Source organism: Mesoplodon densirostris, chromosome X, assembly GCF_025265405.1.
Source record: "Mesoplodon densirostris isolate mMesDen1 chromosome X, mMesDen1 primary haplotype, whole genome shotgun sequence".
NCBI classification, from domain to species: domain Eukaryota; kingdom Metazoa; phylum Chordata; class Mammalia; order Artiodactyla; family Ziphiidae; genus Mesoplodon; species Mesoplodon densirostris.
In genome coordinates, this window is record NC_082681.1 from 11,478,881 (window position 1) to 11,550,969 (window position 72,089).

The window sequence follows — 72,089 nt, forward strand, 5'->3', positions numbered from 1 at the left end:
CAGTGGGTGCATCACAACTGAAATTAGAGCAAGTGTCAGTATGTCAGCTGCAAATTGACAGGTCTTGCACAAGGCACTTAAGGTTAATGAGTGATATTTAATTTGGCCAGAGTGACCAAAAAACTTCAAAGATGTGAGGTCATCTTAGAAAAGGGCTACTTAAAGCAAGAGTCTAGAGGAAGCTGATGTAGCTTTAAAAGCAGCAAATGTACATCACAATATAATAGTACTGGTGTATTAGTGTTAGCATAGGTGTTAGTATTGGGTTGGCCAAAAAGTCCGTTCTGGTTTTTCTGTAAGCTCTAATGGGAATAATAATAATAATGCAACTGTCATTTGTTTGGTGTGTACCATGTGCCAGGCACTGTACACTAAAGCATGTACCCGTACGATCTCATTTGTCCTCAGTTCAACCTTAGGTTACTCCATTTACAACTGAGCAAGCGTTCAGGGAGTGAAAAGCTGGGATTTTAACCCGTGTCTGTCACATTACAGAACCCAGTTTTCTAACCCTTTACCTATTACATGGGTCTTGTGTCAGATCTAACATTTACTGTACTGGTGTGTGACCTTGGAGAAGATGCTTTCCCTCGCTCAAAATATCTCCATCTGTAAAATGAAGGAACTTGACTGTGAGTTTTCCTATCTCTAAAGTCTTTTAAGAATGAATGGGTACAAGATCTTTGGATGGGGTGAAGTGTTGTGGAGGAGTAGGGGGAACTGGTGTGAAAATGGTGTGCAGGTGAAACAGGACCTTAGAGCTTGGATGGGCACTCTTGCTCTGTGATACAAGCCACTCCTCTGCTCTGGGCCAGTTTGTACCTTTCTCAACAAGCTTTGTTATTCTGGGCTTCAGAAAGGCCTAGAGGGAGGGAGAAGAGTTTCTGGACATTAGGAAAGAAGGTTCTTTTTTTTTTATGAACACCAGTTAATACTCCACTATTGCAGATTTATATGTATCTTTAGGCCAATGCTCCTTGTATTATTATTATTTTTTATTATTATTAGCTTCTGCTTTATAACAATGTGAATCAGTCATACATATACATCTGTTCCCACATCCCTTCCCTCTTGCGCCTCCCTCCCTCCCACCCTCCCTATCCCACCCCTCCAGGGGGTCACAAAGCCCTGAGCTGATCTCCCTGTGCTATGCGGCTGCTTCCCACTGTCTATCGAAGGTTCTTTTTTGGATTCTCCTCTTATTAGCACACTAGCCTCTGGAGGTGAGCACATCCCAATGGCCTGGATCTGAAGGTATGAAGACAACTCAAAAGCCCTACACTGAAAGTCAAGAAACTGGCAGTTGAGCAGTGCTGATGTGGAGGTAAAAACAAGTTTTTGTTTTTCTCCAGCCATTAACAAATTTTTAATGTAAGTAATGTAAATGTAATATATAATGTGCACTTTTTTTTGGCTGCGCTGGGTCTTCGTTGCGTGTGCGGGCTCCTTGTTGTGGGCTTCTCTTTAGTTGTGGCACACGGGTTTAGTTGCCCCGCGGCACGTGGGATCTCAGTTCCCTGACCAGGGATTGAACCTGCGTCCCCTGCGTTGGAAGGCAAATTCTTCACCACTGGACTACCAGGGAAGTCCTTAATGTGTTTTTAATATTTAATTTTGTAGAAAATTAGATATATGTATACATAAAAAACAAATTAAAAGCATCCACAATCCAACTGCTTAGAGAACAGCTCTTAATAGTTTCATATTGTTACAGACTCCAGATTTTAAAAAACAAACTAGACTGTCACTAGTTTCTCTGTTTCTCAGCACCTTTGGTCAGGAGTGGGGTGGGGGTGGGGGTGGGGGGACCAATCCCGTTGTTCAGATTGTTCTTTTTTTACAGTGATTGATTGTTTGATATTAGTAACCTAGACTGAGAATGGAAAAGATAATATGGATAATTCTGGATTATCAGTCTCTGACCTATGACTGGCAGCTCATTGTTTATTCACCAGTTGCCTTTGCTGATAATGCTTTTAATCAGTTAGTGACTGATTATGTTCTTTTATTTCTCATTACATCTATAAGAAGGAAATTCTTCAAGAACCGACTCCAAATTATACTATTTTTTTCCTTTATCTCAATTTGCCTTTTATCCTGAGAGATTTTTTAAAGTGTAATTGGTGTTATTTTGTGTAACCATTTGTTCTCTAAGGTGGGTCTCTTTCATTTTTAAGGATGACTTTGGTATTTTCAAGGTCAGGCCAATTTTAAAACAGAATTTTCCTGAATATTATATTTTAGTGTTTTGAGAAAGGCAGTTTTCACACTCCTGAGGGACAAACATTTCTGAAAACTGTTTTGATGGAAACTACGGTTCATAATGATCAAAGTCTCCTCCGAACCTGTTACTTTTTTAGAAAAGCTTAAAAGCACATTGTTCCTCCCCCGAGTGTATCCCCTAGAGAAATTCTTGCACATCTGCACAGATGGCATGTACCAGGATGTTCATTATTAGTGATAGAAAAATTGTAAGTATCTTAAGTGTTCTATCAATGGGAGAACAGATAAATAAATTATATATATTTGTATATGCTCCATCCATCAGCATGGGTGCATCTCACAACTGTCAAGCAAAAAGTTGCTGATGAACCTAGGGGCAGGACAGGAATAAAGACGCAGACGTAGAGAATGGACTTGAGGACACGGGGAGGGGGAAGGGTAAGCTGGGACGAAGTGAGAGAGTAGCATTGATGTATATACACTACCAAATGTAAAATAGATAGCTAGTGGGAAGCAGCTGCATAGCACAGGGAAATCAGCTCAGTGCTTTGTGACCACCTAGAGGGGTGGGGTAGGGAGGGTGGGAGGTAGACACAAGAGGGAGGGGATATGGGGATATATGTATACGTATAGCTGATTCACTTTGTTATACAGCAGAAACTAACACAACATTGTAAAGCAATTATACTCCAATAAAGATGTTAAAAAATGTTGAATGATAAATATGGTAGGATACCATTTATACAAAGTTTAAAACTATGCAAAATGTATCTGTTTGGATAAGCTAGGTTATGCTGCTTTAAGAAACACTCCCAAATCTTAGTGACTTACAGCCATGATATGGCCGGCATAGATTACTGTGGGCCTCTGTTCATGAGTAATTCAGAGTCGCAGGCTAATATAAGCTTCATTTTATCACATGCTTCACTGATCACTTTACCAATGGGAAGCAGATAAAGTGACTTGCATGGTAGTTCTTAAAGCTTCTCCTGAAAGTGGCACATTTCACTTTCACTCATATTTCATTGTCCAGAACAAGTCACATAGCTACACTGAACTTTAAGGGGACTGGAAAGGATAATCTTACCATGTGCTTTGAGGGTAAGATCACTCCAAGTATTTGGTGAATAACTCTAATAACTACCAGACTAAACAATACTCTGTAGTGCATATGGATATATACAAGTATAGCAAAAGTACACAGATTTGAATGGAACTATTGAACTCCAAATTCAGATTAGTGATACCTCTGTGGAGGGAGGGAAGGAGGAGAGTGGGATGGGATGAGAAAGCTGAATAACTGGTATCTACCCCTTCAGTTAACTCTTTTCTCCACTCTGATCTCTGCCAGGGGAGGCTGACCTGTATCGACCTCATCGGTGGGTTCTCCATGTTCTGTGGCTTCAGGATGGGTTTGGACAATGGGAAAGCCAGTAGGAGATCAGAAAGAGACTAGAGAGTATTGTTCTGGCTCCCTCTCCATGAGGTCACCTCAAACTGACTATGTCCCTTGACCAGAGGTCTCTGCTACTTTCAAAGAGGCCAATTCTACATGATTATTCTTTGGTTTCCAGGCATCTCTCCTTTTCTTATCCCTTTGGGCCTAACGGTGGTAACAGTTTAGTTGCTACTAGTTGCAAGTTTCTGCACTGTCCTTTGTAGTTCTCTTATACCCAATCAAAAAATGGGCAGAAGATCTAAATAGTCATTTCTCCAAAGAAAACATACAGATGGCCAACAGGCACATGAAAAAACACTCAACATAGCTAATTATTAGAGAAATGCAAATCAAAACTACCATGAGGTTATCACTTCACTCCGGTCAAAATGGCCATCATCAAAAAATCTACATAAAATATTTCATAATTACAGAACAAACTGCAAAATTTATGTCAAACACACTGTAAACATCACAATGCCCTCCCCCCAAAAAACCTTTAAAATTCTATTTTTTAAACGTATTCTATTGACAGTTTCTAAAGTATGATTAAGTTGTTTTTTGTTCCTTTTTCCTTTGTGATTTTTCTGTTTCATAAAACAAACAAACAAACAGAAAAACTCCCAAACAGTAGGAGTTCTGTAAGCTGACTGCTGAGTGGTTTCTGGTTCCTCTATGATACATGTAATACTTGCAACATGTAAAGTTCATAGCTGGTAGGCATCTCCCTATGCGCCTATGTGGCCCTTTTCCTACTGATTGAGGTGTATGCTTATCAAGAATCATTTGTATGCTCACAATCTTTTTATATGCTAATTAAGCTTGGTATCATAACTATTTAATGAAATGTCAAGAAAACCAATGAGATATAACTGTAAAAGAAAGATTTTTTTCTTGTAGGAATGCCCAGATAAAAGCCTTGGAAAGACACAATAAAGGTGAGCCTCTAAAATAAATCTGTATTAATTAGGTATGAGCAAGAAAATTAAAAGATTTGTAAAAATACTATAAAAATTAGAAGGCCTCCCTCAGACTGTTTGGCAGGCATTTTTTAAAGTTATTGCTCCAATTCAAACAAAATGTAACTAGAAATTATAGTGTATTCACTATGAGTATGTATTTCATAAGAAAGATGAACAGAACTCTGGATACATCTCAAGAGAAGACCTTGGCTTCACATGACAGGACTGGTTAAGGAATGTACACTTTCATGTTTTATGTTAAAAATATGGAAAACAACTACAAAACTCTAATGAAAGAAATCAAAGATTTAAGTAAATGGAGATATTCCATATACATGGATAGGAAGAATCAATATTGTCAAGATGTCAGTTCTTTCCAACTTGTTTTATAGATTCAAAGCAGTCCCAGTTAAAATCACAGGAAATTATTTTGTGGACATTGACTTTAGAATCAGTTTGTCAACATAGAAAACCTAGAAGACCTTGGATATGACAATGACATTTTAGATACTACACCAAAGTCATGATCCATGAAAGAATTAATTGATAACTTGAACTTCATTAGAATTATAAACCTCTGCCCTGCAAAAGATGCTGTCAAGAGAATAAGACAAACCACAGACTGGCAGAAAATACTGCAAAAGACATATCTGATAAAGGACTGTAACCCAATATATAACTCAAAGTGTACAAAGAACTCTTAAAACGCAACAGTAAGAAAACAACACCCCAATTAAAAAATGGGCAAGAGACCTGAAGAGACACCTCATGAAAGAAGATATATAGATGGTGAATAAGCATATGAAAAGATGCTCAACAACATATATCATTAGGGAATCGCAAATTAAAACCACAATGAGATACCACTACACAAGTATTACAATAGCCAAAATCCAGAACATTGACAATGCCAAATGCTGATGAGGATGTGGAGTAATAGGAACTCTCATTCATTGCCGGTGGGAAAGCAACATAATACAGCTACTTGGGAAGATTGTTTGGCAGTTTCTTACCAAACTAAACATAAGATCCAGGAATCATACTCCTTAGTATTTTCCAAAAAAGTTGAAAACTGATGTCCATGCAAAAACCTGCACATGGATGTTTATAGCAGCTCTGTTCATAATTGCCAAAACCTGCAATCAACCAAGATGTCCTTCAGTAAGTGAGTGGATAAATAAACGGCGGTACTTCCAGACAGTAGAATATTATTCAGAGCTTAAAAGGACTGACCTATCAAGCCATGAAAAGAGATGGTGGAATCTTGCTGGAAGTGCACATTACTAAGTGAGAGAAGCCAATCTGAAAAGACTACACACTGTATGCTCCAAAAAATAAAGTCTATTAAAAATATTTAGTATAATTTTTAATTCCTGTTTTAACTGACTTTTTAGACTGCTTACAATAAATAAGAGGTCTTCTGTATTTGCATTAAAAAAAAGACTGAGAAGAAGTACAGTTGACTCTTGAATAACATGGGAGTTAAAGGGACTGACCCTCCACTCAGTTGAAAATCTGCTTATAACTTTACAGTCCACATCTGCAGATTCATCCAACTGTGGATGGTTAGTACTATACATATTGAATGAAAAAAATCCACGTATAAGTGACCCATGCAGTTCAACCCATTTCGAGGTGCAACTGTTTATCAGTATTTTCAAGTCCCTTATCCCTGGGTGGTATATTACAGGTGAATTTATTTTCTTTACATGTTGTTTTCATTTTTCATATTTTCTATAATAAACATTTACAATTTAAAGGGTTATCTTTAAAATAGCAAAAATAATGTGGAAGAGTAAAAGTAGCCTAGACTACAGGGTAATTCTTTAGTATTTACTGCAAGAATCCTTCTATTATTTTGACAATTGTAACATATAAACTATATTTGAAATTAATATTCTATCCTGGTGTAACTACTTTGATATCCCAGCAGGTTTTTTGGTTTGTTGTTTTGTCCTTTTGCCATGAGGAAATAACTGCCTGAAGTTCCTTTCTGTTGTCTATATGATGTGTTACGGATGCCAGAAAATTTTATGTCTTCTTGTAAGTATGGCAAAAATTGCCTGCTTGTTGTAAATATCAGTTTGCTGGGAGATATTCATAATGTTGGGTTTATGCACTGTCTGTAAATCCATTCCTTCCTCTTTTGCCTAAAGATATACTTGGAAATAGAGTGTTTCATCAGTTAAGTAATTTTCCACAAAATATCAGAAATAAATAAGAGAGAAGTACACTCAAGTGAAATGTATTGAGTATAATTATGTAAGTATACTACAGAAAGTGAACTTGAGAGAGAAAAGAGCATATTTTTTCACAAGATGCTCCAAGTGGAAAAGAAGATGCCACATTTTAGTATAGAGAGAAATTTGGGAATGAAGTGTTCAAAAGCTGGAACAACAAATGGATGCAACTTTTAAGAATTACTTGTTTCTAATAAAATACCAGTTAGTGACAGAAGCCAGGATATGGTCATCCTCAAGTCATCTTGTCCTCAGTTGGCCTGCAGTAGTCAGTCACCTTTGGCTACCATTGTGCCATCCAGACTTCTAGCATTATGATTCCTATGGTGAAGAGGGGCATGGGTATTCTGATGCTGAAGGCAATCTTTGGTGCCCCCATCTCAGTTTACTTCTACTCTTGAGTACATTTCATGTGTCAGTATGTGCACTTAATTCTGGAATGTACAGTCTAGAAGGGAAGACTCACATATACTTAAATCATGCCAATCCTGGGCAAACTGTAGTTGGCAATAGAAGGGCAAAGTACTGCCAGTACATGTGGGTAAAGAGGGAATATGGTTTGGAGAATGGAGAGGGAGGTAGTGGCATCTGAGCTGATCCTTGAAGGACAATGTGCACTCAGGGTCTGGTGAGAAGCTCATTTTGTTTGGCATTATGGCTTCCTGAGGCTTATCTCACCAGACTAAGAAGGTTGATTTCTGAGTCAAGGTTAGAGCTGGTAAGAGCTGCCTTTTAGAAAGAATGTTCTGCCCTTAAGAGTGGAGTGCACTGGGGAAAAGGCAACACTGGAGAAATCACCGTTTTCTGTTAACCCTCCAAACCTATCACACCCTGCACCCTAATATGCCTCCATTTGGCTTACTCTCCAAATGAGTAGAAAAATTATAGCACTTAATTCTGTTCTATCTAGCATCCGATCTTTGATAAGATGCTCACATTAGGACATTGTTCAGATTCTCACTTACCTGGATCATCCTGTGGGTACAAGAGGAAAATTAAAATTATGTCATCTTAAAAAAAAAAAAAGTCAGGGGCTTCCGTGGTGGTGCGGTGGTTAAGAATCCGCCTGCCAATGCAGGGGACACGGGTTCATGCCCTGGTCCAGGAAGATCCCACATGCCACAGAGCAACTAAGCCCGTGAGCCACAACTATTGAGCCTGCACTCTAGAGCCCATGAACCACAACTGCTGAGCCCGAGTGCCTCAACTACCGAAGTCCGTGTGCCCAGAGCCCGTGCTCTGCAACAAGAGAAGCCACCGCAATGAGAAGCCCACGCACTGCAATGAAGAGAAGCCCCCGCTCGCCGCAACTACAGAAAGCCCACGTACAGCAACGAAGAACCAGTGCAGCCCACAAATAAATAAATAAATAAATAAATTCATTTTAAAAAAAAAGAAGCCTGCTGCAGACAGAGGAGGTACCACGGAATATAGCCCTTTACTTGCTTTCAGCCCTGGGAGGTCCTAAAGCATGGTGGCCAGATGTGGGGTCCGCTGACTTCCCATTCGGGCATCAGAGAGAGATGAGGACCTTGCTCTGAGGGGCCCTGTTTCATGTGAGGAGAGGGGAGGGGGCCCAGGCCCTGCCAGGCATCCAGAGGAGGATCTTGAGGCAAGACCTGGGCGACCCCCTTCCCAGACAGTGCGGGACCCACAGGAAGCCGCCCACACAACCAGCACAGGCCGTCCGGGGCCGCCCAGTCGGGCAGAGCACCCCTCCCCCACGTCCTCTATGGAGGGGGCGGTCTCAGGGAAATGGGGACCTTGGGCCGAGGGACGCATCATCAGGTCAGCAAGAGGGAGGGCCCATACAAGCCCTGTCGGGAGTAAATATAAATACTACCTCGGACAAGTCTGCGGGTATGCCTACAATCTCAGAGCGGGAGGGTAGCTTGCCTGCCTCTACTGTCAACCCTCCGCAGCCGTGGCACGTTGTAGCTGACATAACGTTCGCTCACTTCTGCCTTGATGTTCTCGGGGAGCATCGGCTTGTTCTGGAGCCCACGAGGGAAGCAGCCCAGGCAGTGCCGGAGTCAAGGTGAGGACTCTGAGCCAGGACGGAGTGGCTTTTCCACCCCAGAGCAGGGATCCTGTCAGCGCCCTGCAGAAAGAGTGAGAATCCCGTCAGTGCCCCGCAGAAAGAGCAGGAACCCCGGGCCCCGCCCTGCCCCTGCTGCCATCCCTGGGACACCCCAGGCAGGGTCCCTGGACGCAGCGTGTGGGGACTAGCACCTCAGGAGTCTGCAGGACAGGAGGTTGTCTCTGAGACGTGCAGACTGAGACCAGAAGAGAGAGGATTCCTACGCTCTGCCAAGCTTCTGGGTGAGGCCCCTGAGGAAGGAGGGAGAGGCCTCCACCGCAGAGGCTTCGCCCCCCCTGTGCCGGCGGTCCTGGAAAGCCGCCAGCACAGGCCGTCAGCTGTGGCGCTTCGGGCGCTGCCGGGAGTCTGAGGGACACGAGGCTAGGCTGACGGCTCGCGGGAGGGAGGAGCCCCAGGCATTGTCTGGTGTAAGGGGAGGACCCAGAGGGATGAGAAGCCCACTGCAGGGGGGTTCCGCCGCACGCTTGCTGGCCGCTCTGAGTACACGCAGGCAGGCTTCTTGGACATGTGGTGAGGCTTGTTAGTGGGGACTGGACTGGGCAGCAGAGGAACGAGCCCAGGCCCCGCCGGGCGGCAAGGCGAGGGTCCACAGGGAGGAGAGGGGCCCTCTCAGGTGCCCTAGACGGGCCCCTCCCGCCCGCTCTGCCCCTGCCGTCTTTCTCGCGAGAGGCCCGGGGCAGCGGTCCCGGATATGACGTGTCCTGATTTCCGGCCGGGGGCTGAGAGACCGAGGCGTCGTCTGCTGGGGCTGGTGTTGCGGACTTGGGTCGGTGGAGACGGAGGCCCTCGCTGGCCAGCAGAGGTGAGGACGGGGAGGAAGGCCCGGGGACCGCTCTCCGCAGCCCCCGGCCCGCCCTGCGTGGCACCCCGGGCAGCCCAGGCCGGGCCCTCGGAGGTGTTCTCCCTGGGTCTCCGTGTCAGGAGCATCGGGGCTGGACTCGGGTTAGAAAAGCGGGGGTCCCGGCTCTGCCAGCTGTTAAGGGGGGCCCTCGTGGAGGGCCGAGGGAGCCTTGCAGTCCACACAGGGGGTCCCGTGGGCGCCCGCCCCGCCCAGTCCGGGGCTGGCTGTGCGCCCTGAGCCGACTCGGGCGGGGCTGTGGGCCGCGGGGTCCCTCTCCATCTCCTGACGTCTCTGCCTGGCGACCCAGGGCCGTGGTGGCCGTGGGCTGAGGCAGCGGCCTCAGGTCAGAAGAAGGGAGGGGGCCGGGCCGCATGGGGACTGCGTGGGAAGCCGTGAGGATGGACGAGGGCACCTTCCGCGGACGTGGAGCCCCACGAGCCCCCCCGGGAGGGCTCAGCGATGCCCCCTCGTTCCCTCAGGACGCCGTGGGGCTGGTCTCCGGGAGAGACACCTTTGCCTGAGGGCCGACGGCGGCACCTTGATGGGGGACGGGAGCTCCCCCCGCCACCGAAGAGACGGCGTTCAGCCCCTGCTGTCAGCCCTAGGAGGTCCAGGGCAGGGGTGGCAGGATGTGGCCTCTTGTTACTGTTTTTTTTTTTTTTTTTTTTTTTTTTTTTTGTGGTACGCGGGCCTCTCACTGCTGTGGCCTCTCCCGTTGTGGAGCACAGGCTCCGGACGTGCAGGCTCCGGACGCACAGGCTCAGCGGCCATGGCTCACGGGCCCAGCCGCTCCGTGGCATGTGGGATCTTCCTGGACTGGGGCACGAACCTGCGTCCCCTGCATCAGCAGGCGGACACTCAACCACTGCACCACCAGGGAAGCCCTCTCGTTACTTTTATCTGGACCTTCTCAGGGCAGCGGGGCCCTAGACCTGAAGGGGCAGGGACAGCTCGGCAGAGGGAGGAGTCCCAGGCTTTCCCCAGGCTCAGATTAAGGACTGAGGGCACCGCGAACACCAGAACAGATGGGGCCCAGCAGTTCTCTGCCCTTGCTGTCGACACGGGAGAGCCAAGGATCGTTACTGGATGTGGGCCCCGGCTCACTCTTTTTCTGGGGGGTTCCCAGGGTGGTGAAGACCTTGGTCTGGTGGGCGTGCCTGAGTTTAGCCCCGGGAGAACTACCACATGCTGCCAGGCGTCAAGATAAGGACCCTGAGGGAAGATTTGCTGGGCCTCCCACCCTGTAGAGAGGGGTCTCACAGCAACCTGCCCCTGCTGTCAGCCCTGGGAGACCACATAACAGGGTTGCCAAATGTGGCGTTTATTGACTTCCACTCTGGGAGTCTCAGGGAAGTGATACTTTTTCTGAGGGGTGGACCTCAGGGTAATAGAGAGGACTGTGAGGGAGGATTGAGAGGACCTCCCTCCCAGGTATATTTGGCCTCTGTCTGCCCTGAAAATACCCGTTTTAGAGAGAAGGGGCCCCAACCCAGCCCTGCCCCTCTTGTCAGCCCCAGGAGACCACAGGCAAGGTTGGCCGGATGTGGCGTTTCCTGAGTTTTGCTGGGGGGAGGGTCTCAGACAGGTCACAGCGTCGGTCTGAGGGGAAGCCACATCAGTTCAGAAGAGGGAGGCGTCGCAGGCTGTATCAGAAGTCAAGGGAAGGACCATTGGGAGGCCTGAAGGCCCCCTTTCCCTGAAAAGAAGGATGCCACAGAATCTCAGCGTTGGGAGGATCAGAGTAGCAGTAAGCAGATGGGAGGAACTCTCACTTCTCTGCAAGCTCTACCAGGAGTCAAGGGGGTGGAGTGTCTCAGGGAGGTAAGGGCTGGGTTGGAGCAGAAAACTTCAGGTCAGCAGAGGGTAGGACAAGCCTTGCCAGGAGTACAGATGAATACCTTGAACGAGGAGTGAGTGCATTCCCCATGCTAGAACAGACCCCAGGCAGGTGTGGCTGGATTTGGTGTCTGTTTACTTTGTCTGGGGTGTCCCAGAGAGGTGAAAGCTTTGGTCTGAGCTGATGACACCAGCAAAGGGGGGAGTCCCAGAATCTGAGGAGTCGAGGTAAGGTAAAGGCCTTGAAGGAGGACTAAGGTTACCCCCTAAGACAGACAGAAGAGGTGTCACAGAAATTCCACCCTGTCCCCACTGTCCACCCTGGGAGGATCCTGGCAGGAAAGCCCAGATGTGGTGTACCCTCACTCCCTGCAAGGGGTGCGTGGAGGTGTCCCTGGGAGGTAAAGCCTTGGTCTGAGAAGGATGATTTCAGGTCACCAGATAAGGTGGGCCCAGACCCTCCAGGAGTAAAGAATACATTGAGGGAAGACAGAGGGAGCTCCTTATCCCAGAACAGAGGGAACCCAGCCCCTGCTGTCAGCCATGGGAGACCCCAGGCTGGGGTGGCTGGATGTGATGTCTCTTCATTTTTGCCTTAAGGGTCTCAGGGAGGTGAAGGCCTTGGTGTGAGTGAGAAGACAGGTCAACTGAAGGAGTCACATCCGGTCAGAAGAAGGAAGAGTCTCAAGCTCTACCAGAGTCAAGGTAAGGACCCTCGGTGAGGACCAGAGGTACTTCCAACCCCAGAAAGAAGAGACCCCATTGAGTCTGGCTATCTCCTGTCCTCAGGCCTGGAAAGACTCAGGCAGGGTTGGCTGTACAGGTATGCCCTCACTTTCTCCAAGGGTGAGAGAGGTGTCTCTGAAAGGTGAGGTCCAGTCAGTAGTGGGTAGCCTAGGCCCTGTCAGGAGTAAAGATGGATAACGTGACGGAGGATTGAGGATAGCCCCACCACAGGACACATGGGGACCAGCTCTTGCTTTTGGCAGTGGGAGGACATAGCAGGGGTGGTAAGATGTGGTGCCCCATTTTGGTCCATGGGTTCTCAGGGAGGTGCGGTCCTCGTTCTGAGGAAGTGGCAGTCTGAGGGGAAGCCACATCAGGTCAGCAGAGGGAAGAGTCCTAGACTCTGCCAGAGTTTAAGGTGGGGACCCTGAGTGAGGCCTGAGGGCACACCCTCACCCGAGGACTGAAGGCACACCCAGCTCGGCCCTTCCCCTGTTGTCAGCTCTGGGAGGCCCTGGGCACAGTGGTCAGATATGGTGTACCCTCACTTCCCTCTTGGTGGTCTCAGGGCTTGTTCTGAAAGGGCCAGACTCAGGACAGCAGAGGGGGGAGTCCCAGAACCTACGAGGCATCAATGTGAGGAATGAGGGTAACACTCAGCTAGGAGAGAGGGGTACCCCACAAACTTCATTCACCTCTTTCCGTTACCCCCGGGAGGCCCTGGGCAGGTGTGGTCGAAAGTGTTACCCCTTCACTTCCTTCTCATCTGTTTAAGGAATGTGACCTCTTGCCTTAGGCTAGCAGAGGCGCAGGAGGAGAGGGCACAAGCCTCCTTAGAGGAAAGGTAAGAACCTTAGCATGGAGGGGATCATCACTCCAGAACAGCGGGGACCTCACAGAACTCGGCCCCTCCTTGCCTGTCAGGGGCTTCAGGAGCCATGAGGTGAGGGCCTGGGTGTGAGGCACATGTCCTCAGGTCAGCAGGTCATAGGAAGCCCAGACAGTACTGGGAGACAAGGTGAGGTGTGCACCCTGAATGTCTGCCAAGGACCCCACAGTGCCTGACCCACCTGCCCACAGTCAGCCCTGGAAGCCTCGGTTTGTACTGGTTGGCTGCACCCTGAGGAGCTTTCTCGCATCTTCCTACAGGTCCCTAGGGGACAAACTGTCCAGGGAGACCGGAGCCCTGTGAGGCCCTAGAGCACCCCCTAAAGAGGGCATCTGAAAGCCAGCCTTTGTCAGAGCTGCCAAGGGTGCATTTCTCTGCTGAGGCTGCTGAACCACTCCCTCTCTACCCCAGGCCCTCAGATCCCATCTCCCACCATCCTGCTTACACTTCTACCCGCTGCCTCCAACAAGAGTCATCATGCCTCACTCTCCAAAGCATCTGTGCCTCACATTTGAGCCAGGCTTTCAGACCCTAAGTGACATGCAAGACCTGCTGATAGTACAGGTTCCCCCAGCTGAGGATGAGGAGGAGACCGCCTGTTTCCTCTTCCTCTTTTGCTTTCTCCTACCCCTCAACTTCCCCCCCTTCCTTTCCTCTGCTACTGGGCACCCCAGAGGAGGAGCAGGAGGAGGAGAAGGAGAAGCAGGAGGAGGAGGAGGAGCAGGAGGAGATGGAGGAGGAGAAGGAGGAGCAGAAGCAGGTCATAGATACAGAGGTGGTGGGTGGGGTGTGGGCAAAATGTGTGAAAGGGGCCAAAAGGTATAAACTTCCAGTTATAAAATAAATAAGTCATGGGGAGGTAATGTACAGCATGGTGACTATAGTTAATAATACTGTATTGCATATTGGAAAGTCGCTAAGAAGAGTAAATCATAAAAGTCCTCATTACAAGAAAAATAATTTTTTGGTAACTGTGTATGGTGATGGATATTAACTAGACTAATTGTGGTGATCATTCTGAAAACCCAAAGGTTTGTTATAGTACAAGCTGATGGCTGCTTCCAATATTTATATGGAAATGCAAAAGACCTGGAATAGCCAAAAGAACTTTTATTTTATTTATTTATTTTTAAAATTTATTTATTTATTTTTGGCTGCATTGCATCTTCATTGTTGCGTGTGGGCTTTCTCTAGTTGCAGCGAGCAATAATCAACACAGTGTTGTATTGGTATAATGATAAAAATATATAACTGGAATGTGATAGAGATTCCAATAATAGAACCATACATATATATGCATATATAGACAAATCGATTATCAACAGAGATTTGAGGTAGATTAGAGAGGATAGTCTTTGCAAAATCTGAGTCTGGAGCAATTGCATATCCACATGCAAAAAAATTAATTTTGATCTCTACATCTCACCACATAAAAATGAACTCAGAATAGATCATAGACCTTAATAATGCTTTTATATTAAAACCCAGGGAAAATATTTGTTGCTTTGAAACCATTTCTTATGTACAAAAAACCCAGTCTATTAATGAAAAAAAAGATATATTCGATTTAATTCAAATTACAATCTTTGAAAAACACTGTAAAGAGAATGAAAAGACAAATCACAGATTGTGAGAAAAGGTTTGCCAATCACATATCTGATACAGGACTTGTGTCAAGGATATATAAAGAATTCTCAAAACTCAATAGTAAGAAATCGAACAATCCAATAAAAAAACAAGCGAAAGATTTGAACAGACACTTCATCAAAGAAGATATAGGGATGGCAAATAAGCACATGAAAAGATGCTTAGTCATTAGGGAAATGCTATATCACAATTAGAATCTACCGGGTACTTATTAGAAGGTCTAAAATTGAAAATACTGCTGATACTGTGTCTGTGAGGATGTAGCTCACTAGAGCACTACTACACTTCTGGTCAGAATGTAAATGGCACAATCATTTTGGGAAACAATTTAGCAGATTTGTAAAAAGCTAAACATTTACTACCACATGATCAGTCCGTTCTAAACCTTGGTATTTATCCAAGAGACATGAAAACATATGTGATGCAAAGAACTATACACAAATGTTCATAACAGATTTACTCATAATGGCCAAAAACAATAGAAACAACCGAAATGTACACCAACAAGGGTATGGCTAAACAAAATTTGGTATCTCCGTACAGTGGAATACGATTCAGCCATAGAAATGAATAAGCAAAAATACACACAGCTACATGGATTAATCGCAAAATAATTATGCTGAGTGAAAGAAAGAAGACAGAAAAGAATGTGTATTGTTTGATTCCATCTATATAAATTTCCAGAATATTTAAACTGATCTATTGTCACAGAAAGCATATCAGTATTTGCCTTGGTTTGAGGCTGGAGAAAGGCAGCAGGGATTAACAGGAAAGACGGGGTTACAAAGTTGCATGAGGAAAATTTGGAGATGATGGATAGGTTCTCATGTGTATATAAATGTCAAAAATTATCATAGTTCACATTTTAATATGTGCAGTTTATTATATATCCTTTATACCTCCAAAAAGCTGTGAATATTATTTTTTAATTTTTATTTATTTATTTATGGCTGTGTTGGGTCTTCGTTTTTGTGCGAGGGCTTTCTCTAGTTGCGGCAAGTGGGGTCCACTCCTCATCGCGGTGCACGGGCCTCTCAGTATCGCGGCCTCTCTTGTTGCGGAGCACAGGCTCCAGACGCGCAGGCTCAGTAATTGTGGCTCACGGGGCTAGTTGCTCCGCGGCATGTGGGATCTTCCCAGACCAGGGCTCGAACCCATGTCCCCTGCATTGGCAGGCAGATTCTCAACCACGGCACCACCAGGGAAGCCCCACTGGAGGGTTTAAGGGTCAAATTCATAGCATCCTCTGTCATTTTTTACGGATTCAGGATTGTTTCTGGGGAGAAATCCCGATACAGTTTCAGACAGAGGGAAACACATAGAGACGGGAAATTAATATTAAAAAATTGGGGTCAGCCAGCCTTCTGTGGAGCCATAGCATAGCCTGAGGCAAAGGAAAAAATGTTTCACCCCAATGCGTTCATTCACTCATTTGTATTATTAATTTTTCTACCAGGGACTCAAGCGAGAGCAGCTCTGTGCTTTACCCCCACTGTGTTCCCAAGGCCACCCCCAGTGTTACTTTGTTGAGCATTTCTCCACTCAGAAAGTTGCAGTTCACATTGTCATCAATGCAAGGCCACCTTCCTGAGTAGAGCGCTGCAGGTAGTGTGGCTGAGCATGGCAGCCCTGGTCTTTAAAAAAAATTAGAGGTATAAATTACATACCATAAAATTCACTGGTTTCATGTAGTACAATTCAGTGAGTTTTAGTCAGTTTAGAGGTGTACACCCATCACCACAATCAAATTTACAGCATTGCCTTCAACTCAGAAAGAAACCTAATGCTCAGTTGTATCCCCTCTGGTAACACTTGATTCACTTGGCCTCCAAGGCACTTATTTTCTCTTAGTCTTCTGCTTAAGTCACTGGCTTTTCTTTCTTAGCCTCTTTCGCTGGATTCTCTCTTCCTTGTTGTCATAAGGTTGGAATGCCTTTGGGTTCAGCTCTGGGATCCCACCTCTTTTCTCTCTCTGTACTCACCCTGAATGAATGTTTCCAGTCTCATGGCTTTAAATGCCATCTGTATGCTAATATCACCTAATTTTATATTTCCAGCTTAAGCTTTCCTCCTGAACTCCAGAGGACACACTTGCCTATTCAGCATGTCTGTGTGCATGGCTAACAGTCATATAAAATTTAACTCATCTCCTAACCAGCCCCATATTCTCCTTGAACTGGAGACCTCTCTATCTCAAATACTGGACATTCTATTCATTAGTAAAACCTGTAGGCACTCCTTTAAAAATATATACAAAATAAATGTTTTAACTGGTAAGTCAGATAAATACTTTGCAGCACCAAACCTGCAGTGGCTCCCCTATTGAACTAGAATTAAAAGCCAGTCGGTGCAGTGGCTTACAGAGCCCTGTTTAATGAGCTTCCCTTTAGTTTCCTGAACTTCATCCCTAAAGACTCTCCCAGTGTGCACTCCAGCCACACTGGCCTTGATGTTCTTAGAGCCGAGCAGCCACTCTCCTCAGGGCATTTGCATAGGATGTTCCTTAGGTGCGCTCTTCTATGCTGGCTCATGTTATTCCTCTCTCACATCCTTCACATGTTCTAGATATTTGCTCAGAAATCACCTTCTCATTGAGACTATAGAGGAGGACAAATAATTTTTTCTCTACCCATCTGAGTTCTTGGTGGAGACCCAAGTCATAAAAGACAGATTAACAAGAGAAAAACAAGCAAGTTTATTAACATGTATACCTCCTGTACACATGGGAGATACTCAGGGAGAGTAACTCAGAGGTGCTTAGAATTCAGTCTTAAATACCATCTTAATAGGGAAGGCGGAGATGGTATGTAGGCCTCTTAGGGGAGAGTAAATAATTTTTAAGAAAGGTGAAGGGACCTTTAGAAGAATAGATGGGAAGTATGATGGTTTGTGAGAATGTGTGTCTGGCTGTAGTGTTGACTTCTAGCCTCCTATCCTGTGATAAAAGTCCGTCTTACCTGGTTGATGAAACTCCGAGGGAGAGGGTCTATGACAGTTGAGTTCCTTTTGGAGGATCTGTCAATAGGCAGATAAGGGGAGTTCAGAAAAAGCCTCTTCCTAAAGTTGCTATTGTTTTCAAAAGCCTACAGCTCAAAGTAATCAAAATATCAAAGTGGCATAGTTTGGAGTGGCATATTCTCTTACCCTTCAAGACTTCCCTTGACCACTTTCCTTCATTTTACAACCAGTCCCCATACCAGAACTCCACATCCCCTTTAACGTGGATGCGTATTTTTTCCCCTTGACCTTTATCACTTTCTAATGGTAGATAATTTACTTATATCTGTGCCACCTCCACCCTCCTAGAATGCAAGTTCTCTGAGGACAAGTATTCTTGGTTCTTTTGTTTAATGATGGCATGTAATTGGCACCAACAAATATTTGTTGAATGAATACCAAGTGGCAGGGTGTAGCTATCATAATTAAAACAATTGAGTATCTGGTTCAAGAAGTGACTGAAGGGGAGGGGGAACTGGAGGAAGATAGTCAAAAGGTACAAACTTCCAGTTATAAGATAAATAAGTACTAGGGCTGTAATGTACAATATGATCAATATAATTAGCACTGCTGTACATTATATATGAAAGTTGTTCAGAAAGTAAATTCTAAGGGTCCTCATCACAAGGAAAAAATTTTTTTTCTATTTCTTAAGTTTTGTATGTATATAACATGATGGGTGTTCACTAAACTTATTGCAGTAGTCATTTCATGATATATGTAAGTCAAATCAGTATGCTGTACACCTTAAACTTATACAGTGTTGTATGTCAATTATATCTTTTTTATTTTTTTTGCGGTACACTGGCCTCACATTGTTGTGGCCTCTCCCATTGCGGAGCACAGGCTCCGGATGTGCAGGCTCCGCGGCCATGGCTCACAGCCCCAGCTGCTTCGCAGCATGTGAGATCTTCCCGGACCGGGGCACGAACCCATGTCCCCTGCATTGGCAGGCAGACTCAACCACTGCGCCACCACAGAAGCCCTTTCAATTATATCTTAATGAAACTGGACAAAAAAGAAGTGACTGAAGGATAAATATAACAAAATTGAATGCTCAAATATTACAAAGCCCAGTTGCATATTAGTGTGTGCACACACACACAAGTAAAGTTAAAAAATCTCACATTCGTAGTATTTACCCAAATAAATTCCATATGGGTTAAAGAGATAGAGTATAAAATATGAGCCATAAAATCCCACTGATTCCAAAAAGGACATGCACTATCTCTTGTTAAGGAAAGAAAGCAAGTTGCAGAAAAATGTTCTTATAGAATGAGCTCATACTTGCACAGACAAAGATGAGGTGGATAAAAAAAGCCTTAAATTTGTACATATGAGTTAGTAGATGGTTGTGTGAGCAAGGAAAACAGTGTGGACAGATGAGTACAGGGATTTTGGTAATGGCTGAGGCTGGGTATAGGAATTGATTACTAATATTTTTTCTTTATATATTTGTGAATTGTTTCAAATATTAGAATAAGCAAGTAGTGTCTTTTAATTAAAATTTCATGCATTTTAAAAAATTAAACTTAGCTTCTACCACATTAAACAAATTAAAGTCTTCAAGTCTCAAGCTTCCCAGTCTGTAAAAAGGGATAATTTCTGGCCTCATGACTGATAATGACAATTAAGATGACAATTGTCGGGGCTTCCCTCGTGGCGCAGTGGTTGAGAGTCCGCCTGCCAATGTAGGGGGCATGGGTTCGTGTCCCGGTCCCGGTCCGGGAAGATCCCACATGCCGTGGAGCGGCTAGGCCCTTGAGCCATGGCCGACATGCCGTGGAGCAGCTGGGCCCGTGAGCCATGGCCGCTGAGCCTGTGCGTCCGGAGCCTGTGCTCCGCAACGGGAGAGGCCACAACAGTGAGAGGCCCGCGTACCGCAAAAAAAAAAAAAAAGATGACAATTGTTAACATTTACCAAGTTCTCACTGACATTTCAAGCATTGTGCTAAGAGCTTTTATGTGGTTCAGCTCATTTATTCTGCATAATAAAAGTCATGACAGATAATGTTATTACTTCTGCCTCAATGATCTGTTAAGAGGATTAAATAAGAGCCAACACACATGAAAATACTGCTATAAACCGAACACAATCTAGACATAATTTTAATATGCAGTAACACATCTAACAAAGCAAATGTATTGATAGTAGTTTGTTTAGTCCTTGAGAACTAATATACTTGGCTCTTAGCTTATGAGCACTGTGAACAATCCAACCCATTAGCAAGCTTAATCACCACTACAGTGTCACCATGTTGTTCAGTATGGTAGCCACTAGCCACGTGTCTATCAGCACTTAAAATGTGGCCAGTCCAAGCGGAGATATGATGCAAGTGTAAAATACAAACCAGATTTTAAGCACTTTGTGTGAAAAAAGGAAAATATTTCATTGATATGCTGCTTATATTGATTACCAATTGAAATTATATTTTGGATGTATCCAGGTAAATAAAAATAGATTACTAAGGTTGTTTCAACCTGCTCCTTTTGTACTTTTAAAATGTGGCTGCTAGAAAATTTAAAATTATGTATGTGTCTCTACATGTTTCTATTAGACAGTGACACTTTATACAGAATTGTTCCTAGTGAGATTGGTTTTCATGTGGTTACTAGAACATTCCTTGATCAGTTGGCACCTAAATCCTCCCAAAACATACTTACCTGAGGCCCTTCTCAGAACACAGTTGAAACAATCTGGAGTAAAGGAAATGGTTGGGGTGGTGGGATGAGAAATGTGGTATAAACCCTAAAGCAAGGAGATTGAAAAAATTTTCAGTTTCAGAACTCATAAACAGCATTTACTGAATGTGATGATCATCACATCAGTAATGTGATCATACTGATCATCATCAGTATGTTTCTCGGCTATGTGTCTAAGACATAGGTAACATTGACAATATAGAACATTCAGTAGCACTCATTGAAAAACAATGAGAACTACTAGCAAGCCATTTCTTAAAGTTGGACAGAAAAATTAAAAATATACACTTAGATCTATAGTTTTCTTATATACCAGCAGTAATCAACTAGAATACACAAGGGGGAAAACTCCACTCAGAATAAATTTGTCATTAAGACTTCAGTTGCAATATTGAAAAAATCAAAACTTTACAAAAAAATTAAAAAGATATTTTGAGTCAATGGATGAGCATTTTCAATACCAGACAGTAAATTCTGAATCAAGGCACTATATAAGGTATTGTTACCAGGGACTGGGAATGGGGGAAATAGGGAATTGCTGTTCAAAAGGTATAGATTTTCAGTTATGCAACATGAAGAAGTTTTAGAGATTGGCTCTACAACACTGTGCCTATAATGAACAGTATTGTGTACATAAACATTTAAGGGGGTAAATCTCATGTTAAGTGTGCTTATCAGAAAGTTAAAAAAAAATGTCGACTAAAGAATTCAGAGATATCATTGGAACAGAACTGGTAGTTAAAATGGAATAAGGGAAATACTAGATTTGTGGAGATAAGGCCAGAAAATATTCTTCTTTTCACATACTCAAATGCATTCCTCATAGGTTAATCAATTGAATGTTAAAACATGAAAGAGTATTTTCCAAGGGTAATAGCTTTGGAGTGATACTAAGTGAGAGATCATTATGAACAACATGTTGAACCTCATAGCAGGACAAAATAAAATCATCGATATGTTTGAATATGCTGAAGAGGAAGAGAGGAATGACAGTGGGAGGAGAAGAGAATGAGTAGCAGAAAGAAGGGGGGAAGAGGTTGGAGGAAGGAAGGAAAGAAAAAAAGAGAAAGAGCAGGGAAGGGGAGACAGGAGGAGAGGAAAGCAGAGGGGAGAGGAAAGAGGACAGGAGACAGGAGAAAAGAGGAGAGGGAAGGAGAGGAGATCAGAGTGAAGAAGAAACCAGAGAAGGGAGAGGAGAGGAGAGGGGAGGGGAGGGGAGGAGTGAAGAAGAAAGAGAAGGAGGGAAGGAAGGTTCACAGAAGAGGAGGAAAGAAGGGGAGGAGCGTGAAAAGGTAGGAGAGGGGAGAAGGGAGGGGAAAGAAGGAGAGGACTCGAGAAGAGAGGGAGAGAGGAGGGAAGGGGAGGGAAGAGGAGGGGTAAGGAAGGGAAGAAAGAAGGAAGGAAGAGGGAGGGAAGGAGGAGAGGGGAGAGCAGGGGAGAGAAGAGAGGAGAGGATGGAAGGAAGGGAGAGAGAAAGGAGGAGGACATTAGGAGAGGAGGGGAGGGGGCTGGAGGAGAAGTGGAGAAATAACCATAAGATGAGGCATTTGTCCCATGTTTGCTGAAGTATCAGACTTTGCATGAAGTGCTTTGACCAGGATGATCTCATCTGTTGCTCACTGAATACACCTGAACACTGTGCACTGTACTCTAATGTACATGTGGATAAGTGGATTCTGTTATTACTTCTAACTTAATTTTCATTGTGAGGACAAAGTGAGCCAACAAATGTGAAAACAGTTCTGTAAATTGGGAACTGACCTAAAAAAGTGAGGGATGGGGCTTCCCTGGTGGTGCAGTGGTTGAGAGTCCACCTGCCGATGCAGGGGATACGGGTTCGTGCCCCAGTCTGGGAAGATCCCACATGCTGCGGAGCAGCTGGGCCCGTGAGCCATGGCCACTGAGCCTGCGCGTCCGGAGCCTGTGGTCCGGTTTGGGAGAGGCCACAACAGTGAGAGGCCCGCGTACCGCAAAAAAAAAAAAAAAAAAAGTGAGGGATGATTATAGTGTTGTTTTGGGGCCTAACTAACCACTTTACATACATGTTTTCTCACTAAGAGCCCACCTGCCAGGCTCTGAGCACCAGAGATGAGCCCCTTACAGGCTCCATTTCACCCCCAGGGTCTAGTGACAGTTCTTTTCACCAACAGGTCACTAGTACATTGGGGTCTCCTGCTGCTTCCCTGAGTACCTGGGGGGCCAGGGGCCACCACCATCCCCTCCAAGTGCCAATTCCGTAGGGGAAGGTCCCTATCATGTCAGCCAAGGAGCTGCAAACCCAGGTGCACAGAAAGGGGGCAGTGCTGGGGGCTGGGGACCCCCTTTCTCCAGGTTCAGGTCTCGAAATGCCCCCCATGGAAAGGATAAAATTACCCCCTTGAAAACTCAAGAACTTCAAGTGAAACTCCCTGAGAACTCAAAAGATGGTCCAGCAAGGCGGGCCGACAGGAGAAGACTCAGCAAAGAGCGTGGAGAGCAGCCCTTCACAACAGGAAGAAAGGATGTAAAACCCCAGTGAGGAGCCGGCTCCGATGTGTCCAGAACAAGAATGAAGACACCCTCGAACTTGCACGAGGGCTTGAAAGGAGGGAAGAAACACACGTGGCCCCGCTGCCTGGCGTGGGTCCAGGCAGCCCAGCGCCCACGGCTCTCAACTGGAATTCTGCTCTTGGAGGCAAGACATTCCAAATGATTTATGTGCCATACGGTATTAAACCCTGCCTGCCACAATAAGGTGGTGAGAAGATTCATGAAACTGGCCATAAAAGCAAAGGAATGAGGGGCACTGGCCGTGGCAAATTGTGCTCTACAATGAAGATAGTACTGGGGAGACATGGGTGTTGACACAGACAACGGATCAGAATGGAGCCCAGTGGACAACAGGCATATGGAATCATATGGAATGTTTGTGTCTGAGGCAGGGGGAGGGGGGAACGGACAAGTTAATCCCCATGTCTCACCAAAATTCTCAGAAAAAAATCCGAAAAGTGTTTTGAGACGTCTGAAAAGATTCGGCACAAGATCAGGAGTTGCACTTTACAACATGAAGCATAAAAGTGTGGTGCACGGGGTTCTCCTCAGTGATCAGAACAAGTCATAGAGCAGCCTGCAGACCAGGATGCGACGCCCAGCGTGACTCAGGCCTTGCCCATCTGCGCTCCCAGTGGGAGATCCCCGCTTCCAGCTGGAGACCATGGAGCTGCCCAGCAGGGAAGGCCAGGCTGGAGCAGCAGATCACACTGGGTGTGAGGGATGGGCAGCCATGGACGACCAGGGTTGGGGAGACCACCGTATGTCTGCTCCTGCATCTTTGCAGCACTGCATCCCTTAGGATGAGCAAGTGATACTTACGTAAGTAAAATATCAAGGAAAATACGCAGCAAGATAAATGTGAATGCACATGTGTGTTCCTACCGAGCCCCTCAGTTTCTCCAGATCTCAAATTCTCCCACCTCTAAAAATCAGATAACACCCGCTCTTTGAATAACAATGACAAAGTACCTTCGAGAAGCTATAAAATAAAGCTTTAGTGTTGCTGAGGGATTTAGCAAAGCTTTGAATCAATGGATGTATCTCCATTTCTGTACAGCAAGATTATGCATTTAAGATGTTGATTTTTATTTCATTTGCATTAGAAATGTTTTACCTCTGTGCTGCCCAAGATGGCAACCACTAGCCACAGGTGGCTGGCTCTGAACCATCTCCGGATGGAAGTACATTTCGTTTAGTTTAAAATAAATTCAAACTTAAACAGTCACCTGTGTCAGCTTTGGGGAATTCATTCACAAAATGAAATTAAAGAGTAATGAGAGATATTTCTCTTACTGGATATTAAAATGGAATTATAAGACTACCAAATTAAAACAAATTAAAAATTAAAGCTGCCCATCCCTCACACCCAGTGTGATCTGTTGCTCCGGCCTGGCCTTCCCTGCTGAGCAGCTCCAGGGTCTCCAGCTGGAAGCGGGGATCTCCCACTGGGAGCGCAGATGGGCAAGGCCTGAGTCAGGCTGGGCGTCGCGTCCTAGTCTGCAGGCTGCTCTATGACTTGTTCTGATCACTGAGGAGAACCCCGTGCACCACACTTTTATGCTTCATGTTGTAAAGTGCAACTCCTGATCTTGTGCCGAATCTTTTCAGACGTCTCAAAACACTTTTCGGATTTTTTTCTGAGAATTTTGGTGAGACATGGGGATTAACTTGTCCATTCCCCCCTCCCCCTTCCTGGTTTTGGATCAAGAACTGACAGAATTGAAAACAGTACTAAGATTAAATGCTGTGGGAAAATTAGATATTTGTGGAAAAATTAAACTGTTAAATCAGCACTTCCCAATTTACACTCAATATATTTTCACGGGTTAGAACGTTGAATTTTAAAATGTAATACAAGATACAGCTATTGATCTTGAAGGACTTTCATGGCATATTTTAAGTGAGAACAAATTAGAAAAGTTTAAATGCATAGCATGACCCCTGTTTCTAAAAGAAAACAATTCTTTTTTTAAAATTAATTAATTAATTAATTAATTTTTGGCTGCGTTGGGTCTTCTTTGCTGCACGTAGGCTTTCTTTTTTTAGTTGCGGTGAGCGGGGGCTACTGTTCATTGCCGTGCGCGGGCCTCTCATTGTGGTGGCCTCTCTCGTCATGGAGCACCGGCTCTAGGCGCGCGGGCTCTAGAGCGCAGGCTCAGTAGTTGTGGCACACGGGCCTAGCTGCTCTGCAGCATGTGGGATCTTCCTGAACTAGGGCTCGAACCTGTGTCCCCTGCATGGGCTGGCAGATTCCTAACCACTGCGCCCCCAGGGAAGCCCAAGAAAACAATTCTTAAAGATTACAGTGGCATCTAGGCAGGTTGAGGTGGAAGAGCAGGTCAGCCCAGGCGAGGCAGATGTGGAGGTGGGAGAGTTGGGTGCTGATGCTTATATGCACATATGTAAGTGACTGTGTCTGTTTATCTGATCCACTTTTCACAGTGAATGATATGTATGTAAGGTGCTTAGCATTATGTCTGGCTATTAGAAAACACCCAAAATGCAAGCAATTAACATTATTAGGTCACCTATTAAACAAAATGGATTAAAAGATTTTTTCTAATATGCTTAATTAATAAAGGAGTTAATTTATGTGATAAACACTCTGGAAAAGTAATTTATGGTAAGGGGCATAGGGCATAGTAGAAGGTGAGTGGTTGCCATTTTGTATGCGGTGATCTTTTTCTTATAGGGTGATATTTGAGCAAAGATCTGAAGGAAGTGAGGGAACAAGCCATGCAGATATTTGGAGACAGAACAGAATGCTCTAGTCAGGGAAAGCTCCAAACGCACCAAAATACCATGCATGATGTGTTTGAGTTAAGTTAGGGTTGGGTTAGGATTAAGGATACCAACCAGTCAGTACAGGGATGCGTGGTAGAAGATGAGTTCAGAGAAGTAGCCAGAAGGTTGATCGTGCAGGATGATCATGTAATAGAGTATGGATTTTGAATTTTATTCAGAAAAAAGTAAGAAGCTATTTCAAAGTTTTAAGCAGAGGTGCAGTCTGACATGTTTTAACCAAATAACCGAATATCTCTGGCCAATGTATTATGATCAAATTGAGGCCTGGATCAAAAGGGCAGAAGCAGGGAGATCAGTTTGAAGGCTATTGCGATAATCCAGTTAAGAGATAATATTTGGACCATAATGTTACTGGAATGTGGTGAGAACTGACTTGTTTCTAGATATCTTTTGAAGTGCTAATGGACTAGATCGGTTTTGTGAACAAAATTGGCTGTGTCAGAGTTAACTCCAATGTTTTTGCCTGATCATTTGGTAGAAAGGAATTACCATTAAGGGAGATAAGCTAGGGTGATGGTGTGTGTTCAGGGACATGTTATGGATTTGGCAAATTCAAGGTACCTGTTAGATATCCAAGTCAAATTTAATTGAATATTTAATTCTAGAGCTGAAGGGGGATGTTGGATCTGGCCTAGAGCCGTGTAATTGGGATTTATGAGACCATAGGTGAATTTAATGTCATGAGAAAAGATAAAATCACTTAGAAAGCGAATGTACACAGAGATCATAGATGGATGCAAATTTGGGGAAGAGCTTCTTGACTTGGCGCTTAACCCCATCCCCCAGTCCTGCACCATCATATTGTTGGGAGAATATCATCATCCACCCCATTCCTACTGCAAGGAGGGAAATCTACACCTAGCCCAGCACCAATGCAATTCCAGCCAAAGGCGGTGGGATACCACCGATTGCTACTGGGACCTGCAGCCTGACTGCAGTGGAGAACCAATAACATGTGCAGGCAAGGGGGCCAGCTCCTAAACTTCCTCTCCTCATCCTGCCACCACCCTACTCTACAGGTTAGGCAATTGCAACAGTAAATTATATGGTTACCCTATTGCTGAAGCACTTAAAACAAAAGTGCACATAAAATAAAAATAAAGGGATGGCAAATTATGAGACACATGTAAGCTAAAGAAAAGATATTATAGCAATTTTATGTCACATAAAGTAGAATTTGAAGTGAAAACATCATAAAAGACAAATGGGGTGTTATTTACTGGTAACAAGAAAAATGGATCAAGAAGATACAAGGATCATGAGAAAAGCACTATAAAACTGTAAATGACAGAACCACAGAGAAAAGACAATTCAGAAATTTTAGTTGGTATTATTAACACAGTTCTATTGGAAATTGATAGACAAGGCTACAGCTACCAAAAAAACCCCAATGAACTGGAAGACATAAATAACACAGTAAGAGCACGGACTCTGACAGCAGACTGGCTGCGTTCACATTCTACCTTTATTCTTGGCTAGCTGTGTGACTTCAGTAAAATTATTTAACATTTCTTTGCAGCAGTTCCTTTGTAAAATGGACATGATAATACATACCTCACAAGGTTTTGGTGAGGAATGAATAAATTATTATATTTAAAGTGCTTAGTATCAGATGCAATGAATTATTATCAACAAATGTATATAAATTTATAGCTAACAACACACATTATTTTTTAATTGAGATGTAATTGACATATGACATTGTATTAGCTTTAGGTGTACAAGAATATACATTATTTTTTAACACAAATGAAACATTCACAAAATTCGACTGACACAAAAGAAGTCTAAATAAATTCTAAAGAATCAGCGTCAAACAGGATATGTTCCCCTGACCACAATGAAATGAAATCAGATATCAGTCAGAAGAGATGACAGAAAAAGGCCTTGTCTGGAAAAATATACTAATAAGTAACACTTGAATTTATAAGTATAGATAAGGGAAATAGTGAGATACTTAAATGGGGATAATAAAAAATGCTACATGTCAAAATGTAGTGAACAAAGCTAAAGCAGAACTTAGGAGGGGAAATACATATATAATGATCTTCCATAGGTGAGGAATTGGAATCTTACTTCAAGGGTTGGGCTCGATGTCACTATACAGCACAGTGCCACAGTGCCACAGTGTTCCTGAGCAACAGGAGTTGTTTTCCCATTGCTGGGGTTCCCACACTGGCTTTCATAGCTACATGTTGCATAGTTTATCTGTGTGGTATGTTCTAATTCTGTATAAGGAGGGCTGCTGCTAGCAATCTAAACTTGAATTGGCAAGGTGGGACTTTGGTTACATATCATCTGTCTCTTTTGTTATTAGATTAAAGAATAATATAAATTAAAGTTTTCCATTATAAAGATGAACTTTACTGATACTGTTGCCCCACTCTTGCATGCCACCATCTGTTACAAAATCCTCAACCACAGGCTCCTGTCCCACTATTCTGTTGGTGCATTAAGTTTTAATTTGAGCTGAATCTGTAAAAGTAACTGAGAGAGGATAAAAGATAAAAGAATGACATATGTGCCAGCAAGGATGGCTTTTACTAGAAATGTATTTCAAATTGGTTTCAAAGATAAAACAAAGCCAGACACTAATTAAAGTGGTAAGGACAGATTTTTAAGCAGTAATATACTATTGCAATAGGGAAGAAGGTCCAGTGTAAACAGAATTCAACTTTGATTTGTACAGAGATGACAGGGTGTTTCAAAGGGAGAAGTGAAGAGAGAGAAGGGATGGCAGGGGCTTGTGGAGACTCAGGGAAGTGGGAATGTACAAAAAGCAGGAAGAAATGGTTGGTCCCTGTGCAACGTATCTGGGTTTGCTAACTGGTGCTTATCAAAGTTAGGCTCCTCTCCTCCCACAGAGGCTGGGAGACAGAGGCTGTATCTTCAGGTGCTGGCTGGAACAAAGGGTACATTCTTTTGGCAGCCTTGACTTTTTTCAGGCAGGTACTTTTAGGAGGGCTGTGTCATGCTAAGGATGTGGCCTTAGGCTGTTAGGTACTATGTTAATGTTTGTTCAAGTTTTTTAATGTGTGTGGGAGATGGACAAAATAATTTGCTCTGAGAGTCTCTGTATTGTTATCAGAGTGATCATAGGACAAAATGGATCAGGAAATGCTGTTCTAGGAGAGCAAGCACAGAGGCCTAATAGGTAACCTGCCTCCAATATTTCCCCCCTCAAATCTCTTCTCCATACTGTCATTTTAGTAATCTTTCTAAACCTATGACCATGTTACTCGTTTTCTTGAAACATGCCATGTGTTTGTAATCTGTACCCCTAGATCATGAGCATGAGAAACTGTCTTTTTCACCTTCAGCTTACAAATGGCTAGCACATAGTAGGTGTCCACTGCATGTTTATTGCATAGAATTGATATGGGATAAAAGTTCATTATTTGTTTATGCAAAAAGATTGACATCCAAAAAATAATGGCAATGGAGAAAGGAGAGGAGACATGGGGTTATAAATCCATAGAGATCATAATGCCTTGGGGGATCCCTGTCTCCAAAATCATTTCCTTCTAAATAGTTTTAACTTAATTTTCCTCTCATCTCAGAAATCTAATCTTCACAAAGTCTTACTGGTCACCTGAAAGAGGTACTTTAAAAACTAAAGTTGCCCAAGGAAAATGACATCCTAATCATTAAATTTGATTGAGGTTCAACAGTCTTGCACTCTCCTCTGCTTATTTTTGTTTATTCATTAAGTTAAAATGAATAGACAGGTAGATGATAGACAGACAGACAGACAGGCACACACACGCAGGCAGTGTCTTGCAAATTTGTTCTATGGATAATTCTAAAGAGCAGTTCTTCTAGAAATTACTTTATGAATCATAGAATGTTTTTATTTTAGTTAAATGATTTCCTTTATCTAATTTTGTTTTTCTTCAGCTCATGTTTACATTTGTTTGCATCCTCTAGCACAAGAGAAAAGCAGCATAGGTGACTACTCAGTAGCAGAGGGAACCAGTTGACTCCCTAATCCACAAACCTCACTCAATGAAAGCAAATTCTCACAGACCCTAATGAATAGCAGTGCGAATTTCATTGCTGGAATTCTAAAAATAAAAGTATCAAAACGCTTCTTTACAATGGAAGTAATGGCAAAGCAGCACACCTAAGACACCAAACGTGGAGCAAGGCTGTATTTCCCTGACATGTAAGGAATGGATCATTCTGACATCCAGGCCTTCATGACGGCTCCAGTGACCCGTGTGCAGTTTTTGTGTTTTAAACATATAAAAGAAAAAGACATTCTATCTGCCTTTCTCTCTCAATTTCTTTGTAGTTTAAAGGCAGGTGACCATATGGAGAAGACATTTTAAAAACTGCATATCTTTTAATCTCAGGGCTTATTAAAAATTGGAACAAATCTTGGAAATGTAAGAGTTGCTGGCACTGGACATATGTCATGTATTAACATTCAAGTCACTAGGAAAAGATCAGCTTCCCTCTGGCATGGATTTAGTGCAAACAACACATTTCTGGAGACTCAACAACTTATGTAAATCCGTAATAGATTGAAGAAAAGGAAAATAACATTTCCTCAATGTTCTATTAGCTACCTTACCAGGAAATAACTTCTAAAAGTAAGTTATTTCCTTTTGCAAACAACTTCTCAGAAGCACAAAAATCCCTACAGGAAGCTGTTAAAACAGGTGAGCTCAGGGAGGCCTGCTAGTAAAAGGTGGCTCTCTGGTATTTTAACCACATGCCAGTGTGGGAGGGAGCAGAGCTGCAGTGTATCCTAGGAATAACCACGGTCACATAGCTAACATTCACTGAACATTGACCATGGTAAGGTTCCTGCTAAATGCTTTGTATGAATCTATGGTGGGTGCTCAGCAAATATTTGTTGAATTGAATAAGTACTGTATTTAAACCACCTGAAGGAACACAAATAAGATCATTGTAACAGTATATTAATAAAGATATTGCTATCAGCATTTTCCAGATCAGCCCACTGTGTTCAGAGAGATGAAGGCACTTGCCCAAGGTCAAGTAGCTTGGTAAGCCAATAATCTATTATAAATTTTACAACTCCGTTAGGTTGGGATTATTAGCTCCATTTTACACACGATGGAACTGAGGCTCAGAGAGATTAAGAAACATTCTTAGTCACTCAGATAATAAATGGAAGAGCTGAGAAATAAGCCAGATGTGTCTGAGGCTAAAGGTCATGTTGGACACCTCTAGACCACAGAATGATTTAGTAAACTAGGCCATTGCCTACATGCCCACAATGTTTCCCTAAATTCGCTTTCAGTAGTCTCCATTACCAGGGGCACCACTTCTACATTTACTGAAATTCCCACAATTTCTAGCTGCTTACAAGACACATGAGGATGCTTTATCTATAGAACACTCCAGGTTAAATGCTTGAGTGCTGTGCTGGTTAATTTTGTGTGCAACTTGACTGAGCTAAATTATGCCCAAAGAGCTGGTAAAACATTATTTCTGGGTGTATCTCTGAAGGTGTTGCCAGAAGAGATTAGCGTTTGAATAAGTAGACTGAGTAAAGAAGATCTGCCTCGCCAATGTGAGCCAGCACCATCCAATCTATTGAGGGCCTGAATAGAACAAAAAGGTAGAGGAAGGATGAATTTGCCCTCTCTTCTTGAGCTGGAACATCTATCTTCTTTAACCATCAGACACCAGAGCTCCTGGTTCTCAGGTCTTCAGACTCTGGGACTTACACCAGTGGTTCCCCCCATCTCCCCTCCATTGTCAGGCCTTTGGCCTTGGACTGGGAGTCTTACCATTGTCTCCCCTGGTTCTCAGGCCTTTGGACTCAGACTGAATTATACCACTGGCTTCCTGGTTCTCCGGCTTGCAGATGGCAGACAGTGGGACTTCTCAGCCTCTATAACAGTGTGAGCCAATTTCTATAATGAATCTATATTGGTTCTGTTTCTCTGGAGAACCCTGACTAATATAGCTATTACCTGGGAAAACAGATCAGCCAAGCTCTGCCATCAGACTGGCCAGTTCTCACATTGGACCTGAAGGGATACATGCAATGTGTGCATTTGGGGGTGCAACACGGACCAAAAGGGATTGAAAATAGAGAAAGCAATCTAGAATGTTACTGTAAAAAGAACTGATGACAGTCTAAATGGGTGCAGTTGGAAGGGAAAGACTTCACAGGAGAAACATGATGAAAAGTGTGTGAAAAGCATAATTTATAGTTTAAGTGTGTATAATTCTGAATTATCAGACTTCTCCACATGCTAAATTGGGTATGCATAATGACTGAGACAAAAAAAATCAAGGGTTTTTCCTTTTTTAAAGAAGTAAGTTGCTTGTACTACCTTTGAGGCTAAAAAAATAAAATTAGGTGTGACCTTATTATAAAGTTATTTACACCATTTATCTTAAAGATGGCCTCCTTTGGGAGAAAAAAAAAGATTGAATCCATAATATTTTAATCTATTGCTGTTGGTGTGCATAAGTCACACATTTCTACATTGAGTGTTTGCATATTGATTGTAGCTTGACCTTAACAATTTATCATTTAGTCTCGTACCATCACCCTCTGTGATAGATGGTACAGCTTAGGGTCTAGCAGCAGTTTCATTATAGACCCCACATTTCAGGGCTTCATAAATAAGCAGTCAAAATCTACTGCAGGCTATGAGATGTTTTAGTTTGCATATCCGTATTATCATTTTAGTTCCATTTTGTGACTTCCATCCATCACCTATAAGATCATTTTTTATTTTCAGAGGCAGTTCCTATAGGAAACCATTTTAATGACCATCAAGTGAGGAGAAATCTTGCTAAGAGAAGGGAAAGGTATTAAATCCCATTCCTCCCCACCTATTTAAATAAATAAATTGAATGAATTAATAAATGAATAATGCAGATTCTGCTCTGTAATATACACAAGTGAGGTTTACAAATGCATATAGAATTAATCAAACATAATAACTGACTATTTACTAATGGCCGAGCACTATAAGTATATTTGAGTGAATAAATGACAAGTAGGTTAAATATTGTAGAAGATATAATTTTAAGACTATGCCTATGTCCTCAATCAACTTACAATCTAAGAGGGAAGATAAGATATAGAAAACAATAATTCTGGAAAAAATAATTCTGGAATGGGATTTAATACCTTCCTCTTCTCTTTGCATGCTAAATGTCAAATGAGTAGTACCGCAAGAATTGATGAGAAAGAAAATATATTTGTTAGTGCCTATACAGATATCCAGCTACCCAAATGGTTAGCCCAGAGAAGGTTAAGGTGGCCTCAGGCAGTCTTCAAATTGATCTCTGCCTTGATAGATACAGACCCTGGGCCTAGCTGAAGTGTGTGATGCTTCTGGCCCTGCCTTGCTGGCTGTTTTAACATGGCTTTCACACTGAACTCTTACAACTCAATAATATTCATTACATATCTGCTCATATTTACCCTTTTTTCCTGTTCTGCTTGGATTAAAGTCTCTTTTGCTGAATTACCACATGTTTAACCTTTAGCAAGTTTAGTTCCTTTTCCACATTTAAGGGTTTTTATCTACACAATGTGTAATAATGTTACTTACCCTACGTTTTGATAGAGTTGTTATGAGAATTAGGTGAGATGATGTACATACACATTTTTCTATGTACTGTGAACAAAAATATACATACAAATGAAAGGTGATATAATAGAGGTAGTAATAATAGTGGACAGTAACAGTATGTTGAACTTATAGTTAATATTACAATACTTTGTTGATAGGTATAGGGGTTAGTGTCCCTTCAAAATTCATGTTTCCCCAGAACCTCGGAATATAACCCTAAATCCAATGACTGGTGGCTTTGTAAGAGAGGGAGACTTGGACCTAGAGACACAGGGAAGAAAAAGCATATAAAAATGGAAGCAGAGACTAGAGTAATGTAGCTCTAAGCCAATGAGTGCCAAGGACTGCTGGGTGCCACTGAAAGCTAGAAAAAGGCAAGGGAGAATTCTCCCCTAGAGCCTTCAGAGGGAACATGGCTCTGCGTGCATCTTAATTTCACACTTCTAGCCTCCAGAATTGTGAGACAATAAATTGTTGTTGTAAGCCACCCAGTTGTGATAATTTGGTGCAACCATCTTAGGAAACGGATACAATAGGTTTACTTATTTTCAACAGTATACATTGTTCAGTGGATAAAGAATGTCTTGGGATACTTAATGTATCTTGTTGAATAATCTGAAGGCCAGGCCAGGCCTGGGCTCTGGCTTCAAATATGCAGCCTGTGCTGTAAGTATTACCAGTCATCCCCAATCCCTTCCCACTTATTAGAGTTTGTTGCTGAACTGTATATACTTGGTACAAAGTACTGTGTGTCTGCACTGAGTCCAGTGTTTGGTGGAATGGAGGACAGCTATGGTGTCATGAAAAAAACCTCATTGTATTCTCAAAGACAGAGAACATGCTGCCTATTAAAAATGTGAACTGAAGTATGTCACATATTATTTTGGCCTTGTTTTCATCATCTGTAAAACAAGAGTAACTTGATTCACAAGATTGCTATGGAAATCAAAGGATAAAACATATGTGAAAGCACAAAGCACAATTCCTGACCTTGTTCACGGTCTGTAAATCTTCCCCTTACTCTCAATATGCCTCTCATTTCCTCTTCTGTCTTCCTTTACCCACCCAGACTTTTTCACAATGGGAATAATGAACACACAATTTTCAAAATATACAGTATTAATTGAGTCAGTGACAATTATGGGGAACTAAGTTTTGCTAAAAAGCAATAAAACAAATAAACATCTGAAGGGCTATCATTGTGAAATATGATTTTAAATTTCAAATATATGCCAGTGAGAAATAAGTACAACTGCTCCCCACCCCCTGCCACCATATTTTAGGAAATATCCCCACAGAATGGATTCTAATAACATTAATTTGCAGCACCTAACATATTTACTAGGTATCTGAAAAATACTATATATGACTTAAGGCAAAAACAGATTGCTTTCAGAATGAGAAAATGCACAGTGCATCTCTATTGAGTAGATAATTATAAGTAATTAAGGAACATTATAAAGCAATAGTAAGTAGTCAGCACTGATCTTTTAAAAGCAACACAGAGGATTTGTTAGAAATATTTGTTGTACTTTTTGTTATAGAAGTTTAAATCTTATTTTTGGAAATGTGTCCACCTTAGATTATTCTCTTTCCTGTCTCATATTATGATTCTCCACAACCATCCCCCACTTGATATATATAAGAGAGAAATGATTGAAACAGGAGACTTTTGGGAAGGTCTGAACTTATCCCAATAGGGCTAAAAATAAGGTAGAATCACTCTGCTTTCTTTGCTTCTGTATCTATATCTGTATGTCACAGTTAACTTTTGGAAATTTCAGACATTGTGCAGTCTCACTTTCTTGAATTCTTAGCAATGATAATAGACCCTCTATCATTGTGGGGAAAAGGAGTGTATAAGGTAAAATGCATTTAGGAGTGTCCTTTTTTTTTTCTTTTTTATGTTTGTTTTTCCTGAATGTATAGCACAAATTGAGGAAAGGCACACAGATTGTCTCCCAAAGATATTCATTAGGTAACCTGATAATGCTTCTACAGAAAAGCACACAAAAGCAAAGAAAACATCCTTTTAAAGGTACAGTCGAGCTTGGAAAAAAGTAAGGGACATCTACAGGCCAAAGAGAAAAAGAGATGATGGCTATTATCCTTAAACAAGAAGCTTGGGTTTTAAAGGTCTCACATTGTCGTCGAACCCAGGTTCACATGCCCAATGCACAGTGAGGCCAAATAAAATGAAACATCAGAGTTTTGGACAGAGAAAGGTTTATTGCAAGGGCCAAGCAAGGAGTACAGGTGGCTCATGCTCAAAAGACCCAAACTATCCAGTGGTTTTCAGGGAAGAGTTTTTTTTTTTTTTCTTCAGGGAAGAGTTTTTAAAAGCAAGTTTGGGATGAGGGCTGCAGGGTGTGTGACCTTCCTCTGATTGATTGGTGGTGAGTTAACAGGATGGCTTTCCTGGAATCTCAATTATCAACCTTATGGTTCCAACCAGTGTGGAATCTAGTGCTTGTGCTCAGCCTGAAGTTACCATCCTCCACCTGGATAGGGGCCTTATTTCCTTTAGAACAACTCAAAGATGTATGTCACATTGTTATTTATATCCCTTCAGGAGGAACTAGGACTCTGCTTTATAGCTGTACCATTACTTCTTGACTGCTTTTCCTTTGTTTCTGCTTTCTCTCACTTCCCTAATTAGTAACTGTTTGAATCTGCATTTTGGAAGTCAGGGGAGGTCTACAACAAGAAATATGGGGGTCATGGAAAGGCTTTTGTACCAAGGAGGATACTGTAGGGCCCTGTTCAGTTTCAGCCTGAGCCCACATGAGTCTTTGAGCTGGAAATTTGGCCTCTGTATAAATGAAATAGATGAAGAGCAAAAATCTACTGGCAAAACACAGGGACATGAAAAATAAATTTTGTCAGCCTCTACTGAGCTTTGTTGAGGGGAGGGAACTTCCCTCAGGTCTACCCTCAGTGACTTTTCAGGTTAAATTGACACTATCTGCAAAGCATAGAAGCTCTCAAGATGTGAAAGTATTAAAAAACTGTAACCAGCTGGTATGTGCAGCAACAAACACAAGATCTCCTTGGAGGGACATGCTACCAACTTGTGAACATCACAACTGTCAAGTATAAAGCTGAGGATGAATTTCAATCCAAATTTCCAAAACCACGAAGAAACAATCTAACATGAGAGTCAACTGACATGAGAAATAGCAAGCAGGATTGTATTTCCAAGAACTTCAAACGATAAAATACAAACATAAAAGACCATAAAATGGGTATGTTTAAAAAAATATATCAATCTAAAATATGGGAAAAGGATAAGATATTAAAAACAGATCAGTCATACTGAAGAAAGATCAACAGAACTTCTGGAAATGAAATATATAATCATTACAATTAAACCTCAATGGCTTCTCTAGGAAAATGTCATAGGGTAACTCTTGGACACGTGTACCAGCATTAGTGTTATCAACACTTCTCCCAAAGAAACAAGGAATAAATTCCAGTCTCACATGAAACCCTCAGTTATAGAAAAAAAAAATTCTCAGTTCATTTAATCAAACGAGCAAAACGTTAAAACCAAAAGTGAGCAAGGACAGTATAATAAGGAAAATTACAGGACAGCATTCTCATGAACATAGATGCAGTGATCATTAACAGAATGGTAGCAAAATGAATCCAGCAGTATTTTAAAATGACAAAACTCGGTTTACCTCAGCAATGTAAGGATGGTCTTACACTCAAAAATCAATTAACTTACCATGTTTACTTATTAAAGGGGAGCATAAGATGACCATCTCCATACTACAGACAAAAAGTTTGATAAAATTCAATATCTACTCTTTTTTTTTTTTTCTTTTTGCGGTATGCGGGCCTCTCACTGTTGTGGCCTCTCCCGTTGCGGAGCACAGGCTCCGGATGCGCAGGCCCAACGGCCATGGCTCACGGGCCCAGCCACTCCGCGGCATATGGGTTCCTCCCAGACCGGGGCACGAACCCGCATCCCCTGCATTGGCAGGCGGACTCTCAACCACTGCGCCACCAGGGAGGCCCAATATCTACTCTTTATTTAAAAAAAAAAAATCAGCAAAGCAAGAATAGGAGAAATCTTTATTAGCCTGATAAAGGGTACCTGTAAAACATTCACAGAAAGCATCATACTTAATGGTGAAGTCATGAAAACTTTCCATTTAAAATCTGGAATGGCAAAATGTTTCCCACTGCCACTGCTTCTGTTAAACATTGTGCCTAATATCTGAGTACAGTAAGGCAATAAAAAAAATCTAAGGATTAGAAAAATGCTACTCATTATTTGCAATATGATAATCATTTATGTATAAAATCCAAAATATATACATATAAATTATTAGAATTAATAAGATGATTTTGCAAAGTGTTGGGATGCATGATCAACACACATAAAATGTATTTCTGTCCTCCAGCTATGCAGAGTTAGAAAATAAAAATGGTACCAGTTATAAAAGCATCAACAATTATAAATTACCCAGGAATAAATCTCACCCCAAAATATACAAGACCTTTGAGGAGAAAGTTGTATTAATTTTACTGAAAGCCTTAAAGAAATCTAAATAAATGGAGAGAAACACCACATTATGGATTAGAAGCCTGTGTATTATAAAGATATAAGTCGTTCCCAAGTTGATTTATAAAGACAATAAAATTTAAGTCAAAATCCACACCTTTTCTTTTTGGGGAACTTAAGAAGCTAATTCCTAAAAATTTATTTTGAAAATCAAGAGCCCTAAAATAGTCCAAGATGTGGGAAGGTGTTGCCTTATTAGATTTCAAGAACTTTTATGAAGCTATGGCAATTAAAACACTGGGACATTTTTCAGAGAAAGAGACAAATAGACAAGCAGTACAGAAAAGAGAGACCAGAGGTGGAGTCACATGTATTTGGAAACTTGAATTATGACAAAGGGAACACTGCAGATAACCTGGGAAAGGAGAAAAATTCAATAAATGCTGAAGGATGGGGCAAGTGCTTATTCATATAAAAAAATAAAATTGGAGCCCTACTTCAAGCGAGAAACACAAATCAATTCCAGATAAATTTATATTTAATGTGACTAGGAAAACTATTAGAAGGAAAGGTAATAATATTAGGTCCTTGGGGTAGAAAACTATCTTAATACATAGAAAGAACAAGCTACAAAGAAAATGTTTTAAATTCAACCATATTAAGGTTAAGAGCAGTGTTCTTTAAAGACCCATAAGTAAAATTAAGACAAAGCATAAACTAGGAGGAAAAATTGCAACATGTGTAAGTGACAGTGGATTAGTGCCTACAACATATGAAGAATATATTTTAAAAATACACAAGCAATCCAATAGAAAATCGGGCAAAATAATTCACAGTCAGTGCCTGGATCAAGATAGAAGAGTAGGAAGATCCTGAGCTCACTTCCTCCCATAGACGTGCCAAAACTACAACTAAATATAGAACTATCTCTGAGAATGACGTGAACTAGCAGAACAGATTTTCTACAACTATGGATATAAAGCAAGTGGCACATCAATACAGGTAGGAGGGGCAGAAATGTGGTCTAGTCAAAACACACACCCTTGGTACAGTGACCCACAAGTGGAAGGGATATCACAACTGTGGTGGTTCACCCTGAGGAGTGAGAGGTTTGAGCTCCATGTTGGGCTCCCAAGCCAAGGGAACATGCACTGGGAAGATGAGACCCACAATGTCTGGCTTTGAAAATCAGTGGGGCTTTTATCTGGGAGAACTGGAGGATATGGGAAACTGAGATTTTGTTTTTGAAGGGCTCATACACAAACTCAATTACTCTGAGTCCCAGTGCAGAGGCAGCAGCTTGAAAAGTGCCTGGGTCACACAAAAAGGAGGTTCATTGACTAATTTTAGGGTGTGTGCTGAAGGGGCAGGGATCCGGTGGAACTTTCTCTGGGTATGAAAGTGTTGGTGGGTGTCATTTTTTTGTTTAACTTTCCTTCCACCTAGCTGGTCTGGTGCTGAGAGGCACCATTTCTCCATCAACCTAGATAACACCATGTGCCCTGACCCAAGGTTCCCCCAAGGACCAGCCTCACCCAACATGCCCACACTGGTCGGCCCCTTCAAAGGGGCTCCTGCTCCAGAGGACAGCCCTGTACACCAGTGTGTTTGCAACAGTCATGGCTGGGCCTCACAGCCAGTTGCATTGGGGGCCAGCCCTGCACATCAGCATGCCCATAGCACTTGTGGCAGGACCTCTCGGCCAGCTGGCCTGGGGGCTAACCCTTCCCACCAGCATGCCTGCAGCAGTTGCAGCCCAGTCACAACCAGAGGTGGCATGCAGCCCCCACAGGGGATACCCCTGGAGCACTTGGTTCTGGTGACCAGGGGGGACTGCACTACTGGGTCCTACAGGATAGATTCTACATAAGGCTATTCTTTCAAGACTGGGACATGTAGCTGATATACATAATATATAGAAACAAACAGAGAGTTAGGCAAAATGAAGAAACAAAGGAATACCTTCCAAATGAAAGAACAAGACAAAAACCTCAGAAGAAGAACTAAATAAAATGGAGATAGGCAATTTACCAGGTAAAGAGTTCAAAGTAATAATCATAAAGATGCTCGCCAAACTCAGGAGAAGAATGGATGAATGCAGTGAGAACTTTAAGAGATAGAAAATATAAAAAGAACCAATCAGAACCGAAGAATACAATAACTGAAATGAAAAATACACTAGAGGGGACAGCAGATTAAAGGATGCAGAAGAAAGGATCAGTGATTTGGGAGACAGAGTAGTAGAAATCACCCATTGAAACAAAAAGAAAAAAAGAAGTTTAAAAAATGAGGATAGTTTGAGGGACTTCTGGGACAACATTAAGCATAATAACATGTACATTATAGGGGTCCACGAAGGAGAAGATAGAGAAAGGGACAGACAACATATTCAAAAAAATAATGCCTGAAACCTTTCCTAGCCTGGTGAAGGAAAAAGACATCCAAGTCCAGGAGTCACAGAGTCCCAAACAAGATGAACCCAAAGAGACCCACACCAATACACATTATAATTGAATAGTTAAAGGTTAAAGATAAAGAGAGATTCTTAAAAACAGCAAGAGAAAAACAACTTGTTACTACAAGGGAACCCCCATAAGACTATCAGCTGGCTTTTCAGCAGAAACTTCCACCCAAAATACTCTAACCAGCAAAGTTATCATTCAGAATTAAAGGAGATACAGTTTCCCAGACAAGGAAAAGCTATAAAGAATTTCATCACCACTAAATCAGCCTTATGAGAAATATTAAAGGCATTCCTTAAAATGGGAAAGGCCATACCTAGAAATAAGAAAATTATGAAAGAAAAAATCTCACAGGTAAAGGCAAGCATACAGTAAAGGTAGTGGATCAACCACGTATAAAGCTGATAAGAAGATTAAAAGACAAAAATAGTAAAATCATCTATATCTAAAATAACTAAGTGATACACAAAATAAAGAGATGTAAATTATGACATCAAAAGCAGAAAACATTGAGGGGTGGGGAGTAGAAATGTAGTGCTTTTAGAATGTGCTTGAACTTAAGTGACCAGTAACTTAAAATAGACTGCTATATACATAGGCTGTTATATATGAACCTCATGGTAGCAACAAACCAAGAACCTATAACAGATACACAAAAGATACAGAGAAAGGAATACAAACATAATACTAAAGAAAGTCATCAAATCACAAGGGAAGAGAACCGGAGAAGAAGAAAGGAACAGACAAGAACAAAAACAACCAGAAAACAATTAAGAAAATGGCAATAAGTACATACCTATCAATAGCTACTTTAAATGTAAATGGACTAAATGCAACAATCAAAAGACAGAGGGTTCCTGAATGGATACAAAAGCAAGACCCATCTATATGCTGCCTACGAGAGACTCACTTCAGTTCTGTTAAAAAAAAAAAGTGGAGGGATATAAAATGTTATTCCATGCAACTGGAAAGAAAAGGAAAGCTGATGTAGCAATATTTATTTCAGACAAAATAGACCTTAAAATAGAGACTGTAACAAGAGAAAAGGGGCATTACATAATATTAAAGGGATGATAAAATACTGAGGAATAAAATTAACCAAGAAAGTGAAAGACCTGTATTCTGAAAATTATAAGACACTGATGAAAGAAATTGAAGATGACACAAATTAATGGAAAGCTATACTGTGCTCATGGATTGGAAGAATTAATACTGTTAAAATGTCCATACTACCCAAAGAAATCTACAGATTCAGTGCAATCACTGTCAAAATACCAATGACATTTTTTACAGAAGTGGAACAAATAATCCTAAAGTTTGTATGGAACCACAAAAGAGCTCAAATAGCCAAAGCAATCTTAAGAAAGAAGAGCAAAGCTGGAGGTATCATACTCCCTGATTTCAAAGTGTACCTGGACTTCAGACTGTACTACAAAGCTATAGTAATCAAAACTGTATAGTAGTGGAACAGAAACAGACACATAGATCAATGGACCAGAATAGAGAGCCCAGAAAGAAACCCACACTCATACTGTGAATCTATGACAAAGGAGGCAAGAATATACAATGGGGGAAATGATAGCCTCTTCAATAGATGGTGTTGGGAAAACTGGACTGCTACATATAAAAGAATGAAACTGGACCACTTTCTTACACCATATATAAAAATAAACTCAAAATGGATTGAAAACTTAAATGTAGGACCTGAAACCATAAAACTCCGAGAAGAAAACGGTGTCAGTAGCTTCTTTGACATCAGCGTTAGCAGTATTTTTTTGGGTATGTCTCCTCAGGCAAGGGCAAGAAAAGCAACAATAAATGGGACTACCTCACACTAAAAAGTTTTAGTAATACAACATTGTAAATCAACTATACCCCAATAAAAATTGAAAAAAAAACACTAAAATGCTTTTGCACAGCAAAGGAAATCACCAACAAAGCAAAAAGGCAACCTACTGAATGGGAGAAGATAATTTACGAATGATATATTCAATGAGGGGTTAATATCCAAAATATTTAAGGAACACACACAACTCAATATCAAAAAAGGAACAATCTTAAAAAAAATGGGCAGAGGACCCAAATAGACATTTTTCCAAGGAAGACATACAGATGGCCAATAATCGCATGAAAAGATGCTCAGCGTCACTAATCATCAGAGAAATGCAAATCAAAACTACCATGAGATATTACCTCACACCTGTCAGAATGGCTATCATCAAAAAGATAAGAAACAACAAGTGTTGGTGAGGATGTGGAGAAAAGGGAATCCTTGTGCACTGTTGGTGGGAATGTAAATTGGTGCAGCCACTGTGGAAAATAGTATGGAGATTCCTCAAAAACTTAAAAATAGAACTACCATTTGATCCAGCTATTCCACTCATGGGTATTTATCTGAAGAAAATGAAAACACTAGTTCAAAAAGATATATGCACCCCTATGTTCATTGCAGCATTATTTACAATAGCCCAGATATGGGAGCAACCTAAGTGTCCATCAATAGATGAATGGATAAAGAAGATGTGGTATATATATATACATAAATACACACACACACACACACACACACACACACAATGGACTATTACTCAGCCATAAAAAAGAATGAAATCTTGCCATTTGTAACAACATGGATGGACCTAAAGGGTATTATCCTTAGTGAAACAAGTCAGTGAAAGACAAATACCATGTGATTTCAAATTTTAATGTGGAATCTAAAAAACAAGTGAACAAACAGAACAGAAACAGGCTCATAAATACAGAAAATAAACTGGTGGTTGCCAGAGGGGAGTAGGGTTGGGTGGTTGGGCAAAATAGACGAAGAGGATTAAGAAGTACAAACTTCCAGTTGTAAAATAAATAAGTCATGGGATGTAATGTACAGCATAGGAAATATAGTCAATAGTGTTGTAAGAACTTTGTATGGCGACAGATGGTTAGTAGACTTATCACGGTGATCAATTCATAATGTATATAAATGTTGCATCACTATGTTGTAGGCCTGAAACTAATAATATTGTATGTCAGGTACACTAGTATTAAAAAAAGAAAAGAAAAAAAGTAATTCACAGGCGCTTTACAGAAGAAACACAAATGGCAAATAAAATCTGAAACCCCAAACTTGTCATTGCTATACACGGGACAGCAAATTGGTTGAAAAATAATTTGCCATTATCTCCAAAAAGTGAAGGTGCTCATCCCCTATGACCCAGCAAGACCTCTGACATTATTATCCCAGTCTCTTGTGCTGGTGAACAAGCAGTTGTATATAAGAATTTTCATAATTTCATTGTTTCTAATTGCAAAAACCTGGAAACAGTCCAAGTATCTGTCAATAGAAGAATGAATAAATATATTCTGGTATAGTCACAAAATAAAATGTTAAATGGTAATGAAAACAATAAATTACAGCCACAAAACTACATGGTTGCATATCAGGAAGATAACTATGAGTTAAGAAAAGACAAAAAAAAACCACATTCAGTGTGTGTCTCTATAAAACGTTCACAAACAGACAAACAATATAATGTTTAGGGATACAAATACATATAATAAAACTAAATGAAGAAAAGTAAGGGGCTGATAAGTGCATCTACTACCTAGTTAGGAAAAGTAACCCAAAAGGAAAAAAAAAAGAATACATAGCACTCAAAGATGAGCATTAGCATCACTAGAGGATGCCAGAATGGGATGATTTTTCTCTTGGACTCCTTAGAGAGTACAGGGAATTGGTGGCCTGCGTATTTGAGAAAACCCAGGATTGGGTGTGCAGACAAGTGACTGGCAGGTGGAAGGGGAATTTTGCGCAGGAGGGGGCTCTGCAAGTTGATGCTAAGAAAGTCCAAAGACCCAAGAAAGCAGCATTTTACTTATGAGCTCACTTTTTGGCATAAAATCTGTCCCTCAAACAAAAGTCAGTGAAGCATATTTAAATGTTAGCAAAGGCTATATTGAAGTGAGGATTGGGAACTGATGACAAAGGTTGAAAGAAATAAATAAGAAATAAATTTTTTCTTAAAAATGATTTAATGATTGAAAAAGCCCCGTAAATCACATTATGTGGCCATGACCAACTTCCTCAGCACATTTTTATTTTTACCTAAGGAGGAAAAGAACTTTGACTAAATGGATATTTTTACTGACTGCTAGTATTCACGCTAAGCTTGCTGCCCCAAATCCAGTGAGAAGAAACTGGATAACAGCCTGTTCACCAGTTAATGGCTGGGTTAGTGAAATCTTGATCTAGAATATTTCTAAGACCCTTTATCATTCTGAGCCCCTGTATCTCTCTGTTTAACAGCAGTTAGTAGGAAACGGTCACTTTTACGCCAGTCTTGGCTTAGGAGAGATGCTCCTTCTGCAGTCGAGTCAGGAAGGATCACGATTGATTTCTGTAAGGCCATCTGGAGAATCTCGGCTCTGAAATGACAAAAAGACATGTATGTCAGAGTTAAGATGTTAATCCTTCTCCATCCTATACCATGCCTGACATGACACTGACACTGCAACTACAGAGTTGGGCCTCTGAGATTTGGCCCAGAGAGAGGTCAGAATAATTACCCCTTTTAGATGGCATCTTCAAACCATCAAACCTTAGGTGTTTTCTGATTGTTACTACATTGATCTGGTTGTCAGGAGATATGCCTTCTAGTCCTGCCTCTGACTTTAAAATACTATGTGTGTTTGGGCACGTTATTTTCAGGACCTCAGTTTCTCCATTGGTAACATGAAAGATTTGGACCAGGTTATCTCTAAAGCCTTCTCAGAAGCTAGACATGCTAAACTTCTGTGATTCCAGCTGATTTCATCTCCTCTTATGGTACCTTTCTGAGATATGTTGGTGAAGGACTCATTCTCAAGACTATTGAATGAATAAATAAAACAAAAACCAAAACTATGGCATATCAAAGCTGTGGCTTTCAAAAGTCCAAGTGAAAGCGAATAATACAGATGTATAGATGATCCTACCTCTCTATTGTTGTCATTTGTTTTTCCATTTTTACCTGTAGTTCAGGATAAATATTTTAGAGTGAAATCTGGAAGAGCTGAATGAACACATTGTGATGTTACAGCTTAAGAGTATTGATAGTAACTGGTGAAGTCAAGCTGCAGAGCAAGATTTCTAGCATGGGATTTAAAAACAAAAAACTATTGTTCTTCTGCTCCCTTGTGGAAAGTTTGGTGTACTACAGCAATGTGTCATGCATCCCATGCAAAACAGGTACCCTCAGCCCTGAAGAGGTTAAAGTTTTCTCTGTAAGAGCCCAAAGTCCACTCTATATTGCAGAATATTTTGTTATAATTTTTAATTTTATTACCCTATTTAAAACATGTTTTTTTCTGCACAACTTCAACTCAGGGTTCTTCAGGGATTTCTAAAATTCTTCCTGAGAGAGATCCAGTCTTGAAGATTTCTGTAAAATCTAAATGTTTATAGTCTCCAACCCTGCCAATGCTTATTTAGACTGTGTATAAAATAAAAATCACTAGTTGAAAAACTATCCATTATCATGTTTTTGAGGAAATCAGTGTGTTCTGACTCTGAAATACAGGTTGATTAAAGAAAAAAAAATATATAGAAAGGTACAAAGAAAAATCACCAATATTTCCAACAACCACTATTGAATCTTTCAGTTCTTTTATTACAAGTTATTTTTCTAAACATATTTACCATTGTTGTACAAAGTAAGCAATTAGTAAACAGTTGCTGAATATATAGGAATATATATATATATATATAAGCATTTTCTCTTTGTATTAAATGTCCCTTGTAAATATAATTTTAACCTCTTAAAATATTTATTCAAATTAATGTGTAGTTAAACATGTCTCATTATGTTTTTATGGTACATGATAAATCTTAAGATAGCTTCCAGAAAGTTTATACTCTTTTATATCCCTACTGGTAGGATATAAAGTTATACATCTCACTAAACCCTCACCAAAACTGAATAATATTATTTATGTTTTTACTAAATTGAAGGATGGAAATGTATTTCATTTAAATTTCCATCCTTTCAGTTATCCACATATGTGTTTATATATATATACATACACATATATGCATGTGACCTGCATACACACATATATAGGAAGGTGATGTGACTGGCATTTTAGTTTTGTTTATATTCTGCTCAAGTTTTAAGATTTTTGTATAAGCAAACATCCATATTTTCATTTGTAATTTCTTCCATTGCTTTGAAGCTTTAAAAGTATCACCATCAGCAATTTGATAATCACTTGTATTTTTTTATGGTTTGATTTTTTAAAAAATCACTCATATAATATGAGCCATACTAGAAACTTCACATGAAGCATTCTTTAGGTATACAGTAAATATTCATTTAAATTTAACATGTTTCAGGGGAAACCCAATTTCTTCATAGGGTCAAGTATTATCGCAGCATATGTGAAAAATCAGGTTATTAAAAATACATTTTTTTCTTAGAAAACATCATGGTGCATAGGCTAATCATTTCAAAGTCCTACAACCTGATTAGCATTTCTTAAACATAGCTGGTATTATCTGGACTCTTCCTAAACTGGCACAAAATATGAAACTACAAAAAGAACTTGGAACCTGCAGCCATTCAATTTTGGTGACTAAGAAACCAACAAGTTAGCCTCAAGAAACTTCTAAGACTATTTCTTCATCTCCAGCTCTTTTAAAGTGTATGAGAATGTAGATAATGAATTGCAAATAAAATATTGCTCATAAAGGAAATTACTTGAGAGATTTCAAAATGACCAGCTAACTTGGTTGATAACTCCATAAATGCAGGGAAACATGATATTAGTATTAGTCAAATGCAGTATTAGTCAAATCAGTATTAGTCAAATTTCCCTGTTTCTGCAGGGAAACAGATTACCTGTTTCTGTGGAATTCAGTGTTTTTTAGGTGAGGTGTAAGGCCCAGTATTTCACAGATTTTTTCCCATTGAATCTTGCTTTCATTAGACTGAAAGGTGGATTCTAACAGATAAATTAATCAACAAGGAGAAAGTGCCTAAGGTATATTTTGCTGGGCATAGACGAGATAAAAGAGGATTATAAAATTTGCTCAAGCAGAATGCAATAACACTGAGTGCTTATTATGTGCCGGGTTCTGTGGTAAATTTATATGTCAGCTTTTAATCCTCCTATAGCAACTGTATGAAATAGCTACTATTATTATCCGTTTAACAGCTGGGTAAAATGATGCTTAAAGTTGTTAATTAACATGTCCAAATTCACGCAGTTGATAAAAGCCAGAGCCAGTGTTCAAACCAAGGTCTCTGTGATGCCACCAGTTTTAAACTTTTACTATCTGTGCTATATTTCTGGGGGGTAAACATCTGTGAGCCAGATTAAATCTGCTATAGAAGAAAGTTTTCATTAAAAGTCTTGAAGGTAGAACTTGAATAGATAAAAAGAAGAGAGCATAGTATTTTTTTTTTAAGGGGGAACAGTGAGACCAAAGGCAGGGAGGTATGAACGAACACATAAGGGAAGTAAAAAAAAAAAAAAAGGCGAAGAACTTTTTTTTTAACTGTATGCCAAATATTTTACTGTTTTTAAGAAATCCTGTGCTTTTAAAACAATTTTAAAAACATACGAAAGCACAAAAGGAAATTAAAATCATCTATAACCCCACTTCTCAGAAATATATAAACATGGATTTTAATACTATCATATTGCATATAGAAGTTTATAATGTGTTTTTATTTTAATATGTCACTCATGTTTTATATCCCTACTGTATTAATTATATACTTATTTTTGTTAGAAATCTAATTGACCTCTTATAGATATATAATGAAAACATACACCAGATTTGGTTTATTTTCATTTTTCCTTGCAATATTAACAAATGGTTAGTTACTCAGCATGGATTTTTGCCTTTTATCAACACAGTGAGTCCCTGAAAGACTCTTGAGTCACTGAAAATGTTTTCCTTTGCATATGGTATTACATCTGGTATTCCTTTGTCAAGTCTCTTTCAACCGTTTGGATTAATTTTGTTTTAGGTAGGGTTTTCCATTAGCTCACTCTATTATTTTTCTTTTAATAGGTAGGTTTCACCCATTTTCATACTGTCTTGCTTCTATTATCTTGTTTTAAGCTTGCTAATTTTAATGTTTCTTACAATTTCTTTTCTATTCTAATTCTTTTTGTTGTCCTGATTGTTTTCTCCTCCTCACCCTCTTATTCTGCAGCTTCTTCCTCCTTCAGTGCTGAGTAGCCAGTAGTCCAAATAAAGTTCATCATAAAATTAAACAACAATAATTTTTAAGACAAACAAAATTTGGAACATGTGTTTAAGTCTATAAAAAGCCTAAGGCAATAGATCTGTTTTCAGAAATTGTTTTATTTTTTTCATAAAGTCCAAATCAATGCAGCATTAGTCAAATCAAATTAATTGGTGGGAACAGATTCCAAATCTGTGAAAAATTATTTTACATGTAAAAAAATGGCAAAAATGATCACCTTGAATATTTTCCAAATGTAAAATCAGAATTATTTATAAGTTCTACAGGGTTCATAAGTATATAAATTAATTTTTTAAAAAATTCTATAAGGATTTACACCCCACTGATAAATTGGGATGGGGAGGTCAAGAAATATGTTATCTCTTTTGTATGACATTTTTATAATTATATCATAATGTACTGTGAAACTTAAAGATTGTGAAATAAGAGTGCACAAGGTTATACCTAACCTGTTTGAAAGAAGCTTTATCATTTTCAGTCACTAAGTCATGGAAAAATCCAACAATAATTTTTCATGAGAAAAACAGAGGTCTCGAAGCATTTGGGAGTAGGCATTAATTAGGCTGGGTTCTAATCCTCTGATTTTCTCCAGGAAGCAGCATGATATCATCCACTATGCACTTAACCATCACATACCCAGTGAGAAGTACAGGCAGAGCAAGGTAACACTTCCAGTTTTTAGGATGGAAACAGTGAGGAGTCTTAAAATGACTTCCCTAGAATCATCATAGTATTTACTGGAAGTGATCATGTAACTGAATCCTAGGACACTTGACTCCTTAACCCTTATACATACAGAATGTGTTAGTTTAACCAAAGGAAAATGTGTCCATTCTTTTCTCCATAACACTGAGGTATTATTTTTATTGCTTAGATATTAAAGCCACAAACAGTTGAACATAAGTTTTTTGAATGAAGTTATAAAAAAGTCTTTATATATATTGAATTCCCTCAGGTCTATACAGAAAAGGCAATATTTTATGTTCTCCAGTCTTTTTTTAAATTTGAAATAGAAACCATTTAATTACAAAGAAAATGAGAATTTTCCAAAGCGAAGATGATCTCAGGCAGTGACAGCATAACAATACAAATCCTTTGAAAGATGTGTTTAAGAATGCAACCTGGGCCTCCCTGGTGGCGCAAGTGGTTGAGAGTCCGCCTGCCGATGCAGGGGATGCGGGTTCGTGCCCCGGTCTGGGAGGATCCCATATGCCGCGGAGGGGCTGGGCCCGTGGGCCATGGCCGCTGAGCCTGCGCGTCCGGAGCCTGCGCGTCCGGAGCCTGTGCTCCGCAACGGGGGAAGCCACAACAGTGAGAGGCCCGCATACCGCAAAAAAAAAAAAAAAAAAAAAGAATGCAACCTGACAAGTCCTTGTACTCCTTTCTTACTGTTCTATTTCCCAAAAAGGGAATATTGCTAAGAAATAATTCACTGGGTTCTCCAGAAAACCTTTCAAATACTCTACATTGGCTCTGTCATCATTAGACCCAATACGCTTAGGTAAACTAAGTAAATACCAATGTGAACCTCAGACTTCTGTGAATTGTCACTTTAACTTTAGGGTTTGACATGCTAAAGCATATATTTTCTTATTCTGGGATCCTAGCCTTGTATTTAGGACATTTTTGATACGGAAGCTGTTGGCGGGTCCTCTCTGTCGTCATGTTTCCTACAAAGTAACTTGGAAAACTAGGCATCATGAAAAATTCGAAACAACAGTAGGAAGTCCTTGCATTTTGTGGGAGGACTTCTGTGCCTCTTGCCGCTTCAAAGGTCTTGGGAGACCCCACCTGGCTCTGGGCACCTGAAGCCATCAGAGGAGGTAGATGCCCGGCTTGCTGGGTTTGAGGCTTGTGTTTCCTTCTGCCTGAGAATATTTTCACATTTTTCCATGGTTGATAGACTGTTATTGGAATCGCATATTTATTTAACCTTGGGTTCTGCAAACTTTTTCCATAAAAGGCCAGGTAGCAAATATTTAAACCTTGTGGGCCACACAGTCTGAGTCTGTTGCAGCCCCAGGCAGTAAGTGAATGGATGTAGCTGTGTTCCAATAAATATTTATTTACATAAACCGGCAAATTAGAAAAGAACCATCGAGGGTGGAATTAAAGCATCTGTGATGTCTCCTTTTCCTATTCTTAATCTTCAATGGGTTGAGATCAAGCCAAAAAAACCCAAAAAACAAAAAGGTAAATAAAATAGATTTTTAAAGGAATGAGAAGGGAAGTCTGGGATTTATAAATAGGCCACACTCATTGCTCTTTGCAGGACTCTGTTTACAAAACATAGTATGACACTCTGTCATCCAAATGCTGAATACCAAGTCCTAGTCTCCTATAACTAACCTTCATAAACACTGCTGATACAATTTTGTCTGCAGGTGTCACCTCCCTTCAGTCTATGTATTTATGTTCCTGTTAAAATATATAGTAAACAGGGGAATATTTCTCCATTAAGGAGTCTGTGTCATTTTTGTCTCCGCCACATGACTTTTCACTTACTTATCTGGCTTTTCTGCCAAACACTAATAGCATTTGGACACATGACCACTGCCACATTAAAATGAGAGACAAACGAATGCTTTTTGCGTGTTTATTGCTTCTCTTTGCTTACAATTTTCTGTCCACCACAGTACATAAATAATAAGGTATATTTCCCCTTTAATGGCCCATAAATTTGATTACCATTTGCCTTGTTCTTTGCTTTTATGAAAGTGTTCTCATTTTCAAAATGTTTTGAATAATTTAAAAATTGTTTCAAAAGTGTAACATTTTTCCAAGTGTCATCTAAAACATTTGGGTTGGTTTTACTACTTTTAAGTCTAGTGCCTTAATCAACCTCCATATTTTGAGTATTTACTGTGGCCAAGGCATTATATTAAGCACTGTACCAAACTAACATCTGCCATCCAACTGGAACTAGTTGATAGAAATTTGAGACAAATATGAAAAGTACATTTTTAACCTACCAACAAAATCAGTTAGACATAGGATATTGTCCACAATTATCTGCATACCACGCTCTATTCTCTGCTTTACTTTGCAAATAGAGATTTAGATTTAACATTCTCAATAGCAGATATACTGGTATATTCTGAGAAAAACATCATCCAAACTAGTTATTTGTGTAGTGAAAATAGGAATACGAGCTTCTTTGGTACAGCATGAAGCATTCAGAACCTAATATTTCCTTAGCTCAGGATTGTGCCTAAGTGGAAAATTATTTATGTAGTTGAGATTACAGAGACTACATAATCTTATACTCTTGATTGGTTTTACTTTAACACTATAAAATTAGTATTTCTCATCTGATTATAAAATGATTTTGAATCATCTTTTTAATCACTGCTGCATATCTCAGTGATACATGATACCATTCCCCTTTTTTCAAAGTTTGGGTGTGTCTGTTTTTTAAAGACAAATGTTTTTAGAGCAGTTTTAGGTTCACAGAAAAATGAGAGGAAGGTAGAGAGATTTCATGTATACGCCCTGCCCCCACACAGCACAGCCTCCCCTGCTATCAATATCCCCCACCAGAGTGGTACACTTAATGAGCCTGCATTGACACATCATTACCACCCGAAGTCTATAGTTTACATTAGAGTTCACTGTTGATGTTGTACATTCTATGCGTTTGGGCAAACGTATGATGACACATATTCATTATTACAGTATCATATAGAGTATTTTCACTGCCCTAAAAATCCTCTGTGCTCTACTTGGCAACCACTGATCTTTTTATTATCACCATAGTTTTGCCTTGGCCAGAATGTCTTATAGTTGGAATCATACAGTATTATATATATATATATTTCACTGTGTAAATTATGATACAATAAAATATTTACCCATATCAAGATTTTCCTACACTCAGGATTATTTTCTTAGGCTAGATTCATATTCATGCTGGATGAAAGGGACATCATTAGCTATTTCATTTTAAAAATTGACTATTTTAGTAGGTAGAACGTAGAAGCATATATTGTTACTTTGATGAGAAAAATATGACTTTATATTTAACATTTTTATTTCTTTGATTTCTACTAATGTTGAACCTTTTTTTTCTTCCAAATTATTAGCAATTGATTTTCATAATTGTGCATTATTTGTTATGTCAATTTCTCAATTTTATACAAAGGGTTTTAACATTTTTCTTAAACATTTATATTGAGCTTTTAAAATAAGTTGCCGGGCTTCCCTGGTGGCGCAGTGGTTGAGAGTCCACCTGCCGATGCAGGGGACGCAGGTTCGTGCCCCCGTCCGCAAAGATCCCACATGCCGTGGAGCGGCTGGGCCCGTGAGCCATGGCTGCTGGGCCTGCACGTCTGGAGCCTGTGCTCCGCAACGGGAGAGGCCACAACAGTGAGAGGCCTGCGTACCACAAAAAATAAATAAATAAATAAATAAATAAAATAAAATAAGTTGCCATCTTTATTACATTTCTAAATTTATTGTTTGCCTTTTAATTTTCCTAGTTATATTTTGAAATTCAGAAATTTTGTGATTTATTCCAGTCATTTATATCAACATCATTTAATGATTTTCTTCTGCTTTGAAACTTAGGAAGCCCCCCTCCCCATACTTGAAAAATTATTCATCTCTTTGTTCCTCTAGGATTTTATTGATTAATTAATTTTATATTTATTTCTGTAATCCAGCTGGAATTTATTTTGCTGCATGAAATAAGATGAATATATAAATTTATTTTCCCATTAGCTAAAAAATAGCATGAGCATCATTTATCCCTTCCCCAGTGCTTTATGATGTTTTTCATCATATATTACATGTTATATATGACAAGATCTTTTTTTGAATCATCTAGTAGAGAGGTCTCCTCAAATTTTTGAGCACACATGCCTAGCATGCACAATTTGTGCATGCACCATCAATATATGACTTTGCTTTTATGAAGACCTACACTAGTACCTGTTTGCACTAACCAAAAGAAGTTCTAAGAGGATTTTTGCTTTCAAGAAAAAAGGTGAAAAGTGAAAATAGTGCTCAGTGTTTATTTTGCAGTGAGCTGTTATAGAGGCAACATGCACTCTTAGCATCACCAAGTTCCTTCCCGGGAACCACACATAACATCTCAGCATCCAGCCGTCATAGCTTTGAACTGTGTGGGTGAGCACCTGTGCTTTATCTCCATTTATTTCATGCATCCTTTAGCGAGATGTGTCCTAACGTAATTCCTTCTTTGCTTTATGCCATTTTGGCTTATGAAGGGTTTCCTAGGAACACTCCATTTTTGGATAGTGGGGGAAAGCTGTATTTTTTTATTACATACTTGCACTACTGTCAATCCATATGTTAAGTAACACTTATATTAATTTGTATCTTGAAATCAAGTGAAAACATACTTTCTAATTTTTTTTATCCCACCCCTGGTGAATTTTTTTTGCATGCTACAAACTACTTATCATATGATTTCTATTATTTTAGCTTAATAACAGACTTTTATTTCCCTATATCTAGTTTCTCCCTCAGGATTATTCTTTCTTCAAACATTTATTTGACATTCACTTACATATAAACATGTGTATCATTTTGTAAATTTCCTGAAAAATCCCATTTGGACTATAATTGTACTGTAGTTTCACTCAATTTATATATATTTTTTCCTTTGACATCTTTAGATGGTGTTCTGATTCTCAGTGTATATAGCTTTTGTCATCTTTATGTCTCTTGGTAGGATTTTGAAAATGAGTCTTAAAGATGGTTAATGTTACTTAATCCTAGGCACTGTATATGTGTATTTGCAGGTATAGGGTGACTATATAATTTTATCATCCAAACCATTTCATCATCATCATTATTATTATCATTATCATTATCATTATTATTATTATTATTTGGCTGTGGGATCTTAGTTCCCTGACCATGGATTGAACCTGGGCCCTCAGCAGTGAGAGCGTGGAGTCCTAACCACTGGACTGCCAGGGAATTCCCCAAACCATTTCACTATTGAGAGTGAAAGGGAACACTATTAATTTTAACACTGGGGACAGCAGGGATAAATGGGACTCTTCTAGGGAAACCAGGCCATTTGTTAACTCTGGGAACCTAGAAAGCTTTTCACATTGGAGAACGCAGGTATAGACAGTTCTTGCAATAACTTTTTCTGTGAAGGAGAGGAATAAGAGAGAGTGGTAGATGTAGGGCAACACAGGATCAAATAATGATGTTTATTTTTAATTGAACCTGCTTAAATGTTGATAGGGAGACCTCAGTAAAAATAGAGATGGTCAAACCATATTAGAAGGTTGAGTAATTAACAAAGAGAGGTCTGTGAAGAGGTCACAAGGGGTAGGATTCTGACCAGAGGAGGAGGAGTAAGCATTGTGCTTACAAGGAAAAAGGGAAAGATAACTTCATATGTAAATAAATTTGCAGGTAGAGGCTAGGTAGCTGATGTTATTCCCATCACTTGTCAAAACATATAGGACTATACAATACTGAAAATACTCAAGAAATTTATCAAAAACATCATATGCACCTGTTTTGGAAATGGGATTTAATGTTTTTGTTTTTGTTTCATTCATAATTTCAGTGAAAATCATTACTCATTAAAATAACCCTGCAAATGTATATGCATGTTTTTATAATGTCCATCTATATTTACTGTTATAGTGTCATTTTATCACTTTTCACATTTAATTTTTTGGCCCCCATATGTCTTCCAAAGATACAGTCCTAAGAGAAAGAGTTTACATATAAGTAAGAGGCAGCATACTCCTCTAGTTTTTATTTCATCTCTTTTAAATCCTTGTCACTTCATTAATTGCATTTCTTTGAAAAGGTATGCATAGTTTTTGCTACATTAAGTTGTTATTTGTGCATTCTGCATAGCACTTCTGTTTGGCAGTGTATGTTGTGTTTAGCCCTTGTCCCTTTAGAACTTACTTAGCCTACAAAAGAGACTACCAGAAGACATAGTTTCTTGACCTAGTCTTCCCCTAGTGCCAGGCATTTGTTTACCATCTTCACGGTTTTGTTCATACCTGTTGTATCACCTCTACCATCATTCACTTCACATTTTTCTTTGAATCAGCCCATGACTAATATCTCCACTTACTTTTATTTTGTTCTAGGCAGTACTACCTAGATATCGCAGTTTTGTTGTGCTAGCTATGGTTTTAGAATATGTATACATACTGTATATAATATATACAAAGGCATATAACTATAAAAAAGTAGCATAACAAACCAACAGGGAGATATTTGGGGTGGAATGTTTTTCTTTTCAAATAAACTGGATGGCGTGGCATCCTGCCTATTTCATTTACTAATGGGATCTATGATTTCTCTCTCCTTACTTTTTCTACCATCTACCTTAATTCATAAATGACTAGACTGGATATAACATGTTTATGTTTTGAAGTAAGCCATTTTAAAGCCTTTCTTAGCACTAACAAATAGGCATTTTTTATAAAGGAAAGAGTGCTTAACACCATCTCATTTTATATAAAAAGTCAAAATGATATGCTTTAAGACAGTATCCCAATTTTGAAGGATTGTTTGCCAAGGATAATTTATTGATCCTAAAGCATTAAAAAAGGATCAGATATCAGATTTTTTCAATTTTAAGCAAAATTGATATTTGGAGTTGAAAAGAGAAAGTGTTATTACAGAGTAGATTTTCTTGTGCAACTGATAGTAACAACAAGGATACAGATATCCAAGACTGAAAGAAAATTCTTTGGCCATAAAACGCCGTCAACAGAATCCCTGCTGTAAATCATAGTAGAGATTTTCCAAGTCTCACCAAACACATAAAGGCCATTTCTAACCATTTTATCTGAAATACTGAATCAGATTAATGGAGGTGTCATATTCAAATGTGTTAGCTATTGGAGTTTGCACTGTGGCCTTACAAATTTCAGGACTGAGATGAAGGTCCTTTGAGTTTGCTAGGGAGACAGCATGATACAGTATAACAAGTGTTGAATCTGAAAGTTAGTAACCAGTGTTATCTTACATCACTTCAGCATTGTTTTTGATTAGTTTTGTTGATTATAAAATGGGAACAATAATGATTCTTCTCTAGGTATTTTGTAACATAAATGATAAGATGTATATGCAACAGTTCTGTAAAGTACTACACATCTATACGTTTTCAGTGCTCTGATAATAGTATTTAGCCTTTCTTTGGATGTGGTAGTAGACTTGCAAATTTGGAAGAGACTTTCCCAAGGAGTAGCTTTGCCAACTTCCCACAGCTGTGCACCAGACCTACTGACTTGTTTTCACCAACTTTCATTGCTACCTAGCTTTTAAAGTGTACTACTTTTGCTATGGAACAAAGCCTACATACTTTTACTCATTCAATACAAATTTATCGCTCACCTATCCTGTGAAAGAATGTGCTAGGTGCTAAAGTTTCAAAGGTGAACGTAATGAAATATTGTTTTCAAAAAGGTCAGGATATAGTCATGGAGATAAAGTCATAAACAATTGCAGTGCATTGAGTTCAGGAAAATGAAAGTAAACCACACTGTTGCTATGGGAAAACAGAGGCCTAGGCCACTCAACCTAGGCTGGTTAGGGAAATCTTCCTGGAGGAGGTAAGATCTGAACTTCATCTACTGTGTATGTATCAAATACAGTTCTAAGCGCTTGAGATATATGGTAAGCAAAATTGGGATCGTTCCTGCCTTTGGCACTTATATTCTATCAGGAGAGACAGACAATCTGATAATTGCTCAAATAAATATAAAATCACAACCATGGTAATTGATACAAAGGAGAGGTACCTAGTACTAGGAGACCTTGTAATAGGCATTTTTGTTTTAGTTTCAAGTTCGGTTGGGGGAAGTCTTCCCTCATAGAGTAACTGAGATCTAAAGGATGAATAGGAGTTGATTGGTTTAGGTTGGGCCATAGACTGATTCCAGGCAGAAGAAATAACATATTTAGGAGGGAATGTAGCCATTGGAGTCTTTGAGAAGAACCCAATATATAGCAGCCCTTTCACTGTCTAGGTTTAGAGTAAATTCAGGAGAGAAAAAAAAGGTAAAGGAGTAGGACATAAAGTATCATCTTTATTAATGACAAAGTTGTTATTGGAGAATGTTGCATATGTGTGAGAGTCAAATTCACTTCCTGTTATTGAATACCAGGATTAGTCCGATTTACTTGCCTAGTTAAAAAAGATTGTAGACTACTTATGGTCTCCACAGAAGAGAAGCCTTTTAGGATATTTACAACACGAAGAAACAGAGCATGACTTGAACATTGTGTAGGGTGAGTGGAAAGACTATGTAGAAGGGAGAGGTTGAAGATAATAGAAATGGGGATGAATGATGAACCAAAGTTCTGGAGGAGGCAGGTGGACAGGGACTGGACTAGTGTGAGAAGCGCGAAGGGTCCAGGGCAGAGAGTTTAGGGACACACTCATTCTCAGCATCGTTCAAGTAAAGGGTTGGCATCTGAAAGTGAGTGCTGCTTAAGTCTTGTGCCCAGCACACCTCTCTTGCCTTATCCTAGTCCTTGTCCTGCTGAAGGGCCTGAGATTGAAAGCAGAGAGGAGGTGCTGGCCCTGAGAAAGAGCAAGGATATGTCATCCTCTGAGACTGGAAGAACGACGTGGGAATGGAGATGTATGCAGATAATGGAATAGTGTACAAGAAGTTAAGGGAGAATAGATTGGATGGTCTCATGTTTCATGATGATGAACTAGGAAACAAAGTCAACAGCTTAAAATGAGTACGGAGTGTGAGAGCTGTGCATATTTAGAGCATGCTGACAAAGGAGGAGGGGTACTCAACATGCAGGCCTTTGTTAAGACTGAAAATCAGTCTGTACCACTGATGATGTCCACTTGTGTATAGCTGCCTGGGTTCATGAATGGCAGAGGCATGATATAGCACCAGTCCAGGGAGGAGGTCAGTCCATGGAAGAGGTTTTACAAAGTGAGTATGATGGTGGATAGGAGTAAAAGGTGCTGGTGAGAGAGGAGTTCAGGTGATAAACCTTGGGAACCAGGTATTTTGTAGAGACAGGAGAGGCCAGTAGGGTGATAATTGACTGCGAGAAAATAGTAAGATCAAGGGAGACAATAATGGTCTCAGTGAAGCTGAAGAAGAGAGAGGTGGCTGGAGTCGGGTTGGGTGTATAAGATCTGAGAAGAACACCAGTGATTTATTTGTATTCTTTTCAGCAGATGAGTCTGTTCCAGATTGTTTCTGAGTGAAGTCCTAGATGCAGATGGCTGTGGATGTATAGCAGTGAAAGTCAATGAAGTTTAAAAGATGAAGGAACTGAGAGGCTCAGTGGGTGCATGGTAAGTCCACACAAACCGTGAATTGCCCTAAGATGATGGATGGATTAGATTGCACATATTGTAATCCTCATTCCAAATGGCTGGTGAATATTAGTGCCTCAGGAGGAGGCCTGTAGATGACAGTAATGAGTGGGGTTAGAGCATGATTCAGTGATGTAGCATGAGTTTCAAAGAAGCAAAGCCTTTTTGTAAAAAAAAATACGAGTGTAAAAATATGTGGAATGTTGGATAATAAGCAGGCTCTGATTAAGAAAGCTTCAGAGGAATGGTGTCCTCCAAGGAAAGTCAGGTTTCAGTTGACTTCAGTGAAGAATTTGAGTATGTAGGGGATGTAGGAGCATACCACTGAATGAGGCTCATAGAGGACTTGGTGGAAAGTTTTATTTTTTTTTGAGTGGGAGGGAGTTCCTGTGTCATTGAGAAAAGTACAGAGTAGTATGGAAAGAAGAGTAATAGGGATGTATGTGGACTCTATTATCACAATGACTTGGCTTAAATCCTAGCTCCACCAGTTAAAAGCCCTGTAATCGTAAACAAGTTATTAACCTGAGTTCCTTGTTTGTAAAATGGAGTTATAATATATGCAGCTCATAGGATTATTGTAAAGAGTAACAGATTAATGCATGTTTACTGCTTAGCATGTAGTAAGTGGTAAATAAAAGTTATTATAAGGATCAGTTATTATTATTATTATTATAAGGATCAATAAAGAGATGGCCAAAGATAATAAAGACATGAGGCCTAGTGGCATTAACTGACTTCAGTTCTAAGTTATAATTAGAAGCCTGGGGATGTTTGCATCGTGGTCTAGTATGAGATTCTTAGGCCAGCACTTTGGAGAATGGTGATGGGGCATCAGTGGACATGCCAGAGCTACCAATCTGGTTCACTGGCTTTTCTCCTAGTTGAAGTCATATCTAGGTGAAGAGTTAAGGAGTATGAAGAAAGATTAATTAATTGCCACTTAAAATATGTTCTATTATTATTCTGTGGTTATGGCTAAGTAGAATTGTTTTCTTCACAAGGATTCACTGGGGTTCTAAGCCACAGAAGTGAAGAACTTCTGAGATCTATCATGTGTTGATTCCATTTCCAAAGGAAGTAGTGCAAATACGTAGTTCCCTTAGTCTCGGGAAGTGGAGTGCTTCAATTCCAAAAGATATTTCTTGAACGCTTTCTATGTGCTTAGTATCGATAGCTCTGCTAGATCCTAGCATTATTAGGAGTATATATTACTCACTTTTGATATCCTTCTGTGAAAACCCTGAGTTCTGCTACAGTGTCTGATGGAGAATGAGAAGCAGCAAATCCACTAATTTTGAAAGATATTCTCAGCTTAGAATTAAATCAAATAGAATAGAAAAATCTCCCTCCAGTGTCAGGTTTGAGCTGTATGACCTAAACCCCTAAACTCTTAGCCTTATCTACCATCTCCTTCCTCTATCTTTAAATACTTTTTATTTCTTTTTAATTATGAAATATAACAAAGATGGAGAAAAGTATAGAGGAGAATATTAATAGCTAATACTCCTAGTGTTGACTTTGTACCAGGCACTGTTGTATGTGCTTAACATGTATCAACTCATTTAATCTATAAAACAATGCTACGAGATAGGTTGTTACTATTATTCCTATTTTGCAGATAAAAAAAAGTCTCAGAGAGATAAATATGTAAATAAATATGCAATTTATCCAGGATCACACAGCTAGTAGGCTTAACTGCTTACACTATACTGCTTTTCATGTGTCATCTTTAACAAATCTTAACATCTTGCATATTTGCTTCAGATCTTTCTTATGGAAAAATATTACAGAATAAAGTTCAAGTTCCCTTGTCAAGTACTCCTACCCATTTCCTCCTCTTTTGTCTTCCCAAAGGTAACCACTATCTTGAATTCAGTGTTTATCAATTCCATGGCTGATTCTACAAGTTTTCTATATATATATTTATGCACAAAGAATACATAAATTATTTTGCAGACTTTTTATAGTTTGTTTTTTACTCTTAACATTTTTGAGATGTAGCCTTATTGGTATATAGAGTTGGAGGCTGTTCATTTTTAGAATACTCCAGTGAACATATACTGTACCTATTCTGTTTATACTGTACCTATTCTTCTGTTCCTATCCCTTGCCCATTTTTCTGTTTATTTTACAAGATTTTTAAAGTTTCGCTTTTTCATATCCATCTACTCTTATTTCACTCATCCTATTGTCAGTAATTTCTTTTTTTAAATGAATGTAATTGCTTTGTCTTTTTGATCACCCTAAAAATACTTACGTTAAAGTCTTTCTCTAATTCAGAGATCAGCAAACTTTTTCTGTAAAAGACCAGACAGTAAATATTGTAGGATTTGTGGGCCAGACTCTGTTACAAGTACTGAACCCTGCCATAGTAGTGCAATAGGAGCCAGAGACCATACGTACATGAATGGGCATGGCTGTGTTCCAATAAAACTTTATTTACAACAACAGGCATTAAGCTGGATTTAGCATGAGGTCCACTGGAATGACTGTGCTCTACAACTAATTTCATCTGGAGTAAATTCCTGTTCAGATGGTTGATTTTATTGATTAGTCTTAGCAATATATGTCTCTGTGTATTTTAGATTTTGGTTTCTCTTTAAGGGGAACCTTTTTTTCCCCAACAATTGGCTCCACCCAGTCACAGAGGCCTCTACTCCAGTCCAAAGTCACGTGATTTCTGTGATATCTCACCCTGACAAAAGAGGTGATACCCCTTTCCTCTAGACTATTTATGTTATACATAATTCTGTCATTGAATATATTGTACTCTCTGTTTCTGGCAGGGGAGAGAGGTCGGGGGAGGAATTAAACACATTTTTTTCTAGGATGTTTTTAATTCCTTGGGAACAGGGTCTGTGTATTATTTCTGTATGCCTAGTACTAGCAAAACATTTGTTGGACCATTTGGTATATTTTTCATTATGCGTTTTTGAGGAATGTAAATTTAAAGAAAATAATAAAATTTAGTCAAAATACTTGATTTAAAAAGGTTTCTCACCTTCCAATATTATACACTGTTAACTGTGAAGTAGAGAACCTTAAAAGATATTTATAGACTCTTACTTTCTTACTACTTGGTTAATGAGAATTGACCTAAAATGCGTTCTTCCAATAAGGAGTATTCTGACAGACTCTTAAAGAAACTTAATTAGGGTCAAGACTCTTCCTTTAGTATAATAACAGTGATTATAATTAATAATTGTACATACATTTTATCTAAATACAATTTGTACCCATTTACTTGAGAACCCTTGTACACAGAAAAATTGCGTGAAAAGTTAAAGAAGTCTCAGAAGAGTTTCAACTGAAGTGATTAGCACTGAGGACATAATTGAGAGGCTGTTAAAGGGAATATTTCAAAGAAATGCCTTTCAAATGAAAGTCTTATTATATAGTAGTTAATGTTATTTTCTGACCTAAAAAAAATCATTGAAGGCTTGTTTGTATGCGGTTGATTATCAATTTGCTGATTAGGTTTAATTGCTCATAATTTGTATTCTTTCTCTGCTTAATGCCAATGTCATGCAGTGGACCTTGCCTATTTTTAAGTGGTTTTCACATCAGAATTTCTGTTTTATATTTTGTTAAAGATATTCCACTTCTCTTTCTCTATCTGTTATTATATTTTCAGTTAAAGGCTGCACTATTATTTTACAGCAATGTGATCACAAGTTGAAGAGTTTGTGCAAAATTTAAGAAACCATTTGATAAAGAGTTTTAAAGTGGCACCATTCTGGAGTTTAGGGTCTTTCCTTATTTTGTCATTTCAGTTGAGGCCGTCCTGTATTTATTGTAGTCAACACATGTAAGTTATGTATGTGATCTATATGTGTCTCTGACCAAAGGGTAAAATGTAAAGTATCAATGTGCATTCTCACCCTTGAGGAAACCCCATTATTTTAGAGAAAAAAAGCCAACCCCATGTTATAGTCATTTTTGACTCCAGGGGGCAGTGTAAAATAAGAAATGATAAGGCCTTACCTAGTCAGTTTATATTTAATGTAATTATCAAAGCCAGAGGGAAATGATGGATTTTATGAAGCCAACCAGGATTTCACTGTGTAAGTTATATCATTCTGAGATGGCTTTTTAGATGTAGGAGCCAGAGTGTCCATTTGAATCCTCATATGGAGGCTAATAACGGCTTTCCTGCCATATTTCAGTGTTCTCATCTGCAATCCTTTTATGATTTTAACCCAGACAATATGGTTCCTCTAAAGACTTGTTAAAAAAATTCTCTGTATTTCAAATGAACCTTTCCTATGTGTACACACGAACAGGCAGGTTCACACATACACATATCCCATAGACAGCCAGAGAGATAAGAAGCCGTTAGCATACCATTATGGCTATATACTTAAGCAGCTGATATACTGAAATGGTGGTAACAGAAGCTATTTATTGAGTGTTACTCAATAGCAGGCACTGTGCTAGGAGTTTTGTATATTAAACCTCATTTAACTTTGTAATAAAATCTTATTTTTACAGATAAGGAAATTGAATCTCAGTAATTTACACAATGACTGCCAGCTAGCAAATGGCTCATGAGGATTCAAATACACATGTTCTTTTTATTATGGTAACCTGTATGCCTATACCCTACATAACACATACTTTGTTCAAGAAGTAATAAATACCAGTTGCAAACAGATTTTATGATCCCATTCTGTGTGTCTGTTTTAGTGCCACAGCAGTTAATTTAAAAGATTCTCAGTTTTTCTTTGAGAAGGACAATTTTACCACTTGAGTATTTTCTCTTTCTTGCTAAAAATCACATCTAATGAATTTTAAGAGGCTACCTTACCCAACTCCTAAAACAGTTCTGGCCTCACAGCATAGGTTCTCGTTGTGCAGGCTAGATTTAGTTGAGTCATATTAGAAAGACATGTCAAGAACATTTTTGGCTAAAGAAGCAAGGAATTAATATTTGGCCTTTACTATCCTATGATCAGTTCATTGCACATCCTGCCTTATCTACTTCACAGAAGAACGCTAGGGACATCTGAGAGGATAAGCACTTGCAGTTCTTTTTATTAAAAAAAAATAAGCAAACAAACTGAGCTCTGCCTTCATTTATGCCTTTACATTACCAAAGATTACATACAATTATAATGTGTGCAGAATGGATTAAATTAGGAATTAAGATTCATTAATGGTGATTGCAAATCCCTGAAGATCATGGGGGCTTAAGGTAACCAATATTGATAAATGTTGTAAAATACTTATCAGTGCTTAGAATGATACATTGTTAGACCTGTTATAGATCATAAAGTTCACTTACTCTAACTCCCTCCTTTCTGATGTGGAAATTGACCCATAAACAAGCTTTAAATTGCTGATATGTGTGCAATGCCTATTACACATTTATAAAAGTAAACATTATTATAACACCATTTTGTAAGAGGCACTGCTTACATGACCTTGACAATCCAGCCTTCTAACCTGGATTATAATCACTAGCTACATATTACTAGTCTAGATATATATGTAACAGGAAAATTTGAAGGGGCTCTTAAACTTGTAATTTATAAAGCCAATAAAATGAGAATAAAGCAATGTTCAGGTATTAGCTTATAATTCCCATTCCCCAAGTACTGAAACCCTGAGGAAGATATGACTCCCTTCTTTGCTCCTTAAATCTTTCTCAGATTCTTTATCCAGGGTACTGCTTAGCATCTTTTTGGATCTCACACTTTGGGGATAGTCTCATTGGCTATCCTGGAATGATCTCTTTCTTGTAGTAGAACCTTAATTAGTAATTACAGAGGAGTCTTGGTCTCTTTAGCATCTGGAATTGTTTAAAGTTCAGATTTTTAAATAAGAATTCTTCCTCAATTGATTCTAAAGAATGCTGTTTTACTCTAAATTGGATCGGCAAGATGACTTCTCATTACGCAGGAAATGGCTTATCTCTGTATATGTGTGGGTCTGCACATTTCTCCTTCTCTGAACCTTTCCCTCTACTGCTAGTGAGTTCTCCCTGCTGAGGCAGTTGATTGGAGGGTGGTAGGATGATTATATTCCTTGAATTTTTGTGAGTAGCCCGAAATCTAGATTGGGATCTGATCTACAGAAGTATCTTACAGTGGAAAGAGGCATAGACACTGTAGTACTTTATATAAATGCAATTCCATGTCCTCTGGCTATAGCAGACCTGAAATTTACTTTTGTAACCATTTCATTTCTAGTTTGTCTAATAAACATTAGGATTTGACCATTCACAATTAAGTTTATTTTTAATATCAGCTGAATAAACAAAAGCATTCAGAAGGGAACTCCTGTGTCTTCTCACCACCTAATCACCCAGGTAACTTGTCTGTATGCACATATTCCCTATCTTCTGTCCAAGTACAATAGAAATACCATCATTCCTATTAAAGGACCTCTTTTCCACTTATACCCTGTATCCCATCGCTTCTTGCATATTCAAGAATGGTTTAACCCTCAACCAACTCCTCTCTCCTGCATCATCATTTTCTCATTCTCTGCTGGATTGCTCTCAGCAGCAAACAAATATGCTCTGACATCTTCCATTTTAAAATTAAACTTTTCATCCCTTGCTTCTAAGTCCTGTCTTTCCTTAATATCAAAATTTGCATGTTTGTATTTATCTCCACAATCACCATTATCTCTTCAGCTGCCACACATTTAGGCTTGTGTTCCCTCCGCTCAAGGTCCTCAACAGCCTCCATGGTGCTGAATGCAATGATTAACGTTCAGTTATTCCGTAGAGCTGGCCAAGCCCTCTGTAAAACTCATCTCCTCTTGCCTCCTGTGACATCAGACTATCCAGCTTTTACCCCTACCTCACTGGCCACTGTTTCTCAGTCTCCTTTATGTGCTCTTCTTCCTCTTTGTAATTTGTACAGTTTGGAGTGTGCAGGGCTTCATCCTTGGGCTTCACCCTCACACCCCAGCTACACTCACTCTTCAGTTCTATGACTACATTCTACCTATATTGTTGCCATTTCCTAATTTATATTTTTAACTTGAAGTCTTCCCAAGTTCCATTCTTATATTTTAAGCTGCCTACATGTCATCTCTACTTGGAGAACTTTCTTATATTTAACATGGCCAAAAGGGAAGTTTTGATCCCTTACCTTTCACTGTCACCCCACAACTACTCCTCGCCTATTCTTAGCCATTTCAGTAATAAGCATGACCATTCATGCAGTTGCTCAAACCGAAATATTAGGTGTCATCCTTGGTTCCTCTCTTTCCCTCATCCTCTATATCCAATCCATAGCAAGTCCTGCAGGTTCTCTCTTGTCTCTGTCTGTCTCTCTGTGTTTCTGTATCTCTGTTTCTCTTTCTGTCTCTATATATCGATCTATCTATGTAATCTTTCAAACTTGTGCCTTTCTCTCCATTTCTACTATATGTCACTCTAGTCCAAAACACCATCATTTATATCTTGAGCTTAACTAGTCCCCTTGTTTCTTTTCACAGTGAAAGTGATCTTGGTAGAACATAAGGCAGATAATGCTGCTTAAAACTCTGCTTAAAACTCTCTGGTGGCTTCCCATGACTCTTAGGATAAAATCCAAACTTCTTACCATGGCCGACAAAGCCTTGTATGATCTAGCTCTTGTCTGCCTCTCTTAAGCATTCCCTATTGCTTACTTTGCCATGCTGGCCTTCCTTTCATTTCTCCAACATACCAAGCTACTTTCTACCTTGGATTTTTGTACTTCCTGTATGCTCTTCTGGGAATTATTTTCCTTAAGATTTTAATAGGCTTACTTCTTCCCTCTTAGCCTCAGCACCTTGTGAAGTTGAATCTCTCTTACCTGTTACTCTCTATCATATTATGCTGTTACTTAAAAAAAAAATCTTCCTGGCACTCATCTCTGAAGTTATCTTAGCTATTTGTATATTTTCTAAAATGCTCTATCAAAACCCACTAAGCTCCATGAGAAGAGGACATCACTATATCCCTTGACCTAGAACAGTGTCTGGCTAAAGTAGCTGCACAGTATTTGTTAGATGATTTAATTTTGCATGATTTTCAAGCTATTTGAGTTTTTCCTTTTTTATGAAGAAGTATAACTGAACCCCAGATATCTCACAGTTTGATGTAAATTTGATGCTATATGTTAAAATATTTCCCAAAATGTGGTCTGCATTTGTTCATTTTATCTGTTCAAAAGTAATATGTTTTTTTAAATGCTTCACAGATGGTTAGTTAACATTTTGTTGATATAATTTCAATGTTACAGAGCAACTGCCTATGTTGTTTGCTTGCTTTACATTTTGTCTGAATAACACAGGTTGCTGTATGACTACACACACACACATACACATACACACTATTGAGTACTGGCTATGTTTGTTAATAAAGAGACTTTTTTGAAAATTTGCCATTTCATTATGAAAAATTTTACATATATAAGAAAGTTGAAAAAACGTGTATATACCCATCACTTCGATTCTAATACTAACATTTTACTCTACCCGATTTGTCACATATCTATCCATATATCCGTCTTTCTTTCCAAATAGATATATTTTTTAAGACTTTTTAAAATTTATTTTATTGCAGTATAGTTGATTTACAATGTTGTGTTAAAGGACTTAAGTGTTTAAGAGAGTGAATATTTTCTAAGTTCTTTAATTTCAATCAGAGATGAAGCAAGTTGCTCTGTATTTTGGCTTCCAGAGCATTAGAATGGAATCTTATGATGTATTAAACCACTGTACATTTGACTCTTAAAATTCAAAATAGCCAAAAATTAAAACTGTGCCTTGAAACTGGTACTCATAGAAAGTGACAGATATGTCATGGTGGATGATGAAAGAACTGGGTTAAAATGAGCTCTAGCCTTTAATTGAAGACGTTTAGTCTAAACTAGAAGCAATGGGAAATCTAAACTTGTAATTAATAAAACTGTTAGAAAAATAACCACAATTGACTTCATTCTTCTCTTGAACATTGATGGTCATTGTTTCTTTTTCCCCATTGTTTAATGTCTGTTTCACTGCTTATTGACACTTGTAGTAGTGAGTAGTAAGGGGGAAGTATAAATGACAATATCCAAATTGATTTGTCATGTGATGAGATAATGAAATATTTTATTGCTAGTTAATTCATAGAATCATAGAGTATTGATGACTAAAATCATACATAGAATGTTGGAACCAGAAGGTCTGTCACAGATCACCTAGTCCAATCTCCTCATTTTACTAATGGGAAAACTGAGGACCCAAGAAGGGAAAGCAACTTTTTCAAGGTCACATTTTCCTGAATTGTGCATAACTGGAACACTAAACTAGTATGTCTAGAAGCTTCCTTCCTTCTCTACTTGCAGAAAGGCATGAAGAAAGATTTCACATTCCTGGCCTACACGATCACTTGGGTTCTTCCAGTTTTGACATTTGTTCATTATCTGATTGGACTTCAATTGCAACCTGTCATGTTCTATATTTTTAAATCGCATTTATAACATTTTAAATGACAGTAGTACTTAGGGTTCAATTAGCAATAGAAATTACTAGTTTAATGGACAGTGAGTTTCTGTTTAATTTACATATTCTTTTGGTTTGTTCCTACTTGAAGCTTTTCTAGTTTTCATGAGTTATCAAGATGTGACAAAAGAAAAAAGCTTTAAGTACTATCAGAGGGGAATCTAGGTTTTGTGGGCCTAAAGTTCATACAATTGGGGTATCAAAATACAAAATTAAGGGCAAGAAAGAATATTCTAAAGGGCCTATGTAAGTGAGGAGCCCTGAAATTTAAGAAGCTTCTTTGACTTTACTGTGACCTACCTCTGAAATCCAGAACAGATAAATTAGCTAGGTGAATTAATATTTTTTATTGCACAGGGAAGGGACAAAAGGGAGCTAATATTGTCTAAGTACCTACTGTGTAACTGGCATTATGCTAAGCACTTTACACAAAGTATCTTATTTAAGCCTGAACAAAACTACGAGGCTGATATTATATATGAGCTATGTTTCATAAGTTAGGTATGTCTAATAAATGGCAAAAACAGGGTTTGAACCTAGGTCTTTCTGATTCCAAAACCTGTGCACACTCCACCATACCCTTATATGAGAGCAGCTGTTATCACAAAGCTCTGTTAATTATATTAAAAATAGAGGGGCCTCCCTGGTGGCGCAAGTGGTTGAGAGTCCGCCTGCCGATGCAGGGGATACGGGTTCGTGCCCCGGTCTGGGAGGATCCCATATGCCGCGGAGCGGCTGGGCCCGTGAGCCATGGCCGCTGAGCCTGCGCGTCCGGAGCCTGTGCTCCGCAACGGGGGAGGCCACAACAGTGAGAGGCCCGCATACCGCAAAAAAAAAAAAAAAAAAAAAAAAAAAAATAGAAATGCGATCAAATGTAGATATTGACAGCAGAGGGCTTCCATTAATAAAGGATAAGAGAAGTACTCAAATAATGATAAATTCAAGACAGAATGTTTTATTTGCCACAAGAAATGTTTCAAGATAGAACCATAACCATCTTTGCCAATGGTGGGAGGATTCTAAGAAATACAAACATAAAACAGCTTTTTTGTTTTCCGAGCACTGCTTTTAACTATGCTCTTTCCATCCCCCATTCCGTCCCTTAGCAACACTTTTAGTAGATTCCATTAATTTGTGGCCATTTTCATTTATTCCAGTTTCTTTCAATTCATTGTAAAAATTCAAAAACCTTTCCCATCTTCTGTTCCAGTGCAGACTGAAGCTGCGACCCTGGCTGCTTGGAGACTAGTCTGGGTGGTAGCAAGTGCCTCGGGGTGGGGGGCTCAGTGTCACCTGGTTCTGAAATGCATTCATTCTACCTCATTCCTTTCCCCAAAGCAATTCCTTTGGTGTTGGGGACAGGGAAGGGGGAATAATGGGCACAGAGCCCTTCTCACATTATTTACTGGTCACCTTCTGTGGCTGGGGACCACAGTTTGTCCAGTTTGGTAGCCTCTGCTGCTGTGTGATCTTTGCATAAGTGAAGTGTGTGGCTTTCTTGAGGTACTGTTCACCTTCATCCCAGCTACTTCTATCACTGAACATTACCTCAGAAAGGAGCAGTTGTGTCATTCTTCAGCTTCTCCAGGTGGAGAGGCATCTTATTTGTGCAACATCTCTCTAGATAGCCCTACAACTTCTACCCTTTGTGTTGAGGTTCTCTTCTAAGTCCTCCAAGGCCCATCACTGAGAGGGTTTCTCCCATATTCTTCCAAGGCATACCTTGCCATAATCTCTTTTTGCCCTGCTGGTGTAGGCAACTCCAGCAGGCCTTCTCCCTTTAGAAACATCCATACCAGAAAAGGATATGTTTCCATGTTTTCGTATGCTTTCTAAAACGTATCAGGCTCTCCCAAGAACTGTCTCACCATTCTCCTGACTCATGGCATTATCACGTTGACATTGCAGGCTCATCCAGGAAGTGAGAAACATCTCATCTTCTTGCAGGCAGCCCTGGTCTCTCTGAATGATTCTCTTGAAGCTGTCCCTTGGCCTCGCTCAGCCTGTGTTAATGACAGAAAGCACACCAGTCACTCTCCCATAAGGAGAGGAAGAAGTAATTTCCAACTAGAAACACTGTACAACTCACAAAACTAGTGATTCTCCCCTTCACACTCCTTATATAGACCTGAGGAGGAGTGAGGTATCTGCCAGCAGTTAGTCACTTAGAAATGGTTCATATTCAGCTTTGGGCCTTAGTCACTAGCATTCTGTTTAGGATTATTTGGACTAGTAAAGAAAAGCTGCCTAGCATGTATGATAGTTGCAATAGGTCTCTGGTTTTTAGAACCTGTAGGAATAGTGATAGAACTATTGTGATTAAACCTGTATAACTGAAAAACAAATGAAGTATCATTAATTTGTTTGTTCATTTGTATAGTTAAGAATTTGGATTCTGGAGTTCAAAAGACCTAGATTCATGTGTCAACTTAGGAACATTAGTTAGCACTGAGTTTATATTCAGAATAAATTTTGAAAAGTTTCTTAAAGGTCCTTTTCCTAACAGGCATTTATATTAGCTACACAGACCATAGAATGTGCTATAGACTTAATATTTGTGTCCTCTGAAAGTTCATATGTTGGAACCTCATTCCAAATGTGATATTTGGAGGTGGGACCTTTGAGAAGTGGTTCAGTCATGAAGGTGGACCCCTCACGAATGAGATTAGTGCCTTTGTAAAAAAGACCCCAGAGAGATTCCTCACCCTTCTGCCATGTGAGAGTGTAGCAATAAGGTGGTCATCTATGAGCCAGGAAGATGGTCCTCACCAGACACTGAGTTTACGGTTGGATTGATGAGAAATACACACACCTTAGCATTTTCTGGTAACATTCCTCTGCTCCAGGAGTCAGTAAAAATTTTCTGTAAAGAGTCAGAGAGTAAATAGTCTAGGCTTTGTAGTTGCATATTCTTTATTTTTGACAACCCTTTAAAATAGTTAAAAACCATTAATAGTTAACAGAGTGTGCAAAAATAGGATTTGTGGGATGTAGTTTGCCAGCTCTGTAAAGATAAAGAGAAATTCTAAGAAACATGAATGCAGAAAGAATAAATTACCTAGAAAGGAAAAAATAATCAGATTGGAATTGGATTTCTCATTTGCAATGCTGAAACTGGAAAGCTCTTGAAAAGCATTTACAGACTACTAATCAAAAAGCACCACAACAAGTAGTACTCTTAAACTAAAGCAAAAGGATCCTTTGCCACAGACCTTGGTCTTTATTTATTTTTTATTTTTTTGCGCTACGCTGGCCTCTCACTGTTGTGTCCTCTCTTGTTGCGGAGCACCGGCTCCGGATGCGCAGGCTCAGCGGCCATGGCTCACGAGCCCAGCCGCTCCGCGGCATGTGGGATCTTCCCGGACTGGGGCATGAACCCGTGTCCCCTGCATCAGCAGGCGGACTCTCAACCACTGCGCCACCAGGGAAGCCCAAATGTTGGTCTTTAAAGTGCCCACTCTGGCCTTCCTATAGCTATGACCCTCCGCACAGGGCAGTGATTCTAATTAGTCAAGTGCCCATGCTGTGCCACCACTTTCTGGTATAGAACTGGAGTCAACAAATTTTTTTGCAG

General features: G+C 39.7%; 1 long non-coding RNA gene across 2 annotated transcripts; it reads left to right on the forward strand.

The window, feature by feature from the left end:
• Positions 1–9,065: 9,065 nt before the first annotated feature.
• LOC132482692 (uncharacterized) lies at positions 9,066–59,007 on the forward strand. Of its 2 annotated transcripts, none has more exons than XR_009530936.1 (3): positions 9,066–9,185; positions 12,242–12,346; positions 58,901–59,007. It is a non-coding gene; the product is annotated as an uncharacterized LOC132482692 (long non-coding RNA). The 2 variants fall into 2 exon arrangements; XR_009530935.1 differs by lacking the exon at positions 9,066–9,185 and adding an exon at positions 9,708–9,766.
• Positions 59,008–72,089: the final 13,082 nt, after the last annotated feature.